Below are 72,089 nucleotides of genomic sequence, written 5' to 3' on the forward strand. Positions count from 1 at the left end.
TTCTTTGGTAGACTCATCTGATGTGAGAATTGCACATAAAGCATATGATGCAATCTCAACTACATTGATATTTGAATACAAAAATTTTGTATACGGGTCCTTGGCCTCGACACATTCCTCTAGCTACTTCTCAATAAAAGATAACTTTAGAGCAATAGATTCTCTAAAATTAAATGTTCTCTTCAAATTATATTCTTTTTGAAGTTCTAGTTTCCTGATCTCATTGTGAACACTAGCAACTTGACTCTCAAAATCATCAATTTTGCTAGATGGATGCTGGATTTGGCTGCATAGAGTCTCTAGCTCACACATCTTAGTCTCTAGCTGACTATCTAATTCTATAGTTAGTTTGTATGATAAGGTACACTTAACATGCAAGGCTTTCCCTTCCTATTGACATTCCTAAAGTTCTTTTATGCATGCATCAAGGTTGACTAAGTCATTCTTGATATTCTAGCAGATGGTGCTAAACAAGTTAGCATCATGGGAAATTTGAGCCTTTGCCTTTAAAACATTTAGAAAATTAATAAACTCTTCATCAAAGGCTTTTAGCACTACTTGTGCTCTCTGTTTGGGATTTGACTTAGCATGTTGTACTATTAAAGTACTACGTAATCTACCAATTACTTCCATTAATGATCTCTACAAACTTTTCACCATTTTATTCTTCTATAAAAGTTTAGATAAGGATGAAATTAGATCAGTTTGATCATCATCATCAGTAGCTAAACTAGCAAGAGAGAGTGGAGTAGATGAACTAGATGGTTTAGACTCATCCTTCCTTTGTTTCTTTGTTGCTTCTTGTGCTCTTTTTTATTCCTCTTCTTTCTCTTATTTTTCTACAATATTTCTCTTTCCTTCAATTTCCTTTCTTTTTTCTTCCTCAAGCAATTTTTGCTTGGCTTCCTATATCTTCTACTTTTCTTCTTCTAGTAACTTCTTCTCTTCCTCTATTTATTTCAACTTTTCCTCAATACCTTCAGTATTAGGTACATTTGGTTTGAAACTACCAAATGGATTGGGTGAGTTACTTTAGTAAATCTTAAGATGCTATTAGTAATTACTTGCAAGTATTAAAGAAATAACATGAACACATGAGACACCAGGATTTAACGTGGAAACCCAATTTGGAAAAAACCACCAATGTAACTAGTTACTATTTTTCACTCTTCTGAAGTGAGCCCTATTAGGAGCCAACCTTGATTGTGATGCAACTAAATTATTGATTACATGTCTCTACTTTGGTTCATACTTGATCCTTCTTGATTGAATAATGCTTTTCTACACCACAAGGATATATCTTCTATGCTTCAAGTTTACTTCCTCTTCTTATCTCTTTCAACTTATTCAACTTGCACACATCATACTTGAAATCACAACTTAACCTTCTACTTATACATTTTAGATTGTCAAGTCAACTCAAATAAAAATTAGAATATCCAATATTCATCACCTTAGTTGGCTAGAATCAATAGGTAAAATAATTAAGCTTTATATTCCAAAACAAGAAAATACTTTGGTAGCCAACCTAGCTTGGTAGAAACTAATTCTAAAGTGATTTCCTATATTAACCAATAGAAGCTCGGTTAACACTATGAACTTACAAAATTCCTTTGGCAACTGAGTGAACTTGGTTAGCACTGACTCTATTCAACTTTCCCTTTGTTAACTAAGTGAGCTTGATTAACACTCTTTTCTACTTAACTTCCTTTGATGCCCGAGTGAGCTCGGTAGAAACTACCTTTTGTATAGAGTAAACTTAGGAATGCTTGGTAGACTAGGAAAACTATCTTCATTGACCAAGTGAGCTTGACATGTACTATTTGTCAACTGATATGAAATTTGTGTAACATCAAGGACAACACACAATTAATCAATTTTATCCAACACAATCTTCATGATGTCACCACTTATCGATACTTCTAATGTTCTAGGAGTTGGAGGAGATGCTGCTTGTGACTAACATCATCTTATTGATAGTTGCTACCATCTCCTTTCTCAACTTATCCTTCTCACTGACCATAAATAAGAATGGCCTCAAATTATTCCTCAAATATGGTGTGAGGTTATTCCACATCTCTTAATTTCATCTTCATCATTAGTCTTGTAGATAGTCCTTAGTATAGAATTCCAAAGTTCAAGGTCTTCTTCCCTTGTAGGAGTGTTCTTATTTAAGTCTCTCGTAGACTTTTTCGTTCACTACTCCTTTGATATCTTTCATACTAAGATCAATTTCTATAATATATCGCACAATAGATATATCAATTTGATCCTTCTCAAAATTATTGTATAAGTCATAAAAAATTTTCATCTAAACAAAGTTTGCCTCATTGGCAATTGCTATGTTAATCTTCTTAATCTTCAGCTTCCAAGGTTGTCCATAGTTTCCTGTAACTTGCTTAGGTGAAGTCACCTTTTTAGCTTGTTTGGTTTCTTGTTCCTCCTCTTCCTCATCACTTGACTCAATTGTCAACAATGTTTTCTGCCTCTTACCATGTCTTGTGGCCATCTATTTGATTATCTTTGCCTTTAAAGATACTACTTCTAATTTTCTTTTCTCCTCAATGGGATGAACATTAGATACTACTACATATGGTATGATCTACTCTGAAGATGTCTCAAAAATTGAAAATGACAAGGGTAGTATGTTTAATATACCTTGCTTCAATGTCTATCTCGTAGCCTCAGATTCACTCTCAAACATTCTGGACTTAGATAGTGCCTTCTTCATGATTGACTCAACCTTCTTGTGTGATGACTTCTCTAAGGTTACTTGATGAGCATGCTAAGTAATCTCATTATAGGTACCAAATCTATAATATTCTTTATCTTTCTCTAAATTTAACAACAAACCAATGTAGCTAACTATAACATCATTACTTAAATTATAGCTCAAGGGATTTAAAAATGTCTCTCAAGGTTCAACTGCTTGAATATAAGTATGATCTGTATCAGCCAATATACATATATCCTCAAATCTATCCACAATTTTTGGTGAAATCCTAAATCTTTATTTCAGCTCATTCTGAAAGGTCCTCATAATTAAGTTTCCATTGTCCAATATCTTGTCTGCAAGGTGCCTTCTGCATACCTCAATGATCTTCTCCATAGTGCATCTATCACTACTCATTATATCTATTACTGATAAGTAGGGAAATCTCTTCAATACATGGAAGAATACATGATTTATCAATGATTGGAATCTAAACACACCATTCTTTGTTCTATTAATCTTTTCCATTTTTTCCAAGAGTTGCATCCTTAGTATTTCACTTAGATTTACTTCCTCTTTCTCTACATATATCTTGTAAGTTGCATATGTAAATGTAGTTGAGAGTTTATCTATCTTAGAACTTGCACAAACTGAATAAGCAATAATTCTGCTAAGAAATCTCACATCATCCTGCTTGATGGAGCTGATTACCATATCCTTCCCATTGTATACAACCTTAGTATAACTTTCTACTTTCTTCTTTACCAATCTATCACCTATGGGTACACTACCTTATTTGCTAAGAAAAGTTACCTCATGTATAAGGTTGGTTGAAATGTCTACCATATTATCTTGAATCCATAGTTTTCCATCATGTATCCTACTCAATATGATTTGTGTCCATTCGTTTATATCTAGCTCATAGTAGAAATGATATTTAAATAAGTCTAATTATTTTAAGTGTTCAAGTCTAGGCTTCATAGTAATGCAAGGTTAAAGACTAGTTCTTCCTTGATGTATAGGTTATAGTTATCATTTTTTCTTTGAAAACCAATCTATATCAAGTAGTTATGTAGTCTTTCATACTAGGCTCTAGGAGCTTGTTTTAGACCATATAGGGCTTTGTGTAATTTTTAGACCATGTCCCTTTTGTCTGGATCAACAAAACCTTTTGGTTGTTCAATGTAGACTTCCTCATCAAGAATTCCATTTAAGAATGTAACCAATACCTTCTTCTTGAGAATAACCTTTACATACCAACCTTTCTTTTGGACACCTTTCCATCTTCATTTAGCTTATTTCTGAATACCCATTTTGTACCAATTGCATTTTTATCTTTGGGCCTAGGTACAAGAGTACAAGTTTTATTTATTTTTCTATCTATTCTATCTCTTCCTTCATAGACTCAATCCAACTTTCATTTTCCAATGCATCTTTAACACTTCTATGTTCAAATTCAGCAAGTAAACATGTACCTTTTAGTTTGCTTCTTGTCATTGTTCTTTTAGATTTATCTCCAATGATTTGATTAGGTCCATGATGCCTTCTAACATATTTAGACAATATAGGTTCTTTGGCTTTTGAATGAACTATACTATCTTCATTTTGAATTTCAATTTCTAGCTCAGGTCCTCCTATCTATGGCTCAAGTTCTTTAGACTCAATATTCATTAACTCGATAGCCTCTAAATGTGACTTGGGTCCCTGTAATTCAGTTTGAAATTCTTGCAACTAGGTAGCTGATGGAGATTTGGTCAGCTTGGGAGATGAAGTCTCCTTTTTGTCAAATGTGTTTGGCAATGTATCAAGTTCATAGTAGGAAAATCTTTTATAATCTTCTAGTTCCTTTTTGCTTTCTTCTTTAGTCTTTTCTACAAACTCATCAATTCTCACATGTGCACTTTCTATGATTTTGTGAGTGGATAAATTCAAACACTTGTATGCTTTAATTTTGGAGAAATATCCTAGAAATATACCTTCATCACCTTTTGCATCAAATTTTCCTTTTCTAGATTCTTTCAAGATATAACATTTGCTACCAGATACTTTCAAGTAACTAACATTGGGTTTGTAGCCATACCATAGCTCATCGAGAGTTTTGTTTGAGTCCTTTTTCAATTGAACTTGGTTCAAAGTATGAACTACAGTGCTGATAGCTTCCTTCTAGTATTTGATAGCAACATTCTTCTCAACCATTAGTGTCCTTGCACACTCCATAATGGATCTATTTCTTCTTTCAACTATTTTTTTCTACTCAGGAGTACCAGGGGCTGATACTTGTCTTTTGATTCCTCTTTCAATGTAGAAATTTTTTAATTCATTTGAGATAAATTCACCACCCCTATCTGATCTTAAGCATTTTAATATTTTTCCAGTTTCATTTTCTACTCTAGCAAGATACCATTTGAATTTCTCAAAAGCTTTTGATTTTTCTCTTAAATACATAAAATCGTCATTCCAGAAAAATCATCAACAAAAAGAATGAAAAACTTTTCTCCACTATATGTTTATATTCCAATGGGTCCACACAAATCAATATGCACAATTTCCAAGACATCTCCTGACTAATAGTTTTTGCTTTTAAAACTAGTCTTTCCCATTTTACTAATTTGGCAATTCTTGCATAATCCAACATCAGGTTTCTTCAATTAGGAAGACCTCTTACTCTTCTAAGTTTTCTAATCTTGACCATATTATCAAAGTTTACATGACATAGCCTTCTGTGCCATAACCAAATTTCTTCTACTTGAGCAATGAAGCATGAACAATCACCAAAATCAAGATAAAATAAGTTACCTTTTGTTTCTCTACCTGATCCAATCAGATTTCCTTGGTTATCTAGTAGTCTTGCCTTGCCATTCATGAATTCTACCTTGAATCCAATGTTTTTCAGCTATGCCACACTCAGCATATTATGTTTTAGTCCTTCAACCCAATAGGCATGTAGACACCTAAATTTGTCCAAAACCTGTACCTGACCAATTAAATAAATATTCATTATTTATTTAATTCCCCTACCTTAATTAAATAAATTTTACATTTATTTAATTATGTTCGCCTTACCTTGATTTAAATAAACTAAGGTTTATCTAAATCCTAGCCTTTCCTTGATTTAAATAAACTAAGGTTTATTTAAATCTTAACCCATTCCTTTTAATTAAGTACTTCATTTACTTAATTAATCCCTTTCCTAATCCCACTAGGAATTAAATATTACATTTAATCCTATTTGAGCACATGGCTCCTACATTTAACCCTCACCTAACCTCACTATCCTATCTAACCCATCATGCTAAACTTACCCACTTCCTAATCATGCTTTCTTTTCCTAATCATCCTAGCTAATCACCTCTTAATCCTAACTGTGTTCTCACACATGTGTGAGAGATGTTCACACTTCCCTCATCCCTCATGTCTTGCATGCCTCTTGCACACTTGTCCTCTTGCATGAGAGTCAAGTTGTCTCACACATGTGTGAGAAGCCATCCTTCTCACACCTCTTGCACACTTGTCCTCTTGCATGAGAATCAAGCTGTCTCACACATGTGTGAGAAGCCATGCTTCTCACACCTCATTGATCATGTCACCATCAGAGGTTTCTCACACATGTGTGAGCATATTGCCCCTTTTGAATGGTCAAAACCCTAATCCACTTGGAGTCTACTTGGCCTCCACCTCATGGACACCTCATCGATCCTGAGAGATCCTAGCCCTCCATCTTGCATTGAATCTCAACCGTTCGTTGCATCCATTTTCTATTAAAAGGAGAGCCCTCTCCTCATTTTTCAGGAAGCACTATCTACCTCATTGTTATGCTACAGGAATAGTGAGCAACCACATCCCACAACAATGTGAAATCATTAATCACTTGATGGTTTCATGAGGTTTGCATAGTGATATTTTTGAATGTTTTTATGCTCTTTTTTTTGTTTCATTTTTCTTATTTAGATGTCTTCTTTCATATTTTGAGGTTTTGCATGATAATGTAGGAATGTCCATTAGTTTCTTAGTATTAATTCCTTAGTTACATTTTTATGCAACACAAGGCATTGTCACATACAAGTTCATTGGTTAATTAGATTCAACCTTTCCCTTTTATGCAACAAGGTTCATTGTTTCCAAACCTTACACTACCTCCATCATAGTGTTCAAAATTTTCAAACTTAATTTTATCTCCAATCATATGGTGAGAACATCCACTATCTATGATCCATGTGTCATTCTTGCTAACATGAGAGACAAGTGTCATCTTATCTTCTTCATCATCATATTCATCTTTTATAGCAATATAAACTATTTCATCTCCATTGTTATTAGAATCTTTAGCCATAAACCAAGTTTTATTACCTTTTTCTTTGTAGGATTTGTGACCTTTAAATTCCTTCTTTCCTTTGTACTTGTGGCTTTTTTTCTCTTTTGTGCCTTCTTTGTTTGGGCACATAGCAACAATATGTCCAATTTTTTCACAAGGAAAACATATTAGAGGGATTTTACCTTTGTACTTTCCTCTGTTTTTGGAATATTTATTTGTAAGTAAAGCTTCAAAAATTTCAAGATCACTATCTGAACTTTCTTTAGTTTCTTTCTCACTTTCTAATTGATTATGTTTTATTTTCTTGCCTTTTTATTTGAGTGAGAGTTTAGCTTCAAATGCAGATTCAATATTCTTGGAAGCAAGAACATAGTTGTCAAAGTTGTCTAGTTCAAAAGTTGTCAATCTTCCTACTAGGGCATCCAAACTTAACTTGTGATTTGGATCACATCTCTTTTCTTGAATAGTAGATACCCTAATTGCATAGATAGGAAGAAAAGTTCTGAGTAATTTACTTACAATAGTTTCTTCTTTGATTTCTCCTCCAGATGCTTTGATTACACTAACACTGGCCATGATTCTTTCCACATATTTTGCAACATTTTCATCTTCTCTCATCCTCATTTGATCAAACTATCCTCTAAGGATTTTTTCTTTGGCTCTTCTTACATTATCATCTCCTCTATAGATTTCTTTTAGTTTGTTCCACATATCAAAAACAATTTTATAGTCTTTGACCTCATCAAATTCAACATAACTGAGAGCAGATGCAATGTCAGTCATCATGATGTTATGGTTCTTCTTCTTAGTAATTTCATCAACTGAAAATGTTCTAGTGGAAGTTTTATATTCTTCATCAAGATATTTCCATCTTGAATCACTAATGGTAGCCAGATGAAGCCTCAAAGTATCTCTATTTAGCTTTGGAATCTCTCTCTTGTAAGACATCCTAATCTTTAGGTTAGGTCCTTAAAACCTTCTCTGCAAGCACCAAAAGCTCTGATACCAATTGTTGGAAATATAAGAGGACTAACTGAGAGGGGGTTGAATTAGTTACCACTAAAATAAATCACAAGTCCCTTGGATATCAACTATAAAATTCAAACTAATAAAACTGGTTACTGTTGATATTTGGTAAATGCATAGAAAATGTTGTAACTCAGTAAATGTAGAGTGTGAATTACTTTAGTAAATCTTAAGATGTTATCAGTAATTTCTTGCAAGCATGAAAGAAATAACATGAAGACATGAGACACCAAGATTTAACATGGAAACCCAATTAGGGAAAAACCACCAATGTAACTAGTTACCATTTTTCACTCTTCTGAAGTGAGCCCTATTGGGAGCCAACCCTAATTGTGGTGCAATTGAATTGTTGACTACATAAATCTGCTTTGGTTCATACTTGATCCTTCTTGATTGAATAATGCTTTTCTGTACCACAAGGATATTTCTTCTATCCTTCAAGTTCGCTTCCTCTTCTTATCTCTTTCATCTTATTCAACTTGCACACATCACACTCGAAATCACAACTTGACCTTCTATTTATACATTTTAGATTGCCAATTTGGCTCAAATACAAATTAGAATAACCAATATTCATCACCTCAACCAGCTAGAAAAAATAGGTAAAATAATTAAGTTTTATATGCCAAAACAAGAAAATCCTTTGGTAGTGTTAGTGCTTATATTTTTTCTTGCACCCAGTATGTTTCAGTCCCAAGTTTTCTTTTCCTCAAGTTGAACTTGAAGTTTTAGTTTACTTCAACTTCAAGTTTAGGTTTGCATCAGTCTTCATATGTCAAAGTCTAATCTTTTTCCTTGAGTTTGCCTTGGTAAAGTCGAAGTTGAAGTTGAAACCCGCTCACCCAAACCTTCAACTTCAACTTTGGTGTTGATGTTGCACACTAACGAAAGTTGTATGCAGGTTTCAAAATTTTGAACCAAATCAAGGTGGGTCCTATTATAGCATTTCCCAAGACATGCGAAGTCATGAATGGAAGGATTTAAGGTAGTACATGTTTGGCTATGACAAGATTTGATTGAGGGTTAAAATTTTCATGTCATGATCACTTAGCATAATAGCATACGTGCAGATTTGATGGAGTATTTAAAACAAAGCACACATGGCATATTTTCCAATACATGCCACATGAATGAGTAATTATTGCACTTACTTGCCAAATCTGTCCTACAATCTCCTGCACAAATCATTTCTTAAATGCATTCATTTTAGCCCTTCCCCACTCATTCCACTTTCTTTGAAGAAATTCTAACATTATCAAGTAAGAAGGGTGAGTTGCAAGCTTTGTCTCTGTTAAACTATAAGTGCATTTCCATAACCCTTTGCATTTCAAATTGTGTTTTCTTTGTTTTGAGATATTTCAAGACATATCTTGTAAACCTGTCTTTATTAGCAATCATGATGCTTTTCCGCCCAAAATTGCCTAGGCCAGAGAAACCTTCTTTAGTCAGTTCACTGCCTAAAATTTGTGACATGTTCCTAGTAAATAAAAATTTATCTAAGGTAATTGAATGAGCCAAGAACACACAGTCAAGCCCTATTTACTAGAGGCTAGTCAATATTGGATTATTAGAAGCTGCCACTTTTCTCGCTACCATCACATACCCAAAACTTGTCCTTGAATGTGCAAGCCATTATGACCCTATTTCTGGGTGTATTAAGAAAGCCTCAAGGGAAGTGGTTGTTAGAATCAATAGAACCAGTGTCCATTTGGCCTTTAGGATTCCTCACAAGGAACCTTATGAGCCATGGATGTTTGAAGAAGCTGAGTGCCTATATGTCAAAAACAAAAATAGCTATGATAACAAGATAGCTCAGTCCTAGCTTTTGAAACCAGTAGAGGGAGGTTCTAGACTGCCCAAGCCATTGACTATTGAGCATTTTATAAAAGAAATTACAGTTCTTTTGCTAAATAGGATCAAGGGAAATGAGCATGCATTCCACTCAGAGTCATGGATGTACTTTTTCATATAGAAGATCGTTGAAGGGGTTAAATTCATTGATTGGTCTGACCTAATAGCAAAAAATTTGCATAGGGGTTTAATAGCTGTTAACAATTGTGGTCCATTTTTCTTGTCTTCTTATCTAATTTACATCCTTGTGACATCTAAAGAATGGGACTATGTTCCACATGCACCTTGGGTTGATGACATTCCCGTTTACCAATATTACGATGATCTTCAAGAAACTACATTATGCAAGGAGTTTAAAAGGGTAAATGATGCCTTTCTAGGGAAATTGGTATTTGAACTCCAAGGTCGAGAGAATGATAGGATGTCAAAAGAAGCTATGCAAGTTGTGAAAATCTATGGTTTCTATTACATTCAATTCCCCAGATTTATATATATCAGAGTGGGTGGTTTTTCTGATGAACCTTTAAAGCTACCACATTATTGTTAAGATTCTATAGTGTTATCTGAGATGTGTAGGCAATTTGTTTCTATGGTTGAGTCTTTTCAGATTTCAAAAAGATCTTCTTCAGTATTCTTCCCAATTAATATTGGACACTATAGATGCCCCAGTCTAAAAGAAGCCATATTGTCAGCAAAATCATTAACCCGCTTATGCTTTAAGCCTTTCATTTCTCAATTAGATTTTGACTATGCTGGCTTTGTTAGAAACAATGTTAAGAATGCAATATCCCTAGTCCATTCCCCACAATTAGAAGATTTTTGGGCAAACTGTCTTAATGAATTTGAGGTAAGGAAAAGACTATGGTCATGCTTAACCAATAAACAGATCACTATGTTTAATGTGGAGTTGGATACTTATGGATTAAAAGAAGATGATTATGAAGAAGTGCTTGATCAATTTTATATTGACCAGATTGAATGCATGCCCATTCCTGAAATTGACTGGGAAAAGAGAGAAGAAAATGATGTCTATACCTGTACTAAAGATGTAATAGCTAGAACCACTAAGTGGATAAAATTAAAGGAAGTGGCTACCCCATACCTTTTTGGGAGGTTTTCAAAAAGCAAAGATAAAAAGACTGCCAAAAAGAAAACTAATCAAGGTGTTCCTGATTCTGTTGCAAGTCCAGTTGAAGTTGAAGTTGAAGTTGAAGCAATTCTTGAATCACTTCAACTTCAAGTTCAAGAGGAAAATTCAAAGGGCAAGAGGATAACCCATTCAAGCAAAAAGAAGGGATCAATCATCAAAAGTAAGAACAACATAATCGTGGACCTGGAGGTAGCAAAAGACCCACCTATGGCGGATAATGTACCTAAATCCCAGAATTTTCCAGTAACTAATGAAGGCCAAGAGAGTAATCTCTCCTTTTTCAAATGCTCCCCTACTACCACAAAATATTAGGCTACATCTAAATGGCTGGAGACATCAATGGAGAAGAAAAGGAGCATAGTCCCAATATCCATGCACATTGATGATTTGGTTAGTAAGTGTCTTGGTAAGACACCTAAAGTAAAGAAAGCAAGAACCAAGGCAAGGATCAATTTTGATAAGAATTCAGGATGATGGGCAACAGAGATAGCTACACCACCAGATGGAAGCTCACGTGATTTCGTGGTTCCTCAAGACTACCAGATAACAAAGGTTGACCTGGGAAAAGGGAACCGTGAAGTGGACATGGAATTCTTTGAAGTATCTAATAAAAAGATCATGCACAGAGTATGAAAAGATGGATAGGATAAGCAAGAAATGAAGGAAACAATTAAAAACATGGCACAATATATCAATGTTATCCTTCACCCTGAAGCAAAGCCAATCCATGAGATGTCAGCCATCATTGATGTGTCCTCTACAATCAATCAACAATCATTAGAGAATCTGCATAAGTGCAAAGCGGTAGCAAAAGTAGCTGGTGAATGGGTTCAGAATGTTCTACATGATACCATAAAACACATAGGTCACTTAGATCATGCCTCAAAGGAAATATCGAACATTACTAAAAAGGTGGAGTCAAGAAATGAAGGATATGAAAAAGAGAAGAATAACTAGGCAAAGGTGGTGATGTGGTTGGAAGATGTGCAAGAACTTGGCCTACAGAAATTCTAGGTTGAATGCCCCATAGCTGGTCTAGATGAAAAGGCCCTATATGTCATCAAAGATTACATCAAATGGTAGAATGAAGCACTGACACAAAGAGTAACTAAAATTAAAAAACTATTGCAAGAGCTTAAGGTTATACACCAAATTATTCAAAATGATCTTAAATGGTTTTCCAAATAGTTCATGGGAAAGGAAGATGACTCCGTTGCCCAATCAGATGAGATAATCAAAGAAGCTCAAAAGAAATTTTAGGAATGGAAATACAAGAAGACACTAGCTAAGCAAGACTTTTCTAACATGGAACATACTGAGGCTATGTTAATCATCAATCTAAAGCACTTGGAAATGCATGAAGAAAAGATTGTTGAACTAAAGAAGATGAAAGAAATCTGGAAGCAAAGGTTCACCTATATTGGTTTGCCACATCAATTCGTTATCTCAACCTTTTCAACTACCTATGAAATGTGGAAAATGATGAAAGGTGTGGCCAATGGAGATAGTGCTACTTGATCAAGACAAGTGATCAAGTGGTTACACTTAATTGCTTAGTTATATTTTACTTTGTCATTTGTTTTTCTTTCATTTCAGTTAGCAGTTACTTTACCCAAAGACATTTAACTCCCGACGAGGTAATTTTGGCAGTAGTCTAGCCCCATGCCTATATATATGTAATAATTAGTATGGTAGAGGGGGTTAGAATTCTCCAGCAGATCAATAGACAAAACTATTTTTGTTTGTGGTTTTATTCCAAGTTAGAAGTAGCATTTTAGAATTTTTGTAGATACAATGAAACTCTATAGTTTGACTTATGGTTAAAATCTTTGTAAGTGGATACTATTATATACCTATTTAAATCAGTATTTCTGAAGATACTATTTAAGCTTTTAGTTGTGTCTGTTATTTGTTTTGAAATTGTCAATTCAAAACTTGGGATGCTGTGAGGAGTTAGGTTTTTTATCAATTTTTCCTACTCGATGGTTTAATTTTCAGCTATGTGGATCATCTTGATAATTAAAATCGAGTGGTTCTTTTGCATTAAAGTTTGTTTTGTAGTGGTGAGATAAAATAAGTTGATTCAACACTTTCAGCAGATCATTTTCCTAAAAAGGTCATTTTGTTGAGTTTATCAGATCAAAAAATTCTCATTAGGTAGCTGCACCTATTTTCAGTAAAGAAAATTTAAGTAGAGAATTCCTAAGTATCTTTTATAGGAATTCATTTGTTAGTTTACATTCTTTTCTTTGTTTTTACATATGAACATTTATGAGGAAAACTGTTTACTAACAGGTACCCAACCTAGCTCAGTAGAAACTAATTCTAAAGTGATTTCCTGTGTTAACCAATAGAAGTTTGGTTAACAATGTGAACTTACAAAATTCCTTTAGTAATCAAGTGAACTCAGTTAGAACTCACTCTATTCAACTTTCCCTTTGTTAACTAAGTGAGCTCCGTTAACACTCTTTTCTGCTTAACTTCCTTTGATGCCCAAGTGAGCTCGGTAGAAACTACCTTTTGTACAGAGTAAACTCATGAATGCTCGATTGTCCAAGTGAGCTTGACATGCACTATTTGTCAACTGATATGAAATTTGTGTAACATCAAGGACAACTGCTGGCATTATGTTGTATTTTTCATCAGTGACAACACTTATTCAATTCTGAATGGTTACCGAACTCATCACTTAGTCTACAATTTATACTGAGCACTTAGTGGTTACCAAATAAGTTCAGTGGTTAAGCATTTCACACCAAGCATTCCTAAAGCTACCGAGTGAGTCTGTAGTTCAACAGTGTTTACTAAGCTTCTCAGTGTCTACCAAGTCATTAGTTTATGTGATGAGAAGTTAGTACCTACCAAGTAATGGATGTGTAGTTTTTATCAAGTGAAAATAAGGTAAATGAAGGATACAGTGTCTACCAAGTGACACTATATCTACCAAGTCTCCAATGGTTACCGAGTTCAAAGCTATGTTGTATGATTATTATGTACTCAACTTCTACTTCTACCAAGTGCATGACAATGTTGAGTAATGTAGTGGATGTTGAGTATCAAAAGGTCACCAAGTTAGCTATTGAGAACCCGAGTTTCTACTATTTGGCCGACTCAGTAATATTTTGTTTACTTGTGTTTTAGCTAACCTTGTAATTGTAAATATTGGAATGGTATATATGTAATGTATTGTATCATTTGCAATGTATGGATGAGAGTATCAAGAAATGGATATGTAATGTTTCGAGAAGAGTAAATGTGAATCAACAATAGAGCAGAGTATTCAACAAGATCTACAAAGAGCAGTAAAGACATATCAATCATAAGAGGTGATCTGTACTTCAAGAATCTAATCAACAATCAAGTTGTAAGTTAGATCTACTATTTCATCTTGATAGGTGAATTAATTTTCTAAATCCTTTAATAGGGTAGACTTAACAGTCTTTGTTTAAATCTCCTAACAGAGTGCTTACGTCATTTTATGTTTGTAAAACCTCTAACAAGGTGGATCTAATAGTCCAAATTTCTCTTAATAGGGTAGATCATCAAAAGTGGTCAATTTAAGCCCTAACAAGCCAACTTTATACTATAGTAGTGAAGTTTTCTGGGTCTCATCCCCACCCTAGCTTTACTTTGTATTTCGAAGGTTTTTGGGTCACCAAAATATTGTGTTCATGTGTTATGAATGTTTATCTTTTCTCATGCATATAGTAGATTAGATGAATGAATGGTGAATGATTTATATTATTAAGTGTTGAATTGATTCAAACTTTTTGAAGTTACTGATTCACCCTTCCCCTATTATTAACCTAGCTAGTCTTGATTATTTCCAACAATTGGTATTAGAGCTTTGTGGTTCTCAAGATAAAGTTTGATAGCTTGAGCAAAGATCAAGGACAATGGAGATATTCAAACTTGACAAAGCTATTGATAATGAGAAGCTAGATCTAGAGATGGCCATAGTCCAAGTCAAGGAAGAAAAAGAGCATCTTTTCCAATCCCTAAAAAGAAGGAAGGAACTTGCAAAACAAATGAATGACCACCAGTATGTTGAAGAAAAGATTGAATTTTTTTCCCTTCAAGCAGTTCAGATGAAGCAAATGAGGCAGTCAAGGAACTCCTAAAAAAGAATAGCTCCCTGCAAAAAGAGGTAAGAAAATTGAAAAGAGAACAAGAAATTCAGTCAATAAGAATGTGTGAAATCTTGGAACAAAGGAATAAGGCAAGTGAAGACTTGGAGGCAAGGAACAATGCAAATCAAAATCATTCCCTTCAATAAGAAATTCTTCAATCAGCTCTCAAATGCAAATGAGGAAATCATGAATTTGAGATTTGAAAATGAAAGTCTAAGGAATGATTTAATCAATGATAGATTGAAAGCTGATCTAATCTCTAAAAAATAACTCAATGAAAGGATGATGAAATCTCAAGTAGACATGGATCAACTGAATCAACAAAGTTAGTAGAATCTTTATAGGCAAAAAGGTAAAGTAGGATTTGGATACAAAGAATAAGGTGAATCTTCCAAGCAAGGTGCCTAAAGGAATCAAAGACCTACTTGAAATCACTGTGGTAAGTTAGGTCATACATAAAAAAAATGTTGGAGAAATGGAAAGGAAAAAATCAATGGAAAATGCTAAAATTGTAATCAACATGGTTACAAAGCTAATGAATGCAAGGAGAAACCAAAATTTGAAGGTAAATGCCACCAATGCAAGAAATAAGGTCACAAGGCATCTGAATGCAGATCCAAACCATTCAATCCAACTAAACAAGTTGTCAAATCAATATTTGGTTAGGACTACAATACTTGGTGTAGATGTCACTATTGTGGAGAATATGGACACATTGGCATAGACTGTACAAGGCATCACTTGAGAAAGAGGGATACAATAGTAAGATGTTATACATGCACTAAACTTGGTCATATAGCTAAAAACTGCATGAATATAGGAAGAGTTGAAGATGAAAAGAAAACTAAAGTTGATAACATCAGAAAGTAGATGAGACAATAGTGGATTCCCAAATCTACTGAGAAAAATAGTTTAAATGATGGCCATGTCACTCAACAAATGGGTGACTCCACCATTTCCAATTAGATTCATGAAGGAGGAACTGGAATTATATCTTCAAGTTATATCTTGAGTAGTTCCAAATGAAAGAAAGGAAAATTTCCAAATCAATATTTTAGATACAGAGGGATCACATGAAACCAAGTCATACCGAGAAAGGTTAGTCATAGAATTAAGTAAGTTAGGTTGGGAGTAATAAGATTTTTGTTTAGTCATCGAGTCACAAGCTTCACCAAGCTAGTGAGTGGATGATAGTATGTCACCCACTACATCATTATGGTACCTAGCATTAATGGTGAATTTTCATCAAAAAGGGTAGAATTTGACTTCATTTTTCACCACGACTTCAAAATTCATAGAGTAGAGCAATTTCTAGGAGAATCCAAGCGATTTTGAGTGAATTTGCAGCAAAGAATTTGTTCCAAAAATTTCTCTCATTTATTGAGCAGCCATGGCATCCATGAGTAGCAGTAGAAGCAAGGAAAAAATAGGTTTAGAAATGTTGGTAAAAGATGTGGAATGGAAAGCACCAAATTTCAAGCTTGTACCAGCAGTTATGGAGTCACTAGACCCTAATGGAGCTCAATCTCAAATTCCTCCAAAGATACTCCTAATTAATGATATATGCACTCATTTTAAGTGTTCTATTCAAGAGATTGAAACATTAGAGATGGATAGTACCTTAGGAGAAATGTGTGTTGATGGTTCACTAAAACCTGAGCATAAGCACCTAGAAACCAAAGGATTAACCCATATCCTACATATGCCAAGGAGCTTTTAGATTAAGTGGATTAGGTACATTCTTAGTCATGTGCATAATGGACAATTATGGTTAGATAAACCTGTATTGATGACAAATAAAATGATTCATAAGATTACGGGTCTCCCAATGTTGAGCAAAGCCGAAACTACCAAAACCCAAGGTCGAGATGAACTTTAGAAGAAAACCCTAGCCAAGTAGGATGGTAGAGATCTAAAGATTACCATTGTTTCTAATGTTGAATTGAGGTTTGGTATTCATGTTATTGCTCATAAGATTTATATCTCTAGTTGTTTGAACAATGTGCTATGTGAGGTAGTGGATTTGGCATATAAGGTTGTGAAGAAAAATTTGGAATTTGACCTGTCTGAATTATTGTTGAAGCAATTAAATAAAAACATGGATAGTATTAGGACATCTAAGAACAACCCCTACAATTTTGGTTTGTTGTTAACATGTCCTTTCTTATATGTTCAAAAGTTGTTCCTATCAAAAGGTACAGTAGTATGGAGAAAAGATGTTCCAATTCTGTATCAGATTAATGAATTCATTGCAGAAATGGGTATAAACTTTGATAGCATTATGGACAACTAATTTTTCAAGGAGAAGATGAAAAATAGGTTTAGGATTCCTCCTAAGTTTGTTGATGATTATAAAGATGATGTATGTTTTATGGTTGACTATGATAGAGTGTATATTCAGGCAGTCAGGTCCTGAGTTGCATGGGTGAAACCTCTTCCATATGAGGTTAATATTGATGAAACCAGAGACATAATAGAAGCCCTAGTGAATGAACCTATAGATCCAAAGCTACCAATTTTTGGAACTTATGAAGAGGCCAAAGCTAGAATTGAGCTTGAAATCAAGCTACCCTAGGCAATAAGCAAACACAAGAGGAAGATAGCCAAAATGAAAACTACTAGTGGCCCTCTTATGCTTACAGAAGCAAAATGAGAGGATGAAGAATATGACAAAGAAGAAGAAGAAAAAGAATCTAAGAAGGAGGTAGAGCCAACAAAGAAGAAGGGTAGGGTAACCATTACCAAACCACCCAAGGCCTCCATAGTTGTATTCACAAGAAAAACTCAATAAGATTGATGTGGATATGAAGGCTACTTCTCAAAGGCTTCAACTTCACCCGAGTTTAGGCTCAGAACATCACATCAAGGTGAGATTTTTGTCAGAAATGCAGGCAAAATTGCTAAGAGAGGAAGATAGGATTAGGTCCACATTGATAGATATCCAAACCATGATCCTCCCAGTTATGGACTCAATGCAAAAACAAGTTGCATATTCAAAGACATTGGTCCAAGACAACAATTTTTTCATAAAAAATCATATGATTGAACTTTTTGTAGAAGTTCAAGTGGCACTCTCCACCTGTAAAATTTTGCAAGACTACTGGGATAATACATTGGCTCTTATTCTCAAGGTACACTCCAAATTTCTCTCACATTTTGGTGTCTCTATTTGAATATATTGCATATACTCTTTGGCATTATTGTCAAAAAGGGGGAGTAAGAGATGATAAGAGACTTGTGGAGACGTTATGGGATAATATAGATTGATATTTGTACAGAATAAAAGGAAGAGAAAGATTGTGTATACATTATGTCATATGTATGAGGGAGATATCTAAGATATGTATATACAACAAGTTTACAAAGATAAATTTAAAAAAAAAAAATAGTATTTTAGTGTACACAAGTCTTGGCTCATAAGTGTTTTTGTCACTAATGCCAAAGGGGGAGATTGTTGGCATTATGCTGTATTTGTCATTAGTGGCAACACTTATTCAATTTTGAATGGTTGTCGAGCTCATCACTCAGTCTATAGTTTATATCAAGCACTCAATGGTTACCAAGTAAGTTCAACAGTTAAGCAATTCACACCAAGCATTCCTAAAGTTACTAATTGAGTGTGTAGTTTAGTAGTGTTTACTAAGCTTCTCAATGTCTACCAAGTCATTAGTTTGTGTGATGAGAAGTCAGTATCTATCGAGTAATGGATGTGTAGTGTTTACTAAGTGAAAGCAAGGTAAACGAAGGATTCAATGTCTACTAAGTGACACTATTTCTACCGAGTCTCCAATGGTTACCAAGTTCAAAGCTACGCTGTGTGATTAGTATAGACCAAGCTTCTACTTCTACCAAGTGCATGATGATGCCAAGTAATGCAGTGGACATTGAGTATCAGAAGGTCACCAAGTTAGCTATTCAAAACCTGAGTTTCTACTATTTGGCCAACTTAGTAATATTTTGTTTACTTGTATTTTAGCTGACCTTGTAATTGTAAATATTGGAATGGTATATATGTAATTTATTATATCATTTGCAATGTATGGATGAGAGTATCAAGCAATTGATATGTAATGTTTTGAGAAGAGTGAATGCAAATCAGCAACAGAGTAGAGTATTCAACAAGGTCTACAAGGAAAAGTAAAGACATATCAATCACAAGAGGTGATCTATTCTTCAAGGATTTAATCAGCAATCAAGTTGCAAGTCATATCTACTATTTCATCCTAATAGGTTAATCAGTTTTCTAAATCCTTTAATAGGGTAGACTTAACATTCTTTGTTTAAATCTCCTAAGAAAGTGCATACTTCATTGTATGTTTGTAAAACCTCTAACAAGGTGGATCTAGTAATCCAAATTGCTCTTAATAGGGCAGATCATTAGAAGTGGGCAATGTAAGCCCTAACAGGCCAACTTTATACTTCAATAGTGAAGTTTTATGGGTATCATCCTGACCTTAGTTTTACTTTCTATTTGGAAGGTTTTTGGGTCACCAAAATACTATGGTCATGTGTTATGAATGTTTATCTTTTCTCATGCATGTAGTAGATTAGATGAATGAATGGTGAATGATTTATATTGTTAAGTATTGAATTGATTTAAATTTTTTGAGGTTACTAATTCACCCCTCCCCTCTAAGTAACCTAGCTAGTCTTGATTATTTCCAACAACAACACACAATTAATCAATTTTATCCAACACAATCTTCATGGTGTCACCACTTACTGATGCTTCCAATGTTCTAGGAGTTAGAGGAGATGCTACTTGTGACTCTAACATCATCTTATTAATAGCTTCTATAGTCTCCTTTCTCAACTTATCCTTCTCACCAACCATAAATAAGAATGGCCTCAACTTATTCCTCAAATATGGTGCGAGGTTATTCAACAATATCTTAATTTCATCTTCATCATTAGTCTTGTAGATAGTCCTTAGTATAGACTTCCAAAGTTCAAGGTCTTCTTCTTTTGTAGGAGTGTTCTTATCTATAAGTCTCTCATAGAATTTCTAGTTCACTACTTCTTTGATATCTTTCATACTAAGATCATTTTCTATAATATATTTCACAGTAGATATATCAATTTGATCCTTCTCAAAATTATTGTATAAGTCATAAATTTTTCATCTAAACAAAGTTTCCCTCATTGGCAATTGCTATGTTAATCTTCTTAATCTTTGGCTTCCAAGGTTGTCAAGCTTTGCCTGTAGCTTGCTTAGGTGAAGTAACCTTTTTAGCTTGTTTGGTTTCATATTCCTTCTCTTCATCATCACTTGACTCAATTGTAAACAATGTTTTCTACCTCTTCTAGGTCTTGTGACCATATATTTGATTATATTTACCTTTGAAGATACTACTTCAACTAATCTTTCTGATTTTCTTTTTTGCTCATTGGGCTAAACATCAGATACTGCCACATATGGTATGCTCTACTCTGAAGATGTCTCAGCAACTGAAGTTGAAAAGGGTTGTATGTTTAATATACCTTGCTTTAATTTCTATTTCATAGCCTCAGATTCACTCTCTGAAATTATGGCCTCAGATAGTGCCTTCTTCATGAATGACTCAACCTTGTTGTGTGATGCCTTCTCTAAGGTTACTTGATGAGCATGTTGAGTAATCTAATCATAGGTACCAAATCTATATTATAGTTTTCCTTTCTCTAAATTTAACAAAAAATAAATGTAGCTAACTACAACATCATTGCTTATGTTAGAAGTAGAGAATAAGACACACAGTTATGATTGTAAAACTCACAATAAGCTAATAATAGGAAAGAAGTGGAGAAATAATTCAAGTAGTTCAAAAAAAAAAATAGAATCTCATAAATGATTAGACAAAATGAACAAACCACATGGCTAAAGTTAGAAGGAGAGAATTGGACACATAGTTATGATTTTAAAACTCACAATAAGCTAATAATAGGAAAGAAGTGTTATAAATAGAAAAGAAGAATAGTTATGAATTATTAGTTTTTTTGAGATTTGAATTAGAAATCCTTATAGCTTTGAAATTATAACTATCATTAAAAAAAATTGTACCAATGATGGATATAAATTTATTTGAAAGAAATATAGAATAAAGAGAAACAAGATAGTTAAAAATATTATTAATGAAGCTTTTAATGACTTGTAAAGAGTAAAGTATTTTTTGTTTAAAAAAATGAACTGGTTAATATTCTTTAAAAGTCTATGAAAGAAGGTGTTAAGAGTAATAAAAGTATAGCTATTTTTTCTTTTTTTTTGGTGGCAAGCCTTCCAAAGCAAGAAAAAAATGGGTTAGATGATAAAAAGAACTCTTTGGCAGTAAACCTTCCAAAGAGGGTTAGAAAAAAAACTTGAAGATTGAATAAAAAACCTACAAAAAAATAAGAATGAATTTTTTTATTCACTTCCCCTCTTAAAAAAGTTCTCCAATATGGGTAACCTTCACAAAAGCTCAAAAACAAAGATTAGAAAGCTTTGATACCATGTAAGAAATTGAGTAAAATAAAAACTAATAAAACAATCCAAGAGAGGTTAATGTGAAGAATATTAACATAAACCAAATGAGTTTCCCAATGGATCAACAACAATGAAGACAAGAGGTTTTGAAAGGGGAAAGCAAAAAAAAATCATGTAATATTAAGAATGTGGAAAATAAGCCTAAGGAAGGAGAGAGGAGGAAGAAGGATTATGGAGAAAATTAGCTCATTACAATAACATCAAGAAGATGTAAAGAAGGAGTAGTGCAGAAGAATGAGAAAGGCATCTTTTTTATAGAGATGAGAAAGGAATTGCATGTGTAACTCCCATTTCTATGAATTCCACCATTCATAATACATGTGTGCAAAGTGTCAATATCCTCTTAAGGAGGATAAACTGATTTCTTTTACAAAAGGAATTACAAAAAAGAGTTATCCTCACATGTCGACTAGAGGACAAGAAAATGACATGTCCTTCACATGTGTACTAAAGGATAAAATACATAAGGTATACCTTAGTTTATCCCATTTAATAAATAAATACAACCAAGGAAATATTACTACTTCTAACAACTTAACTTAGCTCAAGGGATCTAAAAATGTCTCCCAAGGTTCCACTACTTGAATATAAGTATGATCTGTATCAACCAATATACATATATCCTCCTTGAATCTATCCAGAATTGTTGGTGAAATCCTAAATCTTTATTTCAGCTCATTCTGAAAGGTCCTCATAATTAAGTTTTCATTGTCCAATATCTTCTTTGTAGGGTAACTTTTGCATAGCTCTTTGATCTTCTCCATAGTGCATCTATCACTATCATTATATCTGTTATTGATAAGTAGGGAAATCTCTTCAATACATGGAAGAATATGTGATTTATAAATGATTGGAATCTAAACACACCATTCTTTGTTCTCTTAATCTTTTCAATTTTTTCCAAGAGTTGCATCCTTAGTATTTCACTTAGATTTACTTCCTCTTTCTCTACACATATCTTGTATGCTACATATATAAATCTAGTTGAGAGTTTATCTATCTTAGAACTTGCACAAACTAAATAAGCAATAATTCTACTAAGAAATCTCACATCATCCTGCTTGATGGAGCTGATTACCATAGCTTTCCCATTGTATGTTGCCTTAGTATAACTTTCTACTTTCTTCTTTACCAATTTCTCACCTATGGGTACACTGCCTTCTTTCCTAAGACTAGTTAGCTCATGTATAAGGTCAGTTGAAATGTCTACTACATTATCTTACATCCATAGTTTTCCATCATGTATCCTAATCAATATGATTTGTGTCCATTCATCCATATTTAGCTCATGGTAGAAATGATATTTAAATAAGTCTAATTCTTTTAAGTGTTCAAATCTGGGCTTCATATTCATGTCAAGGTTAAAGACTAGTTCCATATCCTTACTCATATATTCACTACCAATTGACTCAAACTTTTAATTCAAATAAATTTCTACTTCTTCCAAATATACTACATTGTTTGGAGTGATAGACAATCCAACGTTTGGGTTTCCTTCATTAGGTTTTATGGAAAGTATTTTAAACTTAGGTCTATCTTCATTCTCAACACCATTTACCACTAATGTATCCATGATCTTTATCAAACAATATCTTTTCCCAAACAAATTTTGTGGATTTTTTTTTTAAAATACCTCTTTTTGAAAATAGGGTTTGCTTCAAAATTTCTCTAACAAGTCACTTCAAAATACTCTTCACTTTGAATGTGTTCATAATGATGTAAAATCAATTATGTACTCCTTTTATCCCTCAACTTGGACTTGCATTAATTACATACTTTTTCAAATATGAAAAAGTTGTTACTTGCATTCTACAATCAATTAACTACTCAAGATCATCTATTTGATATTTGAATTTCACATGAGATTTACTATAGCCTTCTTCCATTATGAAAAATATACTTAAAACTTTGCATCACAAAATTCTCTGCAAAAAACTTACTTTTCATATTCTGTTATAGAATCAATTCTTACTGTAGTACTAGTAACTCTAAATTCCATCATAACTAATTTAGAGGAGCTTTAAATCAAAAGCAAGCTTAGATACCATCTAAACATAACTGAATACACCTTTTCCAAACTTTTCTACCTCTAATTTGATCTTTGTATGAAGTTCTCAAATATTGATGTGTGAACAAGCTTAATTCAACTTAATCAAATCAAACACAATGACTAACTTCGATCATCCTATCTAATCACCATCTAACTTTTCCTTTGAGATGTCTGTTCCTTTCAAAAATACTTCATTAAGTTCTTCTCAAAGTTCACTTACAATGTTTCTTTTTTCTTCATTGTCTTTGCTAATTCTAGCGTTCCTTTCATGGTCCCTTCTATTATTTATTCTATTCCTGAAGTTTTTTCCATTGTTTCTTCTATCTCTAAAGTTTCTGTCCATTCTGTAGTACTTTTCTATGTATCTAAAGTTGATGCATAACTAACATATAGGTTCTTTGCTTCTAGGATTCTATTGATTATTAGGTGCATGAAAATTCTAAGCAATGTGTCCTAAGTTATTTCACTTATAACACAAGATCTATCTTCTATCTTCATAAGATCTTCCTTCTCTTGATGTCTTTTCATTAGATCTTCTTCTATCTACAAGGTTAGAGTATATAAACATTCTACTATTTCTCCTATCATTATCATATATAGGTTTCCTACAGTCAATTACATTATGACTGGTACCATGAAAAATATGACAATAAAAGTCCTTAACATGATTGAATGACTTATTAGTAAAATTTATTTTTATATGACCTTTTTCATTACATAAAAAAAACTTACCTCTAAATTCATACATGGTTTCCTTAGGAGTTCCCACATGCTTAGGTTCATCCAAGATGTCAACTTCCTTATTTTTCTCAGCTTCTTTAGGTTTCTATGAAGATTGATTGGATTCAATCTTGTCATCAAATTTATCTTTTTCTTTTAGATCTAATCTAATCCTAGGTTTCTTTGAAGACATGTTAATTAGATAGGCAAGACTAGTCTTGTCATAAGAATGTTTTTGTATAGATATTGAATCATCAAGCTTTTCTTTTCTAGAATAAAGTTTCTCAAGTTGTTGTTTACACTATGTCAATTCACCTTTCACAATAGTATTGTACTTAAGGAGTTCTTCATGATCTTCTTTCAATGTTTCAAGTTCAAATGTTTTCTTTGCTAGACTTGCTCTGAGATCTACATTTTTAGTCTTTAATTTAGCTTCAATTTTGGTAGGATCATTTCTTTGAGTTAACTTTAGATTTTTAATTTTTAACTCATGCTTCAAGATCTTGCATTCTATCTTCAACTTTTAATAGTCATCATTAGTAGTTCCAAATTCAGTAGATTCAGGCTTGGATTTTAGATGTTCAATCTTTTCCTTCAATTGACCAATGTATACTTTGGAATCTTCATATTTTTCCTTCATCTTATCTCTTTCTTTAGTAAGGAGATCAATTTTTTCAAGAGCTTCTTCAACTATTCCATATACATAGGGATCTTACTTAAGCTGTTAAGCCTCTTCAAAGTAATTGTGCTCTGATACCAATTGTTAGAAATAGAGATTACTGGGGGGGTGGGCGGGGTGGGGTGTGTAGGGTGAATCAGTAATCTACAAACTTTAGTCACCAACTAGATATTATTACTTAATTTAAACCATGCGTAACAAAACAATAAAGTAATGATGAATAGTAGTAATAATAGAAATGCACAAATACAACTCATAACACCATATTTTGTTAACTAGGGAAAACTCCAGTGGGGATGATACCCACTAGATAATTAACTAATATATAAGTTTCTTATTAGAGGATGGAACCTGTTAGGAGTCAATGAGAAAATTCAATATAAGTAATCCCTATTAGGAAATTCCAAACCTATTAAGAGTTGTGCTATAATGTATGCAAGAAGAGCCCATTGCCCAACCATGCAATTTCAACTACAAGAAGAGCTCACTACTCAAACAAGTAATTTGGTATTATTTGTCTTCCTTTTTTGATCTCTAATCTTTAGATTGATCTTTGATCATCAGATAACTCATACAAAACTTTTCATATACCACTTTCACAAGAGTTCGCTCACTTCACATAACTTCACAAGCACATGCAAGTACTTCACTTCCTCATAATATCAAGATAGCACACGTCTTATTGCAAGAAGTCTTTTGTAGAAATATCATGCCTTTACATAAATTACTACTAGGTTGGCTAAGACCAAAATTTACTTTTCCAAGTTAGAGTAAACATCTAGGATGTCAGTCTTAATTGGACAAGTAATTGTTTTGTAAATAAAACAATTCTTTCCTTCAATTCTGTTATCCTGCATCATCAAAACATGATTATATATGTTTTGTACAATTTTTAAAATATTTTGAGGTTATACACACCATCACCAACATGTATACTATCTCCATGTAACTTCACTTGTCATAATATGATGTCTGCAACATGTTATAAACAAAACAATACACGACTATAAATAGATTCTATACTTAGACAATTTTTTGATTACCAAAAACTAAGTATCTTTATTTTTGAGGTTTCCTATCAACATGTACATCATATGTTTCCACTAATGACAAAAATCACATATCACAATCCAATTGTCAACGAAAACATATTGCAATCAAGTATCATTTTTTGAGGGAATTAGTTCAAGATGAAGAGGTAAGATTGGAATATGTGAACACAAAGGAGAAGGTTGTAGAAATATTCACCAATCCATTACCTAAGGAAGAATTTTTTCATCTTAGAGGTAAGCTAGGGGTCATTCCCCTATTTGATGCTCACTAGAGTGCATATTAGTGATGCAACCATGGAGCTTCATTGGAAAACTATCAAGTTGATGCAAAAATTTAAGAGCACATTAAATATGACTCAGTACATCTAGTACATTCCAATTCATTGTATAATGTCTTTGGAATTTGATGTCAAAGAGGGAGAGATTGATGTCATATCAAAGAAAATAATACAAGGGAGAAATTGATAAGACATAGTCTAAATATAAGATGATAGGGGGAGAATCTTAGAGGGAGTTCTCATGGATGAAGAATTAGAATGAAACTAAGGATATTATAAAATCTTATAAATAATTTTGTTGCTCTAAATTTTTTTTTGCATAATGACATGTCATGTTGCCATCAATTCCAAAGATGGAGATTGTTGAAAATTTTTATTCAATTATATATTGTCATTAGTGCTACACAAATGTCAAGCTTTAATCGAGCATAGTATAAGCCAAGCTCAATTGGGTACCAAAGGAGATTCTAGTATCAACTGAGTAAAAACTAGTGTCAACCAAGCTTGGTCAGTCAATGAACAAATCTAGTGTCAACAAAGCCTAATTAGTTAATGAAAGAAGTTAGTGTTAACCAAGCCTGGTCAATCAATAAAGGAAGTTATTTATTAACCAAGTGATTAGTCTAGTGTTAGCCAACTATTAGCATATTACTTTTGTTAATTAATTGGTTAGTACAAGTTGACTAAGTGGATGTTAAATGTTTGTATGAAAAGATATTCAAGACAACTTGACATTGAGTTTCATATATATGAAAGGCCAAGTTGTGGATTGAAACAAGAAAATGGAATAATGTGAAAGAAGAGAAATGATGAGGATATCTGATTAAGGACAAAACATCTAAGGAGCTACAAAGAATATTTTGATCAAGAAAGATCAAGAGGATAAACCCTAGAACAATGGTCTGAATCTAAAAAGTTAGTTGCTTCATCAATCGGGTCAATCATTATTACTCTCTAACAATTGTAGTAATGAAGAAATCTCTTATCAGAGTTGGCTTGATAGTCATTTTGTAAATCCTCTAACAAGGTGTAATTTTTTATTGAAGTTTATGAAGACCTTTGAAAAGGCCACTCCTAATAGGGTGATTAAAATCCTCTAATAGGGTCACACTTAACCATGTGTTTTGTAACCTTTAATAGGGTTTCCTCCTAACAGGGCTCACTTCAAAAGAGTAAAAATTTCTAACTGGTTGCATTGGTGGTTTTCTCAAATTGGGTTTCCATGTTAAATCTCGGTTTCTCATATGCTCATGTTATTTTTTTAATGCTTTATGTTTGTGAAACTAAGTTTTTAAAGGCTAATGCACATTAATATCTTAAGACTACTTTGTTAAGGTTCAATGAATATCTAGTTCTAACCTAGCAGAGAAAGGATTTGGTTTACAAAGTGAGAAGTTTGTATTGACATCTAAAGGATTTGAAATTGTTTTTGTGGTAACTAATTCACCCATCCCCTCTTAGCTAGTCAATGCATTTCCAACACATAAATCTATAGAAGGTGGTATAGGTGAAATTATAAGATGATAGAATAATTAGGAGATATGGTCAAAAGGGTATTAAGTGACATGTAGAAGACCATGTTGAAAAGAGGGAGATGAGAAAGAAGAAGTAAATTGAAGGGGAGAGGGGAAAAATAGACAATGAGAATAGGTCCATCCATGTTCTATGAAAGGAATTAAGTAAAGGGTGCCAAATAGTCTTAAAATTCAAGTGCATCCCTTTTAAGACAATATAGTTACTACTACACACAATGAAAAATCTACAGACAACCAACCCATGTTATTAGTGTTCAAGGTTTTTCTATATAAATTACATTCCTTTTCTTTTGAGTCTATTTAAGTAGGTGTTATTTTATTTTTTTGAGTTAGTTTTGCTTACATTTTTAATCTTTGTGTGTCTTTTGTTTTCTACTCTTTAAGTTAGGAAGTTAGTATGTTTTTTAGGGTTGTTCCCAATACGTGGTCCCTCGAAATAATTGGTTCTAAATTATATAAGAGGTATTTCTTAGTAAAGGCACTCAAGGGATTTATCTTGTAAGAAATTTCATATAGGTACAATGGAAGTGTGGGTCTTTGGTTATCAAGCTTAGATCCAAAGTTGATCATTCTTATGACTTCACACATTTAAGAGCAATACACAAGTTATTTTTGATCTTGGTGAGTAGTCATTGAGATTCACCTAAGTTGAATGATGGTGGATTCTTGAGCTTCTCTATGTTGTTTCTTGGCATGTGAGTTTTCAAAAATTCAAAAAGAGGAACACAAATAATGAGAGTCAAAGGAACAGGCAAGACCCTAAAACACAATGGTAAATTGTGAGTCTCTCATCTAGGAGGTCTTGTGTCCAAATCTAATTGAGCTTAACATAGGATAATAATTAATTTTAAGAAATAATAATAATAAATAATAAATAATATAGGCTTTAGGACATTACCTATCCAAAAAAAGAGAGTCAAAGGAAGTAATGAAATAAAGAAAGTTCAAATGCTCCAGTGATATTGTTTTAGCATTACCTAAACATTTCAAAAAAAAATAATAGAAGAAAAGATCACATAGGATAGAATAGTCTAATCATTTTCCTATCTACACAAAGGAGTTCAAGAAACAATCAAATAAAGATGTGCAATATGTTTCAAATTATAAATATTACTAAAAAGGAAAGGTAAAAGATGTGTAACACCTCGCCCGGAGATCCTTGGAAACAAGGATAAATATAAGCCAAGATAATTTTTTTTGGAACAAGTATGAATGCACATTGCATAAAAAATACAAGTATCATAAAGATCACAATGAAAGACTAACCAAACATCCTGACACAAATAGATCTCCTAACACCACTACTAACCAAAATGAGTGACAACAAAAGATAACTAAATATGAATCAAAACATTTTGAATTCAAAATGCCACACCAAAGGATTGAAGAGAACCTAAGAGGGTAGCTAAAAAAATTCCCAAAAAGTTTGGGTCTTACTGAAAAGTGCCCAATATTCACACTAATAGGTTTTGGCAAACACTAGACAATATTTTAAATCAACATTGGGTGATACGTTCTAGTATAGTGTGACATTTCCCAAGAAGGGTGGTGACACTTTTAGGGTTTAGGTGACACTTGTCTCAAGGGTGTGCAATACTTTACAAGTATCATATGACACTTCTTTAATGAGGGTGTGATACCAAAAAGTATCACATGACATTTCTCTAAGAGGCATGTGACACAACCAAGGAATGCATGATAGAATTATAATAGGCGTACAACATAATATTGTATCACCCCATGCTAACACATGGTTGCCCAAGAAATGCAATAAAAAGTCTTAAGGACAAACAACAAGTTTAAACTAAGCTCAGAACCTCCACACTGGGAAGTACTAGATCCAAAATTTGGGGCATGAACACTCAAACACACTATTGAAAGACAGAAACTACATCTAACCATCTAAACCAGTAGTGAAGGAAAAGTATAGAAGGAAACATCATAGTGTACTAAAAAAACATTGCAATAAACATAAATAACATCACAATGAATAGTACATCAAAACTAAGTACGCAGTTCCTTCCAACTATAATAGCATCATATGACCATCGTGGGCTCTAGCCATCTCCCATGCGTAACATCCCAAGCTACCAACTAGATTGTTAGTACTAACATAAAAATGACATCACTACTAAAACATGCTATAACATAAGCATAGGGAAATATAACATACTAAAAGTAAAGCATAAGATAATTCTATGAATACAAATAACATCATCTATCATATGCTAATCATCAAAATAAGAAAAAATGTCAATAAACAACACCATCCTTGAGCATGATATACAAGCATGCCAATGAAAGCATAAATCATGAGAAGGCATACTCCAAAACCCAAAGCACCAAGTTAAAACATCTAGCTATGATCACACTAGGACAAAAGACCATCTTTGTACACTAGCCCCTAGCAGTGGTATAGGTAGCTATGCCTCCCAACCACATGAAACCCATAGGTCCACTCACATCATGGTGATGGAGATAATGATCCAACAAAAAAAACACAAGAAAACATCCATGGCTAACACAAATGCCTAGTAGTATGATGACTGAAACCAAGACATAGACAATGCATAGACTATAGGTCCTGGTTAGACACTCAATGGGCTACTAAGTATGGCCTAACATCATGGAGAGTCACTTGGCATCGACAAGCCCAAATTTAGAACTTTGCAAACTCAACTTCCTAATGGAAGGCTCACACACTAAAGCATTGTTTTATTATCTTAAATTTTATTACCACCCAATGTTTTATTTAGTTATCACCTACTTAAAACTTACTATGCCAACCCTATGGGAAATGGTCACAAGGCTATGAAATAGAAGCCCTCTACATATGCTACCCTACCCTACCCATGCTCATCTTATGAAAAGTGCCCATAGGCATGCATATTCTTATCCCAACCCCAATGATCATAACTTCCAGAAATACCACAAAAAGTTGGGACTCACAAGTCACTCGACAAATGTACACACACATACTCATCTGTGGCACACCACCATCACGAAAATCATAACACAATGATTGGATAAGAACACAAGCATGAATAATACTCAATTGAAAATAATTTGGGAGTACAGGTGTAGCATGCATCCTAGTGCAATAATGGTCTGATTGACATCCAAATGAATGGTCCATGTCTATGACAAAACTCATGCCAAGAAAACCTGTGAAAATAGGACAACGCACAAAATGAGGTAAAAACTCCAAAAATTGGAAAACTATGAAATAAAAGCCCATTTGGCCTTTGTTTAAAAAAACCTCAAATATCCAAAAATATTTGAGTTTAGACACTATATGCAAAAGAGGTCAGCATGATGGTGCAAAACCCCAAACCTCCATCCCAAAAATTGGAAAAATGTTCATACCTAACCAACTAGAAAAAACTAACAAATAGAAATGGAGGGGAACACTCATTCTTAGCCTCCAAAAAAATGGATACCAAAAATAGAACTTGAAAGGAAACTGAAATAAGAAAATGGGAAAGCCCTACTAGAAAGCAAAAGGGACAAAAATTGAAACCAACACAATAAAATAAAACAACTGCTAAAGCTACCAAAAATCATGGCAAAGCAAGATCTACCTAAGTCAGATCTAACAAGACCAACTTCATGAAGATCCCATGCTCACATCTCCCAAAATGAATAGGAATCCAATCCTTTAGGAAGATAATTTCAGAAAAGCTCTCAAATTTGTATTTTCAAAAGTGAGAAGTGAATAATAAAATCCCTTTTTCAATACTTATTCACTTTTCAAGTGAATAGACAATTAGGAAAAATAGCTAGTTGGACTAGATAGACTTTGAATTGATCCAAACAAAAATAGGTTATTCCTCATAATGAGAATTCACCTAAGGCAAAAATGCCACAAATTAAATTTGAGAAGATTTAAAGCCCAAAAAACCAAATGATAGAAAATTACTTAACAACTTTCATGACAATGTGAACCTCTAAATGCACAAATATGCTCATTGATCTAATCACATAATGAAAATGAGTTTGGATTTAATAATCACTAAAAGGTTTAATTTAAACAATTAAAATAAGGATACGTCAAACATACAGGGACAAAATTGAAAAAATATGAATAGTTGAGTCACTAACTCCATGTGCCACTACTAAGGATGTAAATCTTGTACACTAAAACACATAATTAAGTACAATTACATAATAATATTATAGCCAAAGCAATAATGCATTAAATACCTAATTAATCCATTTAGATCACTCATGTTTGCATAAAGCATAAAGAGACAAGAATGACATAAATCACCATAGCTTAAAATCCATCACATAACATAATAAAAAAGTATGTCCAAATATAGTATAATTAGATATCATCATAGATCTACTATCATCTCAAAATGGCATCAACATGCAAATATGATAAATTGAATAGCATAGTAGTAAAGAATCTATGGTACTAAATCAAAGTATAACATTCAACCCTCAGGTGATCATAAGGTACATAAAATAAGAATATCAAGTATCTCTGGAATCAAAATAGACAAGGTATAGACTACAAACACGAGAGGCACTACATCCTCCCCCACTAGCATAGGCTTACTCCTAGCAGCTCACAATAAGATAGGGGTACAATACCCTCAATAAAGTAGTATCCTCCCAAGTCACAGAGGTCTCATTGCTTGGGTCCCATTAGACCCTTACCTACTTTATGTCACAATATCATAAGGTCAGCCTCCACTATTGTAGGATATGAATGGGCTCCAAATTAAGCTACCCATCCGCTACTTGCAAAGCATCCTAATCAAGAACATGGATCACGTCTGGAATATACTGCCTCAAATCAAAAACATGAATAACATCGTTGATGCATGATAGGCTAGGCAGCAATGCTTGTTGATAAGTAACAAGATCAATCCTCTCGAGGATATCAAAAGGTCTAAAAAAATGTGGCACCAACTTAGAGCCTTTCCCATAATGAATGGGGCTCTTTCTCAGATGCACTCACAAAAACACACTATTCCCAATAGAAAAGTGATGATCCAACCTATGGCCATCTGCATACTTCTTCTGCCTATCCTGAGCAGCAACCAAATGCTCCCTAATGTGAAAACCTACTGCCCCATATCCTAAAGCATCTCTAGACCCAAAAGAACTCATTCCTCTAAGAGATCCCAACTGAAAGGAGTATAACACTATCTACCATACAAGGCCCGTAAAGGTGACATGCCTAGAGAACTATGATACTTGTTGTTGTATGCAAACTCAACAAGGTACAAATGGTCCTCCTACTTCACTTTCCTTTCCATAACATACATGTGAAGCATATCCTATAGAACTTGGTTTACTCTCTTAGTCTAACCATCAGTCTCTGGGTGATAAACGAAACTAAAATTGAGCTACGTGCCCAAAGCATATTGGAGAGATGTCCATAGTGCAAAAGTAAACACTAGATCTCTATCCAAAATAATTTGATGAGGAATCCCATGCAAATGAACAATATCCTCCAAGAAAACATGCACTATAGAAGAAGCTATGTAAGATGCTCTCATGGGTGAAAAATATGCTACCTTGGAAAATTTGTCCATTGTCACCATTATACAATCATGCCTTCATGATGACATAGGTGACCCTATGATAAAATCAATAGATATCGTATCCCACTTCTACTCTAGAATGATATATGGCTATAAAAGACTTGTTGGGTGCTGATGCTCTCTCTTCACTCTCTGGCACTAAAGACATCTAGCAACAAAATCTATAACATCATGCCTCATCCCTACCCAAAAGTGTAGTTATTTGAAATTAGTATGCATCTTCTTAACACCAAGATGTGAAAAATGTAGGAGTTGATGAAATCCAACTCCACAGCTCGCCAAGATCACCTACATGCAAATAACCTATTGAAGGGAAACCAAGAAGGAAGAGTGGAGCTTGGAAAAACCCTAAACAAAAATGACAGAGAACATATTGCAAAACAAAAAAATTGTGTTTACAATGAGAATGAGTTATGAGTTTACAATGAGAGAGAGACCTACTTATAAAGGCCTCATGGAAGCTTGTAGAACAAGCTGGAAAGTGGTAGAAGATAAGGTTGATAACCAAGCATCCAAAAAAAGGTGGAACATGCTAGAAGGGAAAAAATTCCCATATTATCAACAACTCATCACTACATGCATTAAATACTAAATATTAAATAAATGCATTAACATAAGTAAGCTTAAGTAAATAGAATAACTAATTAATAATTAATTAATTATTTACTCTAACACCCTCTTTAAGTGCAACTTAGGGGAATGCCTTAAGCTCACAAAAACTAATATGAAATGCAAAATGGGTCTCGGCAACGAGGCCTTGTTAGGTACCCATGTAAAATGCAAAGAGATGCAACCTCTGAAAATGGAGAAAGAGAGAAAACCATGTGGGAAAAACCCTCCCCCAAAAAGAGGTAAAAACCTAGTGAATAACTGAAGAAGCCTCCAACTAGGGGAATTTACCCTAAAATAGGAACAAGAAGTGATCATGAAGAGCATCATTGAAGCATGAAGAAGCCACAAAGTCTGCCATTTGAAAGAAACTACTAATCTGAAGAACCTCCATGGAAGAAGAAGGTATGAAATAAGCATGTCTATATGGTAGATGATCCATCTCATCGAAATGCATAGGTAGCCAACCACTGCAATCACCTTGTATATAGGATAAACCACTAAATACATAGCTCACACTATCAAACCATCAAACCAAGGATGCATTAGAACAACAACATAACTGCCCCTTAATGTAGATGGGGTGATATGATAGGCAACTGAGAAGGTGGGCCAATATCCCCTATAAATAGAATCAAGAATGATGAGAGAGGAAGAGGTACAAACCCCTATAAAGACACGGTCACACTGACACTGCATGGGGCTAATGTCATGGAAGGGACACTCAATTGACAAAGGGAGAAGGCCTAAAATAGAAAACAACTATCCCCCCATGGTGCTTTATAAAAATAGTACAAGTACAACTGTCTCAAAACAACATTCATGAACTCAAAATGAAAAAGTGGCACTTTATCTCAGTGCATATACATAAAAGTGCTTACAAATGATGTCTACAATGATTAGAAAAGGAAAAAACCTAACACAAAAGATAGTACAACCCAAAACAAAAGAAACAATGCTAGGAAAATGATCCTCAAACTTGAAACACCCAAGATATCCACCATAGAGCAAAAATGCCAAAAAATGATAGAAAGAGCATGGGCTAGAATCTAAGGAAAAAGATGACATTTTTGAAAAGGTGACAAAACCAGCTTTCCAAAAATATAACGTTTTCAAAAAATTGACATGCGACATAAAAGATAAGCTTGCCAGAGTCAAAAAAAGAACTTTGGACTTCAATTGAAAAAATGGGCAAGAAAACTACATCAAAACTTAAAAATATTTACACCAATGTCTCTGTCATAGAACTAGCTTTCTGATGCTTCTTTTGGATCAAAAAAATACCTCCATATGCTCAAGTTATGGCCAAAAAATTGAAGGTAGGTCAAAAAGGACCTTAGAGAGTTGCAAGGGGCTGATGATGCAATGTTGATGTCAGCATTTCACATGATTAAAATTGATAGCTTGAAGGCCATTGTCATAAAAAAGAAAGACATCTGGTAGTGCCACATGGATTCCACATAGCAGGTATGACTATTGTGGCAGTGGCACGAATTGGTAGTGAAGTACAGAGGTGGCACCGACTGTACAAACCCTACAACAAAGACACGTGTCCAACCTGAAACTCCTGACAGTGCAAAAAAAATTGACATGGATGTTGATGATGCTGATGTAGACTACACAGTTGGCAAGCAGAGCTCTGGGCAGTAGATAAGTGCAGGAGTGGTGGATCTGGAGCTGAAACCATTGGTGGAGGCATAGAAAAGAGGAGGAGCCACTGGTGGAGCTCTGCGGGTAGGTGGCGGCTAAGCCAGGGCGATGTTGCAACTGCACAATCGGCTATAGAGGCCTACAGGTTGAGTGCTAGTGGCATGATGGTGGCCTCATGGTGGCATGGTTACAATCCACTAGATTATATATATATATATATATATATATATATTTTTTTTTTTTTTTTTTTTTAATTTTTAATTTTTTTTATGCCCTACATCTGTACAATCTGTATAGAAGATCCTGCAAACAAATTTTTTTCCCTCCCAGAGCTCTGTCACCAAATTGGACAAATTTTATATGGATCTTGATTTTAAAATGCCTTCTAAATCTAATGGCGATGTTTATTTGGGCCCAAAGTGCTCTAAAAAAAATGCTCTTCCCTTGAATTGAAGAAAAATGCATAAACAAACTAAGGTTTGTGTCTTTGAATTGTGGCTTCAAAAAATCTTCAATGAAGCAACAGCAGGGAGGCTCTAATACCATTAGTAGTTGATGAAATCCAACTCCATAGTTTTCCAAGATCACTTAAATGCAAATAATCTATCGAAGGGAAACCAAGAAGGAAGAGGTGGAGCTTGGAAAAACCCTAAACAGACATGAGCGAGAACATATTGCAAAACAAGAAAATTGTATTTACAATGAGAATGAGTTGTGAGTTTACAATGAGAGAGAGACCTACTTATAAAGGCCTCACAGAAGCTTGTAGAACAAGTTGGAAAGTGGTATAAGATAAGGTTGACAACCAAGCATCCATAAAAAAGGTGGAACATGCTAGAAGGGAGAAAACTCCCATGTTGTCAACAACTCATCACTACATGCGTTAAATACTAAATATTAAATAAATGCATTAACATAAGTAAGCTTAAGTAAATAGAATAAATAAATAACTATTTACTCTAACATGAAATATAGTGCACAATGCACTTCTGACAAAACCAAGGTATGAAGATCACTTGACACAGGTACATAGATACACCCCATGTGTCATAGTTATCCATCAGGCTCAAGAAAATACCTAGAAAACCTCCCCTCAAGGATGTGTCTAGACTTGATCTCTACTCTTACCTCCTGATACCAAGTATCACTAAGAAAAGCCTCCAAGAAATGACCTCACAAATCCACTCCCAATGATATCACTAATACCTCACGTTGCCTCCTACTCAAGGCACCTGTGACAACATTCTCCTTCCCTTTAATGTAATGAACATGAAAGTCATATTTGCATAAGAACTCCATCCAATGATGCTATCATGCATTTAGGTTTGGCTAAGTAAAGATATACTACAAGCTCCTATGATTGCTATGCAATTCAAACTTGTGTCCCAAAAGAAAATTCCTCCAATGGACAAGAGCATGCACCATGACCATGAGTTCCAAATCATGAGTGGGGTATTTAAGCTCATGGTCCTTGAGTTTCCTAGACTTATACATGCAATTACAGGACCATCCTATATCAACACCACACCCATGCCTTCCAAAGAAGCATCTATGCAAACCATGAAATCACCTACAAGATTAGAACCTACAAGGACTAGTGCACTAGTCAAACACTCCTTAAGAGCATTAAATGTTGTCTCACACTAGTTTGACCAAACAAACTTCTTCCCTTTCTACTAAAGAGAAGTGATGGGATGGGGTACTCATGAAAAGTCCTTCATGAACTGATGGTAGTAACCTGCCAATCCCATAAAACTACAAACTTCTGAGACATTAGTGGGTACCAACCAATCCATGATAGCATGAATCTTCTTTGGATCCACTTTAATTCCATCACTAGTGATGATGTGTTCCAAATACTTTACTTTTGACTAGAAGAACCCACATTAATTCAAGTTGCCATACAACAAATGGTCTTTCAAGCAATATGTCATCCATAAATACAATGACACACTAATCAAGATAAGTGTAAAATACTCCATTCATCAAACTCATAAACACTAATGGTGCATTTGTTAACCCAAAGGGTACAACCATGAACTCATAATGTCTATACTATGTACAAAAAGCTATTCAAGGAATATCAGCCTCTTGGAGATTAAGTTGATGGTATCCTGACTTAAGATCAATCTTTGAGAACACTCGTGCTCCCTTTATTTGATCAAATAAGTCATCTATCCTCGAAAAAGGCTAACAGTTCTTCACCATCACCTTATTCAACTACTGGTAGTCGATGCACAACTGCAAAGAACCATCCTTCTTCATGAAGATGACTGGTGCACCCATAGGGATACACTAGGATAAATATGGCCCTTGGCCAACAATTTCTCCAACTACAATCTGAGCTCACTAAACACTTGAGTAGTCATGTAGTATGGAGCTCATGAAGTTGGCTTTGCTCCTGGTACAAGATCAATCCAAAAATCAATGTCATGCTATGGTGGCATACCTATAATCTCATTAAGAAACACATCTACATACTCACAAAGGAGTGGGTGATCATCAAGTGTCATCATATGGCTCTCGACTTCCTTGAGATCACTAACAAAAACAAGAAACAACTGACAACCTTTCCACAAACTCCACTTTAGCTGATTAGCTAAGATCATTCAAAGTGACACTGATCTTAAGACTCCCAAAAGTTCTACCTACCCACCTGTGTCATCAAAATTCTATACCATCTTATGAAGGCAATCGATATTCACCTAATGTAGAATACGTAGATCCACCATGGTGGTGAAGGTTCCCAAATTCAAAACACAACACCTAACCAATGAGTCTACAACTACCTTGGAACCTATGGCTAACTCAACCTACCACTTGTTGACCTAACACACTACCACTAGCCCACATAACTAAATAAGAGATGGTGATATGAAATAATTAGAAGCACTTGAGTCAAATAAAATAGAAGAAAAAATACCATGCAACATACCTGTAGCCTTGACTATTGTACCTTGATGATTAGCTTGACAATTATCAATTGCCGCAAAGACTCAATGATTCCTACCAAAATCTCCTATAATAGGCTCAAATCTCACTGCACCCTTATCAATTTATGAAGATGGTTTAACAGAGCACTCAAAATATTTATGGCTAGGTTGGCCACAAGAGTAACAATTTCTCTCAAAGTTGGAAAATGTTCCTCTACCACCTTGGGTGGCACTAGAATAAGGTGCACTACCCCTGCTAGAGTTCTACTGAGCACTCTTAGGAGGGCAATCCTACTAAGATTTCTATCCTTGGATTTGGTTTTCTCCCTTCTTACTTGAGTCACTTTAAGGTTTTCCACCCTTGGGAAAATATCCTCATTGATTACCTTGACATTTACCACCTTGAGAAGGTGTTGACTAGTTCTAGCCCTTCCTTGATGGTTGAGAATATTGTGCATCCTATCCCAATGGTCATACCCTTTGATTCTAAGAACTAGATTTACCACTAAACCCCCTAGCCATATTTCTCTCTATGATGCTTTCCTTGTCCATGAAAAGAGAAAGTGTCCTTGGTTTATGAGCACAAACATCTCCAATGATGGAGTATCTAAGGACTTTGACAAAATTTGAGTGGTGAGTGCCTCATCATGCTTGTAGCTAGAGTACTATTTCAAACCAAGTAATTTCTTTTCATACTAATCAATTGTCATAAATCCTTGTCTAAGCTCATGGAATTCATCAATGTAGGCCTCATGGTACTATGGTGATAGGAACTTCTCTCTGAGCCTCTCCTTGAAGATCTCCCAGGTGAGATCTGTGACACTAATTTGGAGCCTATCACTCTTTGAATGCCACCAAATGGAACCATGTTCCCTGAGCTGGGTGATTGTACAATAGGACTTCATGTTTCTCCCATAAGGTAGTAAGGAGAAATAATGACCCATATCAAGAAACCAAGTCTCAACCTTGAGTCATGTTCCCTAGCCATCAAACAATAGTGGTTTGGACCTCTCAAGTTCCCACATCATTTCAATTTGAGTGAAATCATCATCGCCCCAACCATGACCTCTCCATCGGTGCCTCCTACCACCAATTGGTGTTCAAGAAAATTCTCACTCATGTTCCTCCTCTCTATGCTCTGAATGATGGGAATCCCCATGATGGGATCCCTCTTCCTAATTATGGTCATGTTGGCACTCCTCCACACGAGGGCCCAATCAAGCAAGAATTTCCTGAAGCACAAGCATCAATTCTCCCATGACATTCTAATTAGCATTACCCTATTCTCCCCCACTATCTTATTTTTCCTCCTCATGGTTTTTTTCCTCTTGAACAACTTGTCGATTACCACCCTGACTAGACCTACGTACAGGAGGCATCACTATGGAAGCAATAAGGTAAAGTTAGAACATCTAATCACAAGAATAAAATTCAAAAAATTAACCAACGAGATATCAAATGATCAAACATAATATAACAATACACAATAGAAAAAAAAACCATAGTGGAAGCACAACACAGAGATCCCAATGTTGCAACATGGGCTTTAATGCTAGATGTAATTCCCCACCTGGAGACCCTTGGAAACAAGGATAAATATAAGCCAAGATAAAAAAATTTTGAACAAGTATGAATTCACATAACATACAACATATGAGGATCATAAATATTGCAATGGAAGACTAACCAAACATCCTAACACCAACAGATTTCCAAATGCTGCGGCTGACCAAAATGACTGACAATGGAAGATGCATAATTGAATCCAAATCAAAACATTCTAAATTCAAAATGTGACACCAAAGGATTGAAGAGCACCTAAGAGGGTAGCCAAAACACTTCCCAAAAAGTTCAGGTCTTACCAAAAATTGCCAGTTGTCTACCTGAATAGGTTTTTGCAAACACTAGGCAATACTTTAAATAAACATTGGGTGATACTTTCCAATATCATGTGACATTTCTCAAGAAGGGGTGTGACACTTTATAGGTTCAGGTGACTTCTCTCAAGGGCATGTGATACTTTACAAGCATCATACAATACTTCTTCAATGGGGTTGTGATACTAGAAAGTATCACATGACATTTCTCTAAGAGGCATGCAACACAATTAGGAATGCATGATAGAATTCTAAAGGGTGTGCAACACAATATTGTATCACCCCATGCTGACACATAGTCACCAAGAAAATGCAAGAAAAACTTCTAACAACAAACAACAAGTTTAAACTAAGTTAAGAAGCTCCACACCAGGGAGTACTCGATCCATAATTTGAGGTGTGAACACTCAAACACACTACTGAAAGACAAAAACTACATCTAACCATCTAAACTAGCAGTGAAGAGTAAGTACAAAAGGAAACATCATAGTGTATTGAAACAACATTGCAATAAATAGAAATAACATTGCAATGAATAGAAGAACCAAATTAAGTACATTTCCTCCCAAACATAATAACATCATAAGACCATCATGGGCCTTAGCCATCCCCCATGTGTAACATCCCAAGCTACCAACTAGATCATCATTACTAACATAAAAAGGGCGTCACTACTAAAACATGCTACAACATAAGCATAAGGAAATCTAACATGCTAAAAGTAAAGCATAAGATAATCCTACGAGTACAAATAACATCATCAATCATATGCTAATTATTAAAATAAGGTAATGCATCAATAAATAACATCATGTAAACACGATATAAAAGCATCCAATGAAAGCATAAATCAAAAGAAGGCATACTATGAAACCTAAAGCACCAAGTGAAAACATCAAGAAATTTTTGCACTAGGACAAAAGACCATCTTTGTACACCAGTCCCTAGTAGTGGTATAGGTAGCTACACCTCCCAACCATGTGGAACCTGTAGGTCCACTCTTGCTATGCTGATGGAGATAATGGTCCAAACACAAACACACACAAGAAAACATGCATGGCTAACACACACACCCAACACTATGATGACTAAAACCAAGACATAGGCAATGCATAAACTATAGGTCCTAGTCAGAAACTCAATGGGCTACTAAGTAGGGACTGATATCAAGGAGATTTTCTTGGCATTGACAAGCCCAAGCTTAGAACTATGGGGACTCAACTTCCCAATGGAAGGCTCACACACTGAACCATTGTTTATTATCTTAAATTTTATTACCACCTAGTGTTTTATTTAGTTATCACTTACCTAAAACTTCCTCTGCCAACTCTTTGAGTAATGGTCACTAGGCTATGATAGAAGCCCCCTCCATATGCTACCCTACCTTACCCATGCTCATCCTATGATAATTGCCCATAGGCATGTATATTTCTAGCCCAACCCCAATGATCATAACTTCCAAAAATACCACAGAAAGTTAGAAATCACAAGTCACTCTACAAATGTACATGCATGTACTCATGTACGGAGCACCACCATCACAAAGATCATAACACAAGGACTAGATGAGAACACAAGTAGAAATAATACTCAATCAAAAACAACTTAGGAGTATAGATGCAACACACATCCCAATGCAATAATAAAAGTACAATAATGATCTCACTAACATCCAAATGGATAGTCCATGTCCATGACCAATCTTGTACCAAGAAAACTTGAGAAAATAGGGTGACACAAAATGAGGTAAATCCCTAAAATTTGGAAAACTTTGAAATTAAAACCCATTTGGCCTTTGGGTACAAAAACCTTGAATATCCCAAAATATTTGGATTTAGACACTGTATGCAAAAATGACCAGCATAATGGTGTGAAACCCCAAACCCCCATCCCAAAAAGTAGGAAAATTTTCATACTCAACCACCAAGTAGAACTAACAAACAAAAATGGAGGGGAACACTAGTTCTCAACCTCTAGAAAAATGACTACCAAAAATAGAACTTGAAACAAAACTAAAACAAGAAAATGGGAAAGCCCTACCTGACAACAAAAGGGGTAGAAATTGAAACTTGCACAATAAAATAAAACTCCTGCTAAAGCTACTAAAAATCATAGGAAAGCAAGGTCTACCCGAGCTCGATCCAACAAGACAAACCTCATGAAGATCCCATGCTCACAACTCCCAAACTGAAGAGAAATCAATTCCTTTAGGAAGAGGATTTCAGAAAAGCTCTCAAATTTGTATTTTCAAAAGTGAGAAGTGAATAATAAAATCCATTTTTCAATACTTATTCACTTTTTGAGTGAACAGTTGATTAGGGAAGATAGCCAATTGGACTAGCTAGACTCTGAATGGACCCAAAAAAAAAAAAAAAAGGTTATTCCTTGTAACAGGAATTCACCTAAGGCAAAGCTGGCACAAATTAAATTTGAGAAGATTTAAAGCTTGAAAACCTAAAATCATTGAAAATCACTTAACAAATTTCATGACAATGTGAACCTCTAAATGCACAGACACACTCACTAGTCTCATCACATAATGTAGATGAGTTCATATTTAATAATCACTAAAAGGTTTAATTTAAACAATTAAAATAAGAATACGTCGACCATATAGGGATGACATTGGTAAAATATGAATAGCTAAATTACTAACTCCATGTGTTACTGCCAGGGATGTAAATCCTGCACACTAAAATACACGATAAAATGAAATTGCATAATAATATCATAACTGAAGCAATAATGTATTAAATACATAATTAATCCATTTGCATCACTCACATTCACATAAAGCATAAAGAGACAAGAATGACATAAAGCACCATAGCTTAAAATCCATCACATAACATAATCAGAAAGTATGTCCAAATATAGGATAATCTGATATCATCACAGATCTACCATCATCTAAAATGGTGTCAACATGAAAATATGATAAACTAAACAACATAGCAATAAAGCATCTATGGTACTAAATCAAAGTATAACATTTGACCCTTAGGTCATCAAAAGGTACATATAATAAGAGTATCAAGTATCTCTCTAATCAAAATAGACAAGGTACAGACAGCAAAAAAGAGAGGAACTATAAGATGACTCATTAAAAGAGCACTTTGAGTGGATTCTCACATTTTTCTAAGAGTGAAAGAAATGGGTTTATTGAAGATTATAAAAGCTCTTATTGATTGGTGAAGGTTGTCTTGATTATCTCTCACTTGTGGTTGCCTACACCTAAGAATCAAATGGAATCAAGATATTATTTATACACTAAATGTGAAAACTAAAGTTTTGGATTGATGACTAAGATACTTTGTAACCGCTTATAGAATTAGTGTTAAGTCTATTGCTTGATTGAGTCTGAGGGTGTTTACTTAGAAAGAAATGCCTTTTTCTTCCTTTTGTTGGGACTATTTGTTGTGGTTTCACAACACACGCCCCACTTTTGACTTCAAAAATGGAGATCCTTTTTTTCTTTTTTCTTTTTAGACATGTGAATCTTCTCTTTAGAATAGGGTGTCTTTTGAGATGCCTTGCAGAGAAAGAGTGCCATTTTTTGAGGCTAGTAGTCAAGAAAATGAAGCATTATCTAAGTATAGGTGGCCATAAAGTTTCTTTTATCTAATCACTGGTAAAGTGTGTACCTTGCACACATCAATGATAACTTTAAGAAACCCCTCCCAAAAAAGCCTAAAATGTTGGTTAATCCAACATTTTGTGGTCAAGAAAATTTTAATGTTGAGGGCAATTTTTTTGTTTCATATAAGGAGATAAAATATTATATGTTGGCAATTTTTTTCTTGCCCTAGCAAAAATCATTTTAAATGTGGAGAATTAATATTTTTTCGTGCTAACATATAAATAAATGATGGCTATTTTTTCCCTTGCTAAAAATGAATTAATAATGTCAGAGGCGAATTGCTTGTTTTGTAGGAAAATAAATAATAATGGTCTTGGCTAATCTTTTAGTGGTAAACTAAAAAATTGTTTAATTTGAAAGTGAATTTGCACATATGTTGGCTAGTGACTGTACTAAATACTAAGTAGTCACTTCAAGTTTTAACTTGTATACCATCTTAGGTCTATTATTAATAATGTTGTAATATTGTTACGTTAGTGTCACTATTACCAAGTTAGCTACCATCACTTTCGTATTGTTAATTGTAAATACAATAGTTTTATTGATCATTGATTAATTAGAGATCAATGATAGAAGATGCATTTTGGGGCAACTCACTTGAAAAGAGCAGGAGTCACATGAACTTCTATGGAATGAAGACACGTGGAAAGTTTTGTGTAGTAATCTCTAATTGGAATTTACTCAATTTTAGGCACTTTCGACTATTTGACATTAATGCCAGTACATTTTGGCATTTTGCACACTTGAAAATTAATAGGAATACAAGAAAAAAGATATGAAAGATTGTGAATGCCAAAGAATTTAATGCAACTGACATTAAATAGCCTCTTCAATTCCTCTTTCATTATCATTTCTCAAATTCTTTAATCTAAATTTAGTTTACAGAGTTTCTTGAATCTTAGTCATGTATATGCCAATTTTCCTGAAATGTACTACAATGGCTCTGCAAAAGCCCTTTTTGGAAAAGATTCTTGATGATGTCCTTGTCATGGTTTGCAAGCCAGATGCCCAAAGTCCTTTTATTTACCATGCTATATTTATGGTCCTTGGCCATGAATTTTTAAGAAATAATAAGAGGTACTGTGTGTCCATGAATATTACCTCTTGCTTCCTTGTGTCTCTTCTCAACCTTGGAGGTAGTCAAATAGACATTCTGATAATTCTATGTAATATTTTTAAGGAAATATTTTTAGAAGATGACGTCAAAATTCTTGTATTGGCCAAGCAAGTACTGTGGCTAGGCATTGGCATCTCTTTTGTAGACATAGTAGACAAGCGTTGGGAGCAAGACATAGGGTGCATTATACATAAGCATCCTTTTCTTCTCAACATGAATGAAGGACATTGACTCACCATTGGAAGTGGGTGTGACTCAGAAGGGATTTTTTATGAAAGTGGTTGTTGTTGGATGACATCAACAAGACCAAATTCACATGGCTAGACAAGTTTAGTGACATCATTTTCTCCAACAAATTCCTCATGGAGGGACTTAAAGACCTTCTAATTGAAGGCTTCAAGCCCTTGGCCACTCAACTCGCTAATGCTTCTAGCTTCCCTATTCCTTGGTTCCCTATTTCCTAAATCCTAAATCCTATTTCCTTAACCATTGTGGTGTTGCCCTAGGGAAAAATAAATGTTTTTAAGATTTTTTCTTCTTCTTTAGATTGGGCCTTGCCCTTTAATGTAAATTACAAAATAGTAAAACCAAGCTGATTTAATCAGCTATTTTGAATATCTATGCTTTGTACAAACTACAATGTACATTCTAAAATATTATCAATGAAAACAATAGTTTCTGGCTTCTCAAATTGTTGTTCCAACATCCTATTAGTCTATGACTTTGTTTTTGGCATCTCGATTCTCAATGCACTATTGAAATGTTAGTCTGTGACTTTGTTTAAAATAATTAACTATTAATAGTTATAAAGTTAGAACTCGAAATTTTAAAAAAAAAGGTTTCAACAATCCCTTTATGGTTTCGTATAACATATTTGATTAACGATTTATAGCAAAAAATTATTCAATTGAAAATAATTCAATTAAAAGTTTTTAAATTTCTAAACCTATTTTTCTTTCATCTAATTGGTTAAAACAAATGGTGCAATAAGAGCGGATTGCAAGGAAAACTAAACATTGTAAGCTTAACAAAGTTAAATAAAATTTTGATAACTTATGTGTCAATTTTTTATTTCATACCTATCTTGTCACCTAACTTTTTTCATTATGAAATATTTTAAATGATGATTCATGAAGAACAGTTTATAAACAATTATCACAATTTTCAATATATGTTAATGATTTATAGATAATTAAAATATATTACATTTTAATTTTGAAACTAAATAATAAATATGAATAAAAATATGGCATTTGTAATTATATTTTTTTAATTTAAATTATTTTATTTACATTAAACTATTGTCATTATTATTTCATATCTTACACCAATTTATTTTATAAAATTCAATATATCTTCATTGAATTTTTCATATCATATTTGCAATAAAAAGTTTAAACTTTATGACAGAAAAAAAAATTGTTTCTATAATAGAAAAAAGAATCCTTTATTTATATTATATCATAACTATTATAATAACTATTATAAATTAAATTATATATATATATATATATATATATATATATATATATATATAAAATATTTTAATCATGATTTTGACATGGCAAACTTAAAAATATAATAAAAATGTTTTTAACAAATATTTGTTTCAGTATTTCTCTAGATTAATTAATATGCTATTTAAATTCTTTTCAATGACAGTGGCTCTATTTTAGGCCAAATTTTAAATGATTGAAGTTAAATTATATTTCTAATTTTCTACTCAAAATCGAGACACGTGTAGTCAAAGATTCTACTTGAAATCCTGACTGTTGACTAAAAGAAAGATCGATAGCCCGAGATGAATTTTGGGCTGATTCGGAGAATATTTTCCCATGTGACTAGATTCATCTGGAATCATGACACATGTCCGATCATTGCAAAGCTCAATTAAGTGTCAGGACTCGGTTAATATTATTAATAATTATGTTTATAAACAATTATCACAATTATCAATATATGTTAATAATTTATAGATAATTAAACTATATTACATTTTAATTTTGAAACTAAATAATAAATATGAATAAAAATATAGCATTTGTAATTATATTTTTAAATTTTAATTATTTTATTTGAATTAAACTATTATCATTATAATTATTATTAGTACTTGTTGGTAGGCTTAGGGCTAAGTACTATTGTGATACATTTTGGATTTTAGACTTTAACTAGTGATTAAATTTGTTCATATTTTTATGAGTAAGAATAAATCATTGTAATTTCTTTTATCAAACTAATACATTACATAGCATAGATGCAAAGTTTTAACTTAAAAATTTTTTAAAATTTTTTTTCTAAGTTATGATTGGATAAATTCATTAATTTCATCTAGAAAATTAGCTCTTACATTGGTCATATTTGATAGATTTCATTTAGCTCTTATATTGGCCGGATATAAGAGCTAAATATTTCATTTTCAATGTGATTCATTGATGTTAATATTTTTAGTTTTTTAATGTAAGTGCATTGTGTTGCCCCACTTTTCACCTTGTATCCATTTTGCAAAAGTGGAGATTTTTGTGTCTTACTTTGATCTAGGTATGTTTGGGTCTAGATTTTCCCCTTAGGTGAAAAGAGTTTCCATTGGATTTTCCATCTTTCCCTTATCCCACATTTTATGACCGGTGGGTTTTCCTTGATATCCCGAGTCTATGGGTAGCTTAGTACCTAATTCAATGGAGATTCTTGCAAGTTGTAAAGTTATTCATAAAGTTGAACTTGTTCATAGCTTATCATGTTTTTCCTATGAAAGAATGAAGGTTACAAAAAATTGAGCATCACCTTCTCCTTGGTGGGTTCCAACCCATTAAGGTGATTTCCTACGAAGATTAACAAATAAGGCTTACACATTGAGGTAAGAAGATAATGAGTTTCTTTATGGAAAATTCCCATTATTATTATAGTTTTCTACCTTGGGAAACATTTGGGATTCATCATGATACTTAGAATCATCCTTAGCAGAAAACCCAAAAATGAATTCTCCTCGATGGGCTTTCAAGCCATGAAGTCCATTTTCCACCAAAGGCAATTATGAAGGAAAGAGACAAGGAAGTGGGATGCCTTTCAACTTTCATAGTCCTTTCGAGGTTTTCTGAACATAGATTAAATGTTAACTCAAAAGATAAAGTGTAAATAAAGCCTGGGTAGAAAAATGAAAATCGCCTTCTCTTTGACGGGTTTTCAACCCATGAGGGCAATTCTCTGCATTCATAAAGAAATTAAATTTATAAGTAGATTGGGCTCACAAATTACACACAAGGAATCTTAAGATGTTAATAGAAACAACCTAACCACTATTGGAAAGGTATACTGAGTAGAATCCAACTAGGTAGATATTTCCTTACGGAGTACTCTTCTTAATTCTCTGAAACTGAATGGAAAATGGAAAGGTAAGTATGAAAGAAAGGAAAGTTACTGTTGGGTCAATGGAAATAGTGAAAAGACACTAAAATGTTAGTTAGAAGCTCCCACATTTACTAATTCAATGGATTTATCCTCTAATTCATTCATGTGGCATGGATTCTGAAGATTAAAGGATGAATTAGGATTTCTATATAGAGGGAAACATAACAGTTTTTCAAACTACCAATTTTTTTCTTGAACTATTATGCTATTAAATTGCACAATGCTTTCAAATCTTTTGTGCTTGTGAATTCAATTCTTTGTGCTACGTCTAAATTCAAAGTTTCAATTTACTTCATTCTTAAATAGAATGGCAACCAGATTTGTAGGGTTTGATGGACTAAATGGGATTAAGTCCACATTGCAGAACTTCATAGATACCTCACTCCATTTTTATGATATGCAAGAATTCCAAAGGAGGTTGAGGTTAGAGCTGATTCATCCTATAACTGAGAAGCTTTGAGGAAGTGGACTAGTGGAGGTAGCTAGTTTCTTGGTGGCAATCCAAGTTTTAGAATTGATTTATGAATGCATAAATCACTACAATATGGATACCAAACAAATTCTACTACTTGATCATACAGTTCTAATCTCCATTGATAAGCAAACTGTGGTGAATTGCCTTCGAGTCCTAGAATGGGAGGAGTTTTTGGAATTGATAGTAGGAGGAGTAGTCTCTAAGTTCCCCTTGAAGAAGATGGCATGGAGGAAAGAAATCATGCAATCCTAGTTTCAAAAGCCACAGGGCACCAAGAGTAAGGTTCCCAAAACTCTATCTAGTATTGATCTCAAGCCTGAGATTGTAGACATTCTAGTTCTCCTGCATATATTGAAAGGTGAGGTAGAGGTTCTAAATTTTGTTGAAAAAATATTTCTTTCTGGCACAAATTATCTGTTCAAATACATAGTTTATTGATTGGGCCGATGAGGTAAGTAAGCATCTATCCAAAGCTCTTAGCACGACGAATTTTTACAACACCTTTTATATGTCTTCCTTTCTAATTTATATGCTATCATCTCTACAGTTGTGGCCTAGCCTTCCAATAATAGAGAATTTTCCTAATGATGTAAAATGTTATGAGTTCTATCCATTTTTTTAATTGCAAAATAGTTATGTAGAATATGTCAAGGTTAATGAAATGGTAGCTATTAGTTAGTTCAGGAACTATTTTATCTAGTTCTCATCTTTCTCATATTTGCATCTTGTAGCTTTTAATGGATTTCCCTTGAAGCTACCCAAATACCCAAGAAACATGATCATTCTGTTAGAGATTGTGAGGTAGGAAATGTAGGTGAATGTACAAAGAGAAATCTTGAAGAAGACGGGGTATGAATTCCCAATGAAAGTTGGAGCTTACACTTGTGAGTCCTGCTCTGATGCAAAGAATATGTTCAAAGTGTTCGAGATGAAATACAAATTGGAGGCATATGAATTTGTGAAACCAATGTTTGCTCCAAATTGATATGTGAGAGATGTGTTCCAGATTAGAAGTGTGATCAAACACATTACCACTATTGAAGACTACTGGGGAAACTGTAAAGATGAACTTGAAAGTCAAGATTGTGCTTTCTCCAGGCACACCGTAGAGAAAATTAAAACATATGGCTTTAATTTCAATGTTGAAGGATTGGAGGACAATGGACAAAATATGTATAGTAATACATATTTAAATAAGATAAGGAGCATTCCTATCAGTTCAAAACCTTATGAGGATGCTGAAGAGGATTTAGATGTTATGATGGCCAGAATCATCAAGAGAACTAGAAATTTGGTTGAATGGACAACCAAAAGAAGTCAGAGTAAAGGTAGAACCACTCAAGCTTCTCTAGTAGCTACAATGCCTTCTTCCTCCCAGAGTGCTACACTAGGCATAAAAATAGCTACCACCCAAGGACTAGCTCAATCTTTGGGAGGAGGTGATCAAGCTCTAAACAAGTACATTCCCATAGCCAAAACTTGTCATGATGGCTCCCTTCCAGTCATTGGAACCCAAACTAGTACTGAAGAGAAGAAGATGGAAGAGCCAAAGGATAGTGCTACTACTTTAGTTCCTTCCCCCATGTCACACCAGTTCCATCTCCTCATGTTTCTCTAGTTCCTTCTCCTCATGCTACTCCAGTTCCATCTCCTCATCATAGTCCTATTCCATCAGCAAGTGCTACACTTCTGCAACCAAGTGGCTCCACAATAGAGATAGTAGATTTGGGAGACAGGAAGAGTATTAGTAGTGAATCTACTAAGAATGATGAGGCAATGAAGAAAACTCTAGAAGTAGATAAAGGCTAGAGCTCTTCCAATCTCATTTCTCAAGATCTAAAGATTCCATTCTCTTCAACTATGGTGACAATCACTCTAGCTAAGAAGAAGATGTCTATATTAGTATAGAATCACTTGAGATAGCCTCCAGACTAATAGGTACTAATTCCTAGTTGGAGGGTACTCTAGAATGAAAGAGGAAAAGGAAAGATGAAAGCAATTTTGCTAAAGACATTATATCCCTTGCAGTTCATTTTGGATCTGCAATAACCAAGGTAAAGAAGTAGAAAACTTTGTTTATACTTAGGAAAGATCTAGAAACAAGGCACCTGACAATGGAGATAGCCAAGCCCAAAAAAGGAGGAAGGATTGAAGATATGACTACCGATGATTTTGCTCTACACTCGGTGGACCTTAGAGAGGCTAGGTATGAAACCAAGGTTGGTTTGTGGAAGTCAACTAATGAGGTGATTGATGAAAAATTAGAAAGTCTAAAGTTGTCAAAGACTAGAATGAAGGCTGAGATAGAAGAATCAAACAGGTTCATGAGATAGTTAGTTACTCCATTGGTAGCTATCTCTAGAGTATTAGTAACTAAAAATCCTACTGCTGCTGAGGTTTAGGCCCTCATCTCTCAACTTCAGGAAGATAGGCACTTTGGTCAAATTGGTAAGGAATAGATTGGGAAGCTCAAATTGGAAGGAGCCACTATTATATAACAAATTGGTAATGTTATCCTAATATTAGAAACAAAAAAGGATAACATCTTATCAAATAGAAATACTCTATCCAGAGAAAGGATGAAGTGTGATGATTGTGTCTCTCTTTTGAATAAGATCATTCAGATGAAGGTAAAGGAAGTTGTTGAAGCAAAAATCTTGCCAAAGAGAGACAAACCTCTATTTGAGTGGCTTCAGAGCATGTAGTTCAAGATAGAAATGATCCAATTAGTAGAAAAGGGACTTAAGGAAATGGAGGATAAAGTGAAGAAGACCCAAGACAGAGGATTCAAACTCATGAAGGGGCTACATACAAATTCATAGACTAGTGGCCAAGGAAAAACACTCATTGAGATAAATGTTATGAAGGAGAACTTCTCCAAATTCTCGGATAGTCTATTTGGTGTGTCTTCCAATAGTCAAAATAGAGTTGTAGAACTCTAGACACTTAGCGGATGCATACACATGGCCACGAAGGAGCTACTGAATCAATCGAATGTTGTGAAGGAATTGGCCAGAGAACATTCCAAATGCCTCTTGAGATACACCAATATATAGGTGCCTAGTCATGAAGAACTAATCCCGATCATAGTTGTCACTAAGGCCTATAGAGTAGAAATAGAAAAGGGGAAGAAGTCAAAGTGATTCACATTTTCCTTCCTCTTTTTATTTTCTTTTTTATGTAATTATTGTAATATGAAAAACTAGTGTCTTTCCATTTGTCATTTTAGACAAGATGAACTGATTGAACTTCTATTGTAATGGTCATCTCAAAATCCTATATCTATGAAATTGAAAGATTAATAAAAGGTCGGCAAATTTTTGGTGTGAAATACTTAATGTTGTAGACAATTAAAGGGTATTTTGGTATCAATTATTTTCTATTCCATTTTTGTTAGTTATAGTTTTATGATGTCTCTCTTTTTTGGATTGAAGCAAGGGAAGAATAGAGTTTTGCTCCTCTATTTCAAAGCAGTGAACGGATGTGATAAGTATTGTCACGACATGTTCAAAGAGATATCCTTAAATCATTTTTCCTATTAAGCTAACTATAGTTTAGATTAAAATTAACTAAGTTTAGTGTTATTAATCATACTATTAAGTTTCATGAGTTTGTAAGACGTGTGGATTCATAAACTTAATCAATTCTTTAGAAATCCTTTTTGCCTGAGTCGATTCTATTTAGGTCTGGCTCTATTTACCTTTTCTATTCTCAGGTCAAGAACATACCCCCATGTTAGTTTTGGAAACAAAACATAATTTTTTGCAAATCTATCATAGGGAGTTGTACCTATCAATTCAGAAAGAAACCAGTTTACTCATAAGTGGCTTTTTAGTTGTTGTAATCAGATATTGTTCCTAATTTGAGCATTCAAGGGTCATAATCAAAGAAGAACAAATCTATTTATCAATAGATTTTTGGAAACTCTACTGGGGAGACGAATAGTCACTTGACTAAAAAGCTTATATCATGAGGAAAAATGGTACTACCTCATGAAAACATTGTTCCAGTGCTCCAACCTAACCTTGGTTTTCAAGATGACCAAGAAGACATAATTTCATCCCTTAATACATTTGTTTGGAGACATGGGAGGAACGTTGAACATTATAGGAATGCTAGTCAAGTATTGGAAGAGGAAGAAAGAAGAGTTGAAGCTTTAGAAAGAGTTGTTCAAAGGAGGGACATCCAAAGAGTAGAAAGATAATTGAGACAAGCAGCTCAAAGACAAAATTAAAATAGCACCCTAGAACAAACAAGGTTCCTCAGAAGTACCAAGGAACAAGGTGGAAAAGACCCTATTTTTGATAAAATTATAGAGCTTGGTTTTCCCATCTTAGACATTCCAAAGCGAAAAGGTGAAAATAAAAATCAAAGTAGACCACCTTCCATCGTAAGGAATCAAAACACTAGTACTTCACATTCTACCTATCAAGTATTGGCCCTGCATGGAATTACTACTCCCCTAGTTGTTAATTTCCTGCCATACACTGCTAGAATAATCATGGCTACTCCATGCGCTACAAAAACATGACCATTAGTTCTAATAGCTTACCATCCACTCTCAACTGGTTCAAGGAAGAATTTCCCAAAAAATTTTGGAGATGGGAAGGTTACTATAGATGAACACATTAAAGCCTTCTTTGTAGCTACTCACATTTTAGGAGTTGGACATGAAGACATTGTTGTAAGATTATTTGTGGAAACCTTAACAAAAAGTGTAGTAGACTACTTCTATCATCTAGATGATGGCTCAATCATTAATTGGGATACAATGAGAACAACCTTTGAGACAAGGTTTAAAATCGCGAAAGATGAACATGTCTTATTAACACAGTTGACTTCCATTAAAAAGAAACCCACCATGAGAATGAGAGATTTTGTTGGTAAATTCAATAAGATTATTAGTAGAATTCTAACTTCTGATAGACCTACAACTAGTAATTTGAAAACCTTCTTTATAAGTGTGATGCCCCCATATGTCAATTATGACTTGAGAAGAGCACATCCCACAACTTTAGTGGACGTGCAAAAGAAGGCAATTGAATTTGAAGATGATTTGATTTCTGTGAGAAAATGGAAGTGAGAACTTCAAACTAAAGGAATTTCTAGTAATACCACATCATCTGATGAAATGATTTACAAATTTTTTAATGAATTTATAGCAGTAAAAAGGAAATTACCTAGATTCAATAATTCTTATAAGGGGAATTATCAAAATTTTCTAGGAAGGAAAAATGATGGAAAATATCCACAGCTCACAGGCTTACAACCTAGGTTACATATTGAAGTAGCACCAAAGAAAGGAAATATGTGTCTCTTTCATTTGACAATAGATCATGATAGTGAGAGCTATCCGAAAACTACTCATATGATGCAGTTATTATCCACCAATGAGCTGAACACTGCAACCCCTAGTCCAAAATCAGATTCATACTCACATGGTGACTCTAGAAATTTATTTTTAGAATATGAGTCAGATTTTGAATCAAAAGGTGAATTTTACACAACTATTGATGGAACCTCTTACATAGTATTGACTCAAGGTCAAAGGAAAAAGAATCAATCCTCCAGTCATGCTCACAAGAATGATCCCAATCCTTCAACAAGTAATGTTCATATTGATCAAGGAGTATCTACTTCACAAATGGGTAAGGAAAAGATGCCTTTTGATTTCATTCAATTCTGTGAAGAATAAAAAATTCAAATTTTCCCTATAGTTTATTTGAAATCTCACCCTTATGAGTTAAAAATACTGGTAGATTGATGTAAAGAGAATACTTCAGATTTGAATCACAATGTGATAGTTGAAAAAGGAGATGAAACCTTGACATCTAGTTTGTTTAATCAAGAGGATTCTACTATTTTAGCAACCTCTCCTGGCCAAAAACCTAACCCATTTTATATCTCACTATATATCAATGGGTGCAAACTAAGCAATTGCATAATATATTCAGGTGCATTAGACAATGTCATGCCCTATTCTATGGCTAAGGCCCTGGGTCTCAATTTCACTAAGGTACATGGAAGATGTTATTCTATGGATGCCAAATAGGTTCCTTTGCTTGGGAAAATTAAGGATGCTCAAGTAGCCTTGGCTTCACATCTAGAAAAGAAACTCTTATTGACCATTCTAGTAGCAGATATTCATACAAGTTATGGACTTCTCTTAAGAAGAAGTTTTTGCCAAGACTTAGGAGAAGAAATAAAACTAGACTGGTCCTAGGTAGTCATACCTATCACAAAAAAAAATTCAAATTAGAACCTAAAGAAAAAGATAAATTTACAGTCTTAAAATCAGATAATCCTAAAGCCTAGATTCTTTATCAAGGGATGGAGTTTGGAAACTACATGTTATTTACTGAAGAGGCTCTTGATGAGCAAAGAAATAAAAATCTAGCTGAAAGAATTTTTAATGAGGAAAAATATTTAACAGGCATATGGACACTAGAACTCGATGGAAGTTATCCCTCTTCAAGATGTAGCATAGGTGTAGTGTTAATACCTCTTGAGGGAGAACCTAAACCCATGGCCTTCAAATTGGAGTTTGGGAATATGAATAACACTATAGAGTGTGAGGCCTTATTACTAGGGATAATGATAGCAAAATAAAGAGGAATAAATATCTTGAAGGCTCGGGGTGATGTAGAACTCATTGTGAGACAAATTAAAGGGCAATATTTTGTAAAGAATCACAAGCTAAAGAATTATACAAATAGAGTTTGGGATGAAATAGAAGGCCTAGATGCCTTTTCTATCAAAGAAGTGCCAAGGGAGATGAACACCAAAGCTAATTCCCTGGGAGTTTTTGCTTCTTTGCTACTACCCCATCCAAAATTCAAGGACAAAAAGTATTAGATTGAGATTGTGTATCGAGCCTCTGTTCTAGATAATGTAGAATCCTAGCAAGTCTTCGAAGATGACAAGAGCTTGAAACTATTCCTATAAAATGACAAATCTAGTTCTGAACATGAATTCAATGATGACAATCATAAAAGCTCTGATATCGAGAACAAACATAACCAACATGAAGAAGTTCAACTATGAGGTAATATTATTCCCCCATACTTTGTGTCTTTGGAAAAATTGTTTAATAGACATGACACCTACATTAAGCAAAAGAGGGTAGAAAAGGGACCTACTACTGATGAATATGAAGGGATAAATATTGGGGATGTTCATGATCCCAAAATGGTTAATATTGAGAAATGTTTCTCATCTAAAGAGAAAGAATCTACCAAAAAACTCTTCATAGAATATCGAGACATTTTTTCCTGGAGTTACAAAGATTTGAAAAGCTATCAAGGTGGGGAAGTAAAACATCAAATTCCCCTCAAACCTGATGCAATCCCTTTTTGGCAAAAATAAAGGAATTATATCTCTAAGGTAGTAGATGCCATATTTTGGGAAGTAGATAAAATGTTAAAAGCAAGGATCATCTATCCCATCCATCACACCACCTAGGTAGCTAATATAGTGCCTGTTAGAAAAAATAATGGAGAAATAAGGATCTACTTTGATATCCATAATTTGAACCAAGCATCTCTAAAGGATAATTTCAGTCTTCCCAATATGGATTACTTATTACAAATAGTAGCCAGATCTAAAATGATGTCCATTCTTGATGGGTTCTTGGGTTACAATCAAGTTGAGGTAGAAGAGAAAGACTGGTATAAAACAACATTGACTACTCCTTGAGGTACATTTTCATATCACAATCCATGCCCTTTGGGCTCATCAATGCTAGTGCTACATTCCAAAGATGTATGAGCAAAATGTTTGCTGATCTAAAGGATTGGATTATAGTCATATATCTGGACAACATCATTGTGTTTTCAAAAAAGAGGAAAGATTACATGGAAGATTTGAGGAAAGTTTTACAAAGATGTTGGGAACATGGAATCTCACTTAATAAAAAAAAGTCCATTTTTTTTGTGACAGAGGGAAAGCTCCTTGGTCATATAGTATCTCAGGAAGGTATTAGAATTGATCCTGAATGAGTTGAAGCCATTCAAAGATTAAGCTTGCCATCGAATAAGATAGGAGTTAAATCATTCTTCAGGCAGGTGAATTTCCTAGGAAGGTGTGTAATGGATTTTGTAGAAACCACTAAGCATATTGTGGACATGATGAAAATAAATTCCAATTTCAAATGGAATGAGGTGGGAAAATAGGTCTTTTAGAATATAAAATCTACTATTGCTAATGCTCTAGTCTTATGTCATTCGAATTATAAGCAAGATTTCATCATCTACTGTTACAATTCTGAACACACTTTATCAGCCATACTTATGCAAGATAATGATGAAGGGATACAAGCGCCAATAGCTTTCATGAGTATACCCCTAAAAAATCATGAACTGGAATACTCACAAATTGAAAAACATGCTTTTCTAGTAGTCAAAGCACTAAAAAAATTTGATTTTATATCTTGCATTCGCATTCTATCATTTATGTCCTAGATGTAGCAGTGAAAAGTGTGTTAACCCAAAAAGATGTAGGTTGTAATGACAGAGGAGCATGAATAACAAAGACACATGAGTATGATATAAAAATTAAACCTACCAAGCTAGTAAGGGGAAATGCCTTGTGTAAGGTGATGGCAGAAAACAAGATAGTTGAAGAATCAGAAGAATCAAGAGAAAAGCAATTAGTTTTGGTTGTAGGTCTTCATGATTCATTGTTTGAGAATATTACTTATCTGCTAACATATGGAGACTGTCTAGGTGGCCTAACTATAAGACAAAGGAGAGATCTCAAATTGAAAGTAGCTAAGTATATAATTTGGGATGAAAAATTGTTTAAAAAACCCATAGATGGCATTTTCCTTAGATGTGTGGACAAACAATAGCAAGAAAAGCTATTGAAAACATTTCATGATGAAGCCTATGGAGGAAATTTTTCATCCTCAGTCACAGCTTTCAAAATACCGAGATAGTGTTATAATTGGCCTAGAATGTTCAAAGATGCATATCCTTGGGTGGAAAAATGCAAAAAATGTAAGATGTTCATTGGGAATTCTCAATTAGCTACTCTACCATTAAGACTTGTCATCATCGAGGATCCTTTTCAATGATGGGGTCTTGATTTTATTGACCTGATTAGTACAATATCTAGTGCTGGTCACCAGTATGTGATAACTACAACTGATTACTTCACTAAGTGGGTGTAAGCCAAAGAAACCAAGAAAAATACTTCTAAAGTAATATGTGAATTCATTAAGGAGAACATATTGGTTAGGTTTGGTGTCCCCATCAAATTAGTCATGGATACCAGAGCCTATTTCTCTTCAATTGAGATTACCAATTTTTTCTTTGAATATGGAATCATAGCCAATCATTCATCTAATTATTTCCCACAAGGAAATGGTCAGGCTGAGTCTAGTAACAAGAATTTGATAAATATTGTCAAGAGATTGGTGTCAGATAATCAAAAGACTTGGCACAAGAAAATTCATGAGGCACTATGGGCAGATAGTGTAATTCGTAAGAGAGAAATTGGCATATCTCCTTTTGAATTAGTCTATAGAGTTAAGGCTAATCTCCCATTACCTTTGGAATTAGCTATAAGCAAACTCAGAATAGTGATTGAAGATGATGTTTATAAAGATGGTTTAGAGAAGAGAATTCTATATTTGAGCAAGCTTGAAGAGGAAAGAGAAGAAATCATGGATCACATCAAACAACACCAAATGTGAGTTAAAGTTCTATTCAGTAAGAAGGAAAGACCATGGAAATTCATTGTAGGAGATAGCGTGCTACTCTAGGATAAGTGAAGTGCTCCAAAAGGTATGCATAAAAAGTTTGACACTTTGTGGAAAGGTCCATTCATAATTCATCAAGCCTTTGAGAATAATTCTTTCAAATTGGCTTATCAAGATGGTAAAGTGCTACCTCTGACCTATAATGGTCAGCATCTAAAGCTTTATCAAATTTCAAATTGAGAATAGGTAACTCCTATATTGTATTATAGTTATGTTTAGTTCCTTTCTATGTTTTCCTAGTCAATTTTCTTTCCTTTCCTTTGCTTTCTTGTTTTTTGTTTTTGTCTTGCCGCCTTTTATTTTTGCAAACTAGAGATTTTGAGTTCCTTGCTTGGGTATGCTCTACCCAATTCCCCAGTCAGAGCTAGCTATTGCCCCACTTTTCACCCTGTATCTATTTTGCAAAAGTGGATATTTTATTATCTTAGTTTGGTCTAGGTATGTTTGGTTCTAGATTTTCCCCTTAGGTGAAAGAGTTTCCATCATATTTTCCATCTTTCCCTTCTCCCACATTTTATGGCTAGGTGGGTTTTCCTTGATGTTGTGAGTCCATGGGTAGCTTAGTACCTAATTTGATGGATATTCTTGCAAGTCATAAAATTATTCACAAAGTTAAACTTGTTCATGGCTTATCATTTTTTTCCTTTGAAAGAATGAAGGTTGTAGAAAATTGAGCATCGCCTTCTCCTCAGCGGGTTTCCAACCCATGAAGGTGATTTTTTGTGAAGATTAACAAATGAGGCTTATGCATTGAGGTAAGAAGATAATGAGTTTCTTTATGGAAAATTCCCATTTCCATTACAATTTTCTACCTTGGGAAACATTTGGGATTCATCATGATGCTCAGAATCATCCTTAGCAAAAAACCCAAAAATGACTTCTCCTCGACAGGCTTTCGACCAATGAAGTCCATTTTCTGCCAAAGGCAATTGTGAAGGAAAGAGACGTGGAAGTGGGCCCCCCTTCAAATTTTGCAGTCCTTTTGAGATTTTCTAAATCTAGAGTAAATGTTAACTTGAAAGATAAAGTGTAAATAAAGCCTGGGTGGAAAAATGAAAATCACCTTCTCCTCGACAGGTTTTCAACCCATGAGGGCAATTTTTTGCATTCGTAAAGAAATCAACTTTATAAGTAGATTGGGCTCATAAATTACACACAAGGTATCTTAAGATGTTAATGGAAATAACCTAACCACTGTTGGAAAAGTATAGTAAGAAGAATCCAACTAGGTAGATATTTCCTTACAAAGTACTCTATTCTTAATTCTTTGAAACTGAATGGAAAATGGAAAGATAAGTATGAAAGAAAGGAAATTTATCATTGGGCCAATGGAAATAGTGAAAATACATCAAAATGTCCATTAGAAGCTCCCACATTTACTAATTCAATAGATTTATCCTTTAATTCATTTGTGTGGCATGGATTCTAAAGATTAATGGATGAATTAGGATTTCTATATAGAGGGAAACATAACACTTTTCAAACTACCACTTTTTTTTCTTGAACTCTTATGTTGTTAAATTGTAAAATGATTTCAAATCTTTTATGCTTGTAAATTCAATTCTCTATGCCTCATCTAAATTGAAAGTTTCAATTTACTTCATTCTTAAATAGAATGGCAACTAGATTTGTAGGGTTTGATGGACTAAATGGGATTAAGTCCACATTGTAGAACTTCATAGATACCTCACTCCATTTTTATGATATGCAAGAATTCCAAAGGAGGTTGAGGTTAGACCCGATTCATCCTATAACTAAGAAGCTTAGAGGAAGTGGACTAGTGCAGGCAGCTAGTTTCCCAGTGGCAGTCCAAGCTCCAGAATTGATTTATTAATGCATAAATTAGTATAATCTAGATACCAGAGAAATTTTTTTACCTGATCATACAGTTCTAATCTCCATTGATAGGAGAACTATGGTGAATTTCCTTCAAGTCCCAAAATGGAAGGAGTTTTTAGAATTGACAATAGGAGGAGTAGTCTTTAAGTTCTCCTTGAAGAAGATGGTGTAGAGGAAAGAAATCATGTGATCTTAATTTCAAAAGTCATGGGGCACCAAGAGTAAGGTTCCAAAAACTCTATTTGGTACTGATCTCAAGCATGAGATTGTAGACATTCTGGTTCTCTTGTACAGATTGAAAGGTGAGGTAGAGGCTCTAAATTTTGTTGAATAGTATTTCTTTCTAGTACAAATTATCTATTCAGATATGTAGTATATTGATTGGGACCATGAGGTAAGTGAGCATTTTTCTAGAGCTCTTAGTGCCATAAAGTTTTAAAACACCTTTTATATGTCTTCCATTTTGATTTATATGTTAGCATCTCTATAGTTGTGGCCTAGCCTTCCAAGAATAGAGAACTTTCCTGATGATGTAAAATGTTATGAGTTCTATCTATGTTTTCAATTGCAAAATATTTATGCAAAATATGTCAAAGTTAATGATGCATTTACAATGTGAATTTGCAGGGAACTCCAAGGATGCCCATAGAGGAGGTTCAACCCAGATGCAATGGTGGCTATTAGTCAGTTTGACAACTATTTTATCCAGTTCTCATCTTTCTCATATTTGTGTCTTGCAACTTTCAATGGATTTCCCTTGAATCTTCCTACGTATCTGAGTGACATGATCGTGTTGGTAGAGATTGTGAGGTAGGTAGTGCAGGTGAATGTGTTAAATGGAAGCTTGAAGAAGAAGGGGTATGAATTCCCAATGAAAGTTGGAGTTTATAGTTGTGATTGTTGCTCTGATGCAAATAATATGCTCAAATTGTTAGAGATGAAATAAAAATTGGAGGTGTATGAGTTTGCGAGACCTATGTTTGGTCTAAATAGATATGCTAGAGATGTGTTGCAGATTGGAAGTGTAATCAAACACATTACCACTATTGAAGACTACTAGGCAGACTGTAAAGATGAGCTTCAAAGTCAAGATCATTCTTTTGCCAAGCTCACAGTGGAGAAAATTAAAACATATGGTATCAATTTCAATGTTGAAAGATTGGAGGACGATGGAAAAAATATGTATAGCAATACATATTTAACTAAGATAAGGAGCATTCCTATTAGTTTAGAACCTTATGATGATCCTAAAGAGGATTTAGATGTTATAATGGCTAGAATTATCAAGAGAACTAGAAAGTGGATTGAATGGACAACCAAAAGAAGTTAGAGTAAAGGTAAAACCACTCAAGCTTCTCCAACAGCTGTAATGCCTTCCTCCTCCTAGAGTGCTACACTAGGCGTAACAATAGCTACCACTCAAGGACCAGCTCAACCTTTGAGAGGAGGTGATCAACCTCCAGGAAAGAACATTCCCATAGCCAAAACTTATCATGATGGCTCCCTTCCAGTCATTGGAACCCAAACTGGTGCTAAAGAGAAGAAGATGAAAGAGCCAAAGGATAGTGCTACCTCTTCATTTCCTTCCCCCCATGTCACACTATTTCCATCTCCTCATGTTTCTCTAGTTCCTTCTCCCCATGCTACTCCAGTTTGCTCTCCTCATCATAGTCCTATTCTGCTAGCAAGTGCTACACTTTTGCAACCAAGTAGCTCCACAATATAGATAGTAGATTTGGGAGATGGAAAGAGTAGTAGTAGTGAATCTACTAAGTCTGATGAGGCAATGAAGAAAACTCCAAAAGTAGATAAAGGCTAGAGCTCTTCCAAGCTCATTTCTCAAGATCTGAAGAATCCCTTCTCTTCAACTATAGTGACAATCATTCTAGCTAAGAAGAAGATTTTTAGTATAGAATCACTTGGGACAACCTCCAAACTAATACTTAGTAATTTTTGGTTGGAGGATACTCTAGAAAGAAAGAGAAAAAGGAAAGATGAAAGCACTTCTACCAAGGACATTGTATCCCTTGCAGTTCATTTTGGATCTGCATTAACCAAGGTAAAGAAGTAGAAAAATTTGTCTATACTTGGGAAAGAACCAAAAATAGGGCACATAAAAATGGAGATAGCCAAGCCCAACAAAGGAGGAAGGATTGAAGATATGATTGCTGATGATTTTACTCTGCACTCAGTGGACCTTGGTGAGGCTAGACATGAAACCAAGGTTGGTTTGTGGAAGTCAACTAATAAGCTGATTGAGGGACAATTAGAAATTTGAAGTTGTCAAAAGACTAGAATGAATGCTGAGATAGAAGAATTGAATAGGTTCATCAGACAGTTGGTTACTCCATTGGTAGCTACCTCTGGAGTATTAGTAACCAAAAATCCTACTACTGCTAAGGTTCAAGCCCTCATCTCTCAACTTCAAGAAGATAGACACTTTGGTCAAATTGGTAAGGAATGGATTGGGAAGCTTAAACTAGAAGGAGCCACTATTACAGAACAAATTGGTAATGTTATCCTAAGATTGGAAATAGAAAAGGATAACATCTTATCAAATAGCAATACTCTGGCCAGAGAAAGGACAAAGTTTGATGATTGTATCTCTCTTCTAAAGATGATCATTCAGATGAAGAAAAAGGAAGCTATTGAAGCAAAAATCTTGCCAAAGGGAGAAGAACCTCTATTTGAGTGGCTTCAGAGCATGTAGTTCAAGATAGAAATGATCTAGTCAGCAAAAAAGGGACTTAAGGAAATAGAGGATAAAGTGAAGAAGACCCAAGATAGAGGATTCAAACTCATGAAGGGGCTACATACAAATTCATAGACTAGTGGCCAAGGAAAAGTACTCATTGGGATAAATATTATGAAGGCTCAAAAATTCTCCAAATTCTTGGATAGTCTTTCTAGTGTGTCTTCCAGTAGTCAAAATAGAGTTGCAAAACTCTAGATACTCAATGAATGCATACACATGGCCATGAAGGAGCTACCAAATTAATTGAATGTTGAGAAGGAATTGGATAGAGAAAATTCCAAATGGCTCTTGAGATACACCAATATGCACATGCCTAAGCATGAAGAACTAATCCTGATCATAGTTATCGCTAAGGCTTATAGAGCAAAAATAGAAAAGGGGAAGAAGTTGAAGCTATTCACATCTTTCCTCCTTTTCTACTTTTTTTTAATGTAATTATTGTAATACAAAAAATTAGTGTCTTGCCATTTTTCATTTTTGAGAAGATGAACTAATTGAACTTCTATTGTGACAGTCATCTCAAAATCCTATATGTATGAAATTGAAAGATTAATAAAAGGTCAAAAAAAAATTGTTGTGAAATACTTGATGTTACAGAGACAATTAAAGGGTATTTTGGTATCAATTATTTTCTATTCCATTTATGTTAGTTATAGTTTTATGCTTTCTCTTTTTTTGGATTGAAGCAAGGGAAGAATAGAGTTTTGCTCCTTTATTTCAAAGCAGTGAATGGATGTGATAAGTATTGTCACTGCATGTTCAAAGAGAGATCCTTAAAGCATTTTTCCTATTAAGCTAATTGTAGTTTAGATTAAAATTAACTAAATTTAGTATTATTAATCATACTATTAAGTTTCATGAGTTCATAAGATGTGTGGATTCATAAACTTAATCAATTCTTTAGAAATCCTTTTTGCCTAAGTTAGATTTTGTTTAGGTTTGGCTTGGTTTACTTTTTCTGTTCTCAGGCCAAGAACATACCCCTATGTTAGTTTTAGAAAAAAAAAAACATAATTCATTGCAAATCTATCATAGGGAGTTGTACCTATCAATTTAGAGACAAGCCAATTTACTCATAAGTGGTTTTTCAGCTGTGTAATCAAATATTGATTGGGCATTCAAGGGTCATTATCAAAGAAGAATAAATCTATTTATCAACACATTGGTTTATATTTTATATTTTAATAATGTATTTTTTTTTATAAATTATAATATAATATTTATATTACTTATATTATATAATCATTTAAGATTTATTATTATTATAAAATATTATTAATTTTATATTATAATTATTTATTATATAATAGAACATATAATATAATTATTTATAATATAATATAATACAATATAATTATAACCATATGATATATATGTAATAGAACATATATATCAATGATTATATTTATGAATAAAATTTAAATTTAAATTAACATCATTACAGAAAAATATAATTATTTAACATTTTTATTAATTAAAATATTTTATATGTTATAATAAATTTATTAAATTTAAATTTGATTTATATAAAAATTAAAGGCAAGTACTAAGCCACTATGTGACACTTGTTTCATATCTTGCACCAAGTTTATTTTATAACATTTAATATATCTTCATTGAATTTTTGTATCATTGTTACAATAAAAAGTTTATGATAGAAAAGAAAATCTTTTATTTATATTATATTATAACTATTATAATAATTATTATAAATTATATTTTATATATAATATTTTATATAAATAATTAAATTAACTAGAAATCAGGACACATGTACTCAAAGATTCTACCCGAAATCTTGACCATTGATTAAAAGAAACATCGATGGCCTGAGATGAATTTTGGCAAGATTTGGGGAATGTTTTCCCATGTGCCTAGACTCATCTGGAATTGTGGCATGTGTCTGGTCATTGCAAAGCTTAATTAAGTGTCAAGACTCAGTTAATATTATTATTAATTATGTTTAGTCTTTTAAAATAATTATTACTTAATCCCAACTTGATGATGTTGTGATTGTTAAGTTACAGCAATGGCCTAGAATGATTTTTTGGTAAATTTTGGGTCTTCCATCACTATTGTCAAGAAACATTTGGAATCATGAAACGTGTCATAATTTTGGATGTTTCTTGACAACAGTGATAGCAGACCCAAATTTTACCTGAAAATCATATCAATAATTAAGTTTGATTTTTATTAATTAATTTATTTAAAATGAACATTGAACAAATTTCAAAATTCAAATGTATATTAATGCAATAAATTTTTACTTTTTATTATTATAGTTATGTATAGAACTACAATATTGAGTCTTTATTTCGTTTACATATACATTGTACATACTATTAGTAAATTACCTAAAACCATTAATTACTTAATACTTTCATCATAACTTTTAACTATTAACCTTCTATGTTTTTATAGTATGAAGTTGAAAGTTGTGCAAGTCAAGAATTCAATATGATAGGGTTTTCAAATTTCAACTTTTCAAAGACTGACAAAATTCCATTTTGCATTCTGAAGACTAAATTCTAAAAGTGTGAAACTTGAGTATTAGAGGAAAACATCAATTATCGAATCTTGATTCTATGTATTAATTTTTTTTATTTTAAAAATCATTGCAATTTGCATTAATAGAAATCTTGATTTTAATTGTCTTAGGTTTACACTTTACAATTTTTTAAAATAGGGCGTGAAGAAGAATTTTTTGCAATTACTAGTAGCAGGCATGGGCAAAAAAAAGTCAAAAACCTCCCCTATGAGTGGAAGCATTAAGAAAAATCAAAAGAAAGACATTAAAGAACTCGAGCAAGTGCTACAAACCCCAGGTTTCACCAATGAATGTCATGATATATTTTATCCTGTTATCCATGGAGATTTTGGAATCATGGGAATTAGACATTCATTGTTTAATAAGTGGAAAGATCCATAGAAGGGGAGAAATTATTAAATATATAACAACAGTATTCATGCACATACAAATAAACTAGCTACTTTGGTTACTGGATTAGCAAACCGCATTGTACCTAAAGTATCCCCTTTCCCTAAAATTGTAATGCTATGTGCTTAGAATTATGATGAAAGTAGAAAGGAAATTTTAAACCAAAACACTTAGGAAGAAATTTTATCCATAACTAAGAGTGAATTTTTCACTTTGTTAGACCTAGGGCTAGGGTTTGAACTTGAAAGCTTTAATGAGTGCATTGACTTGGATAAACTAGCAAAGGCTTATGACAAACTAGAAAGTGTTTTTCAAGATTCATATATTAAGGGTTCAATAAACTCAAGGTCCTCTACTAGTGTTACATTGGACATAGACGATAAGCCTCCTTATCATTATGATATTTTTGTGCCATGGGTTCATAATACTATTTCTTTGTTATCATTTTGTCTCGTATTGGACAGTAATAAGGAAGTGGGGGCTAGTGTTCTTGAAATGATTTATAATATCCATTGTCGAGGTCAGTCAGTTGAGAAGGTAGATGTAAGATATAATTTTTTTCAACACATTATTGAATCTATGCAACAACAATTACTAATGATTAAACAAAGTACAACTACAGGCAAGACAAAGATATTTAGGTTCACAAGTTACTTGTGCTACCTTCTTTTAGCAAAGCATTGCCCAATATTTGAGACAGAGAACAACAAGCTTGATATTGAGGTCTATAACTTTGATGAGAATACCCAAAAGAAATCAGAGACTCCAAGTCCAATATATGAGTGGACACATTAGATGAGGATGACTGCTCATAATAAAAACTACAACCACTTTGTAGACTTCATTTTGGCACCTATTTACCAAAAAATCATAGGCACTATGATGCTTAGATTGCCTGTGTCTTGCAAAGATTGTACTCAACTGGGAAGTTGGATTCAATTGGTTGATTGGTTCTTCATGGAAGAGTACATTGTCTTAAGGTTTTATGGTTTAGCAGTTGAACCCTACAAACTTTCAGTGCATGTTATAGAAAGGGTTTTTGCACTAGAATACATATGGTAGATGGAGAGCTCAAATGAACTTTTCACTAGACAAAAAAAAAAACAATATTGACTTCCTTTCCTTTTGTATTTGAGGCCTCACATTTGAGAGAAAGGCTTTCAAAGTGGCAAATGAATTGGTAACTTTTTTTGGCTTTGATTTTGTCAATCACTAGAATTATGATCTACTGAACATAATAAAAACAAGACTTATTACCAATGGGAACTCTATGAGAAAATATCAACATCAAGAGATGCCATTGATAAAAAAAGTTAAAAAACAAGGATTCATAGGATGAGATTAAGAAAGAGATGGAAAAATGTGCAACATCGAATAATATTTCAATACAAGAATTGTCATCCCAAATTATGACATTGCACATATCAGAGTCACACAAATCAGAGCCTCTAACATACTTAAATTTTTACAAGAAAGAATCTCAACCTTCTAAGAGGTCTATGCCGAAAGAAATTAAAGAGGTATGCATAGCTAAATTGTGGTGTCAAACCAAGATGACTGATTTTTGGAAAATGAGGCAAAATTTGGGTGAACCAATGACATCAGTAGGTTTTGAGAAAATTGAGGAGGATGGAATTTTTAGCAATTATTGGAATAAAGAGCATCCAATTGTACTATATGATTTTGGTAGTTCTAGTGACAATGATATTGAACGATAGAAGGACCTTGAGTCTAATGCCGACATTCAAGGTATTTAGGATTCTAGGTCAACCGGGGGCAGACATATTGTTAATATTCAAATGAGTGATTCTACTAAATAAACATATGGTAAAGGGGCAACTATGATACAAAAAATGGGTTATGCAGGTATAGGGCCCATTGGTGCAAGTGGTAAAGGGATTTGGAATCCAGTTCTAGTACCAAACCCACCCAAAAGAGGAAGTAAACCAATCATTAGACTCTCTGATGAGATTGAAGATAATTCATCTAGAAAGGGAAAAAAATGTTATACTTCTACTTTTGAAGGTCATCCCAACACATTATTTGTTAAATCTTCAAATCTAGTTGTAGTTCATCCTACTAGCACTAGCACTAGCATTGATGAACATTGTGTAAAAAAGAAAAAAGTTATGACAATTACATGGCAAGAAATGTCAGTGGTTACTTCACCAATGTATGCACTAGTAGCTTCTATATAAAACCTTGAAAAATAGTCCTAAAACACCAAGATTTGGAAGGGGCCATCTTCAATATGTTGGCAATCCTCAAAATACAATTGTAAGTGGAGTAAGTTTAATTGGAGTTGGAGGAGCATACAACAATACAATTGATAATTCACCTTTCAAACACTTAATTGTGTCAGCAAACCTAGAATTTATTTTGAACAAGTTTGCATCAAAGTCTGAATAGACAAGCAAAAGAAATAGGCAAATTATGAAGACTTTGAAAAGTGATGCAGTTGTTGAATGTCAAGGATCTACTAATAGAATATTTCCAACATATGATCCAAATAATGAAATGATGAACTTCATGGCTATTATGCCTGTGGGTAGAGATAATAATCCCCCAGAAAATGTAATAAATTGTAACAATGTACAAGTTACCAATCTTCACCATGGATTTTTCAAAAGTCAAAAATATTGACAAAATCAATATATCAAAAGAGAGCAACAAAATTATCTACTCTACAATTTTGAAAGTGGAGAGGGAAAATAAAAGGCTTACAAAGAAAATATAAAAGTTACATGCAGACCTTGATAATGTGAAGGCCAAGGAGAAAGCAATAGACAATAGGTTGAAAGAATTGCAAAAGAGGAAAAAGAATTATTCTCCTACAGAGGCAATTATCTAGCAAGAAAAGATGAATGAACAAGTGAAAATTTTGACTAAAAAATTGGATGAGTGCCAAAAAAGAATTCAACATAAAAAATCCTCTACTGCATAGTTGGTAACTAATTCACCCCGCCTCTTAGTTACTCCTCTTATATTTACAACAATTGGTATTAGAGATTTTGGTGCTTGCAGAGAAGGTTTCAAGGACCTAAGCTAAAGATTAGGATGTCTTACAAGAGAGAGATTCCAAAGTTGAACAAAGAAAACTTTGTAGCATGGCAAGGACTTATGAGGCTTCATCTGGCTACCATTAGTGATTCAGGATGCAAATATCTTGATGAAGAATATAAAACTCTCACTAGAACATTATTACTTGATGGCATTGCTGAGAAGAAGAGTCATAACAACATGATGATTGACCTTGCATCTGCTCTCAGTTATGCTGAATTTGATGAGGTTAAAGATAGTAAAATTGCTTTTAATATGTGGAACAAGCTGAAAGAAATCTATGGAGAAGATGACAATGTAAGAAGATCCAAAGTAGAAAGCCTTAGAGAACAATTTGATCAAATGAGGATGAGAGAAGATGAAAATGTTGCAAAATATGTTGAAAGAATCAAGGCTAGTGTTAGTGCAATTAGAGCATCTGGAGGAGAAATTAAAAAAGAAAAAGTTGTAAGTAAAGTAATCAGAACTTTTCTTCCCATATATGCAATTAGAGTGTCTGCTATTCAAGAAAAGAGATGTGATCCAAATAAAAAGATAGGCTTGGATTCCCTAGTAGGAAGATTGACAGCCTTTGAACTAGACAACTTTGACAACTATGTTCTTGCTTCCAAGAATATTGAGTTTGCATTTGAAGCTAAACTCTCACTCAAAGAAAAAGGCAAGAAAATAAAAGATAATCAATCAAAAAGTGATGAAGAAACTAAAGAAAGTTCAGATAGTGATCTTGAAATTGTTGAAGCTCTAAATGCAAAGAAATATTCCAAAAACAAAGGAAAGTATAAAGGTAAAATCTCACTAATTTTTTTTTCTTGTGAAGAAATTGGTCATATTGCTACTAGGTGTCCAATAAAGAAGGCAAGGAAGAGAAGAAAAACCACAAGTACAAAGGTAAGAAGGAATTCAAAGGTCACAAATCCTACAAAGATAAAGGTAAGAAAACTTGTTTTATGGCAAAAGATTCTAATAATAGTGAAGATGAAATAGTGTATATTGCTATAAAAGATGAATTTGATGATGAAGGAGATAACATGGCACTTGTCTCTCACATTAGCAAAAATGACACGTGGATCATAGACAGTGGATTTTCTCACCATATGACTGGAGAAAAAACTAAGTTTGAACATTTTGAACACTATGATGGAGGTAGTGTAAGGTTTGAGAATAATGAACCTTGTTGAATAAAAGGGAAAGGGTTAATCTCATTAACCAGTGAACTTGCATGTGACAATGCCTATTGGGTTAAAGGACTAAAACACAATTTACTAAGTGTGGCACAACTGAATAACATTGGATTCAAGGTAGAATTCATGAATGGAAAGGAAAGACTAAATTTGATTGGATTAGGCAAGAAAAAAAAAGGTAACCTATTTTATCTTGATCTTGGTGATTGTTCATGTTTCATTGCTCAAGTAGAAGAAAGTTGGTTATGGCACATGAGACTATCATGTAAACTTTTATAATATGTTCAAAATTAGCAAACCCAAAAGAGTAAGAGGTCTTCCTCATTTGAAGAAAACCTGATGTTGGATTATGCAAGAATTGCCAAATTGGTAAAATGGGAAAGACTAGTTTTAAGAGAAAAAACTATCAGTCAGAAGATGTCTTGGAAATTGTGCATATTGATTTATGTGGAACCATTGGAATAGAAACTTATAGTGGAGAAATTTTTTTCATTCTTTTTGTTGATGATTATTCTAGAATGATGACTGTCATGTATCTCAAAGAAAAGTTAGAAGCTTTTGAGAAATTCAAATGGTATCTAGTTAGAGTAGAAAAGGAAACTGGAAAAAGATTGAAATGCTTAAGATCAGATAGAGGTGGTGAATTCATCTCAAATGAATTCAAAAAATTCTACATTGAAAGAGGAATCAAAAGACAAGTATCAACCCCTACTACTCCTAAGCAGAATGGAATAGATGAAAGAAGAAATAGATCCATCATGGATTGGGCAAGGACACTAATGATTGAAAATAATGTTGCTATCTATTGGTGTAAATAAGTATTTACTATTTGCACTTGCTTAAGTTTACTTAGGTTAATGCATATTTTTAATTATTTATTTATTAGCCACTTAGGAGTATGCGTACTCTTGTCATTTTTCATGTTGAGAATACAGGAGTTCGCACCTCTTTTATGCACATGGTCTCTACAACACAGGTGTTAGCACACTAATTAAGTACATGGTTTCTACAACCTTGTCATTCTTATCCACTCATCTAGAATGATGGATAAGGCATGTGTTTAGTTGTCATGATGCTTATCTTATCTCCTGGTTCTTTCTAGAGATATTCTAGGTGCTTCCTAAGAGATCTTTATATACAGGCACTCCTAATGTGTTTGTACATCACATACTGAATAGAGCAATGTATTAGGACATACTTTGATTTAATTGATCATATCCATTTTTGGTCAACAGTTGTGCTTGTGTTTGAGTTCTTAGTTCTTGGGTGAATTTTTCCCCAAGGCAAATTCTTA

Source organism: Cupressus sempervirens, chromosome 6 (genome assembly GCF_028749045.1).
Source record: "Cupressus sempervirens isolate cs-2001-9-10 chromosome 6, ASM2874904v1, whole genome shotgun sequence".
Lineage (NCBI taxonomy): Eukaryota > Viridiplantae > Streptophyta > Pinopsida > Cupressales > Cupressaceae > Cupressus > Cupressus sempervirens.